This window comes from Bos javanicus, chromosome 15 (assembly GCF_032452875.1).
Source record: "Bos javanicus breed banteng chromosome 15, ARS-OSU_banteng_1.0, whole genome shotgun sequence".
Classification (NCBI taxonomy): domain Eukaryota; kingdom Metazoa; phylum Chordata; class Mammalia; order Artiodactyla; family Bovidae; genus Bos; species Bos javanicus.
Window position 1 is genome coordinate 30634370 of NC_083882.1, and position 72089 is coordinate 30706458.

General features: G+C 48.8%; 1 long non-coding RNA gene across 1 annotated transcript; it reads right to left on the reverse strand.

Moving 5' to 3' along the window:
* Positions 1-14010: 14010 nt before the first annotated feature.
* LOC133261852 (uncharacterized) lies at positions 14011-41949 on the reverse strand. The gene is made up of 3 exons (XR_009741148.1): positions 41654-41949; positions 36292-36721; positions 14011-14345 (listed from the first exon to the last, which is right to left on the reverse strand). It is a non-coding gene; the product is annotated as an uncharacterized LOC133261852 (long non-coding RNA).
* Positions 41950-72089: the final 30140 nt, after the last annotated feature.

The window sequence follows — 72089 nt, forward strand, 5'->3', positions numbered from 1 at the left end:
GGGAGGAGAAGGGGGCATCACCGGCTCAATGAGCATGAGTTTGAGCAAACTCCGGGAGATAGTAAGGGACAAGGCAGCCTGGTGTGCTGCAGTCCATGGGGTCGCAAAGAATCAGATATGACTGAGCAACTGAAAAACAACCAAATGAAGTCCCGGTACAGAAAGCTGTGAATAGTATAACAACCTCTGGGGCAAACTCTCCCTCCAGGAGAGGTTTCTGAGAAACTCTGGTTCCTGTCCCTTGGGATCAAACCCTACCCTCCATGGCAATTTCTCAGGCTATCAGAAACCACAGGCGCCACTGGGCAGCCTTGAAGGACATGCCTGAGCAGGCTGGACAGCTCTCTACTGCCCATCCTGTGCCTGGGCCATTCTCCTTCCCGGAAGTGAGGCAGAAGAAAGCCCGCCTCATTGGTGCTGGAACGTGCTTCCCCAGATGAACTTCTAGCTGGGAAAGATGTGTGAGTTCCAGGGCCCGGGAAGACTCTGAAGTGTTTTTTCCTCCCCATTTATCCCTGCTGGCCCCCTGTGGGGTGGTGATTGGCTGCGTGGCCAGCCTGTGTAGGTTTTGAAGTCGCTCCCGCCAGGGTGTCCCAGTAAGTGACTTGATCTCAGCGCTGGCACGCAGCTGGGCTGTCGGAGCTGCAGCTGTCTTGGTCTCATGTGCCCCCTTCGTGGGAGCTTTCCTGTTATTTAGCTCCACCTGGGACTCGGAGCTAAAATGAATGGAGTCTCCTACTGGTCCTCAAAGCTCCCCATCCACCTAAACACTCAGATAAGCAGTGGGAAGGGGGCTTGGACCACCCTCTCTTCCCTGCTCCCTCCAACTCCCTCCAGGGCTGTAAATAGGCTGCTCCCAGCCTTGGACTGGGGTGACAAGCCTTCTCTCTACTGCTCAGTGCAGGAGGTATATTGTACAGAGGGGCAGCAACCACAGAACTCCACAAAGGCCAAGCCTCAACTAGGGACCCGGGCACCTGAGCCTCCTCCCGAGGGATTACGTTGGGTAGGCTAATCCTGGGATGGGTGTTGGCCAGGTAGCCCAGGGGTCAGTGTCCAAGCATTGAAATTAGACACAAGGGTTCAAGTGCAGGCATTAGCAGTTAACCTTTCTGAGCCTCAGTTTTACTGTTAAATGGAAATAATAATGCGTCATAGTATCTACCTCTAGTAATAAGGATTTAATGAGATATGGATGCTAAGAATTCAGCAGATGATTGACAAATCAGTTCAGTTCAGTTCAGTTGCTCAGTCGTGTCCAACTCTTTGCAACTCCATGGATCACAGCATGCCAGGCCTCCCTGTCCATCACCAACTCTCAGAGTTTACCCAACTCATGTCCATCGAGACGGTGATGCCATCCAGCCATCTCATCCTCTGTCGTCCCCTTCTCCTGCCTTTAATCCCTCCCAGCATCAGGGTTTTTTCCAATGAGTCAACTCTTCCCATGAGGTGACCAAAGTATTGGAGTTTCAGCTCCAGCATCAGTCCTTCCAATGAACACCCAGGACTGATCTATAGTAAGCAGTTAATAAACTGTCTGGGGTTTCCCTGGTAATCCAGAGGTTAAGAATACACCTTCCTGATTCTTGTTGATGTTTGACAGAAAACCACAAAATTCTGTAAAGCAATTATATCTTTCAATTTAAAAAATAAATAAAGTGGCAAAAAAAAAAAAAAAAGAATCTGCCTTCCAGTGCATGGGACACAGCTTCAGTCCTTGGTCCAGGAAGATTCCAAATGCCACGGAACAACTAAGCCTGTGCACCACAATTACTGAAGCCTGCGTGCCCTAGAGCCCATGACCCACAATGAGAGAAGCCACTGCAGTAAGAAGCCCGCGCCTCGCAACTAGAGAGCAGCCCCCACTCCCAGCAACTAGAGAAAGTCCACGTGCAGCAACAAAGACCCAGCACAGCCAAAAATAAAAGTAAAATAAGTAAGTGTACAATTCCATGCCTTAAATAAATAAATAACCTATGGCTGTTATTCTTCATTAGGCCTATCCCTGCTGCAGAATGTACAAGTTAAAATAGAAGAGAAAGCTTATAAACGGGAGCCAAGGAAAACGGTCGTGTATTCAAAACGCCTGTTCTGAGACTCCCCTATGTGCAGGGCATTAGAAAAATGATGAGACAGGAGACGTGGCCTTGCCTTGCGTGCTCACAGAAGGGTGGAGGAACTGCCGGGCCATATGCTTAGACCACAGGGTGGTAAGAGGTGCCACCAGGTGGCACAGAGCCTGGACTGGAGACCCAGGGAGGAGTTCCTGGGGGAGGTGATAGCAGAACTGATCTTAGAAGATGAGTTAATGAAGCCAAGAGGGCTGGTGGAGCAAGCCGGGAGAAGTCAGAGCAGCACAGGAGAGGGGTGGAGAGGGAATGCACGGGCATGGGGGTGTGAGAGCGCATGGCACCTTGGGGACCTGTGAATAGATCTTGTGCCCAGAGCCTGGGGAGGGGCGGGGGCACAGGGCTGGGCCAGATCACCAAGGACCTGGTACGTTGGCCCAGGAATCAGGACTCTACCCAGGGCACAGTAGGCACCAAGTAAATATTCACTGTCCAAAGAAAAGAATGTCGCTCCTCTGAAGGATTGTCAGCTAGGAGGTCACAGGGTCAGTAGTCTTCAGACAGAGGCAGGGAGAGGGGCTGGTTAGGAGGGGACCCACCCTGAAGGCCCACTCTGAGTCCAGAAGAGAGCTGATGGGGTAGGGGCAGGGGCACCATGGGCAGGGTCCTGCCATCCCTATTACCATGGGCACAGGGGCAGAGCCTGGGGTGACTGATGGGATGGGACAAGACAGGGCTAAAACTCCATTATGGAGACATGGAAGAACACCAGCTTGATGGAGAAGAGAAAGCAGGGGGTGGGAGGAGGGAACAGGCACTTGGGGATGTCCAGAATAGAAGGACCTTGAGACAGCCACAGACCAGGGCAGGAATGGGTCCCTCTTGTCCACAGAGTACTGGAGCACTGACAAACGCCACCAGAGGTCGGCTTCTGCACTCTTCTCCATAACAATAATCCTTCATCCGGTCAGCACTCAGGAATTGGGCAGGGACCAGGAAGCAGAAGAATGGTCTTGATCCCTGTTCACCAGACTCTCCCAGACCAGGAATGCTGACAGAGCAAGAATTATAGTCATTGCCTCTTGTTACAGAGGGAAAGACTGAGTCCCTGAGCTTAGACCAGAGAGCTGCTGCTGCTGCTAAGTTGCTTCAGTTGTGTCTGACTCTGTGCAACCCCATAGAAGGCAGCCCACCAGGCTTTCCCATCCCTGGGATTCTCCAGGCAAGAACACTGGAGTGGGTTGCCATTTCCTTCTCCAATGCATGAAAGGGAAAAGGGAAAGTGAAGTCACTCAGTCGTGTCCGACTCTTAGCGACCCCATGGACTGCAGCCTACCAGGCTCCTCTGTCCATGAGATTTTCCAGGCAAGAGTACTGGAGTGGGGTGCCATTGCCTTCTCCGAAACCAGAGAGGTACCTTGAGGCAAAGCTGCATCTCAGCATTAGTGTTTTGCTGATAAATACGACAAGGCTTTCAGTACATCGTTTCATCTCCCTGGTCGAGGATCCCCAAAGAGCCAACTTGTGCTGGCCAAACCCTCCCTGACATCACCAAATGGCTAGATAATCACTGACAGAGCACCAAGGTGAGGATGGGGGAGACTGATTAGGGATGTGGAAGGACCACGTCTTGGAGGTTCAGCTTCCTATCATGAGGCCATCACCATTCAGGGACAAAGGCTCCTAGAAACTCAAATTCAAAATTCACTTGACTGTGCAACACTGCATTTCACCTTCAAGTCTGCTGCCTGAGGACTTCAGACTCTGAACATCTCCCTGGAGCTGCCCCGCCCTGCAGGAGGTCTGTGGTTGATCATAGTGATCCTCAGGACAGTCTGGAACCCGACCCCAGGAGAGAGCAGTGGGAGGAGCAGGGTACCACCAACCCTGCGTGTGGGCCACCTGGAGGGGCTCTCACAGGTTGGGCTTCTGGGCTTCAGCCTGCTGGGAAGCATCCTTTTCATGCAACTGTGGTGGACCAACACATGCCCCTTCCATCTTCCCATCCCCAGACAGGGGTCAGAGAGCCAAAGGAGGCCCTGATGCCTCTCACCAGGCAGCTGGTCAGAGAAGGAGGGTAATGAGCAGGAGGCTGAGACCCGGCACAGATCAGAGCCGGACAGAAGGGGGCGCCCTCACCTCCTCCCCTTCCTCCCCACTCCACCCCAGCCACCGGCACCCGGCCACTGATCCTCTCACCTGGGCCTAGAAATGATCTCTGAGTCAGAACTTGATGTGTAAGGAGCTTTGTAACTCTTCACGTTACTGGTGTAGGAGCCGGAGTCCTGGAATCCACCCTGGCGTCCCAGCAGGCCAGGGAGGCTGAGCTCTCTTCCTTGTAGCTGGGGACATTGCCAGAAAGGATGGCCAATACTGCACTCTCCAGAGAGCGGGGTCAGAGAGGAGAAGCCATTTCATCTAATGCAACTAACACTCTCCATTCATTCAGTCACTCTTTAACAAATTATTATTTAGTGTCAAAGCTGTCAATCCTAAAGGAAGTCAATGCTGAATACTCATGGGAAGGACTGATGCTGAAGCTGAAACTCCAATACTTTGGCCACCTGATGTGAAGAGCCGACTCATTGGAAAAGACCTTGATGCTGGGAAAGATTAAAGGCAAAAGTAGAACAGGGCCACAGAGGATGAGATGATTGGATGGCATCACCCGGTCAATGGGCATGAACTTGAGCAGACTTCTGGAAATAGTGAGGACAGGGACGCCTGGCATGTTGCAGTCCATGGGGTCACAAAAAGTCAGACACGACTGAGCGACTGAACATTTAGCACCTACTGTGTTCCAGGCATTGGGTTAGCCTCCAGGAATGAACTGCCCTTCCCCTGACCTCAGGGAGCATGCAGCTTAGATTACTGCACACCTATGTGCTCTTCTTGGAGGCAGGCAATGAGACAGGACCCTTGCCCTGGGGAACTCAGGCTCCAGTGGGAGACGGGGCACACACTCAACCCCATCCCAGGCTGGTCCTGGTGGGTATATAACCCAGCCACCAGCCCAAGCCCCAAAAGGCTGTGCCCACGACACATGGAAGCCTCCACATTCTGAAAGGGACAGGGTCCGTTCAGCCTCCCTCAGCTTCCTCCTTTCTTCCTTTGCGCCAAGGTAGTTCTCCTGATTTCAAGCCTGAGCCTTTCTAGTTGTATTTTGAAAGAATAAACTGCTGTTTTCAATCACAATGGCAGTCCTGCTTCCTTCTGGGAACTTCTAGGTATGGGTGTATAGGAAGGAAAAGGTGCCAGGGCTGGGGTTAGAGGGAACCTAGGGCTATGACCCAGCTCCACCACCTAAAGTATGGGGCAGCCCTGGACTATCCAGGCCTTCATTTCTCCACGAGGACAATGACACCTGCTGTATGTGACACACAGGTTTGTGAGGCCCTCATAAGCTACTAGATGCAAAGCAATAGCAATACTGGTAGTATCTATCAGGTACTGAGTGCTTGCTGCATACCAGGTTCTAGACAAAGTGCTTTCCACTCATTATCTCAGGGAATTCTCTGCTGGACTCAGAAAGCTGATCACACAGGGAGAAAGTAGCAAGCTTCAGATTGGAACCCGAAGCCAGAAGTCTCAAAGGCTCCCCAGCTCTGGTTGTCACCAAAGCTTTTTATAGAATTTAAACAACACACGATGATGACTCTGTGGAGAAGTCCTGCCTGGGAATGCTTCGGGCAGTGAGTCCAGAAGCTCACATTCTTCATCCTTCATCTGGTTTTGAGTGGCAGCCCCTTCTCACTCCCTTCTGCTCGCTCCGCATTCCCTCTGGCACTGGGGAGGGGAATGGGACACCCAGGACAGCCAAGATGTTGTTGAGGGATTCCTTTATTTTAATCAAAGTTACTTCTCCTCGGCTACATTTCCACCCAGAAACCATCAATATTTCAGGACTATTGCTCAGCCCAGGGTGGCAGAGATGGCCCCCTCCATGTCAAAGGGGCAGCTTCCAGTTAAAAAGTTCACCACAGAAAATTTGATGCCTAATAAATTGGAGCCTTGCCTGTTTTAAATCATCTTTAAGCCACGATTGCTGCACCAAATATAATTATAACAAACTGGTCATTTGTAACAGAGAAATCTCATTAAAACAATTCCATGCTGGAAAGGCAGGTGGGAGGGGGAGGTGAGAGGGTGGCGGTGGCGGGGGTGGGGGTGGGGGTGGGGGGAGGCTGGAGGAGCAGGAGGTCTGAGGAAGGTTTGCAGAGGGCTAGAAGATGCTCTTAATTACAGATTGATTATTTCTGGTGATTGAGCACAGAATATAATCAACTCAACATTTTTCAGACCAGAGCAGAAGGGGTGGGGACAGGCTGATGACAAGGATGGAGGAATTTTCCAGCTCTTCTTTCATTCTGAGCTGAGCGACTGGCTGAGGGGTGCGTCTGTAGGTGGGTTGATGGGTCACAAGTGGAGTGGTCCCAAGCCTCCTCCGTTGAACTTCTGGCTGGTCCTGGCCTGGGATGGTGGCTGCAGAGTTTTCTAGGGGACTGTAGAGCTGTTTACTTCCTCCATACAGGACAGTGGCTTCACTACTGTCAGAGCTGTGGCCAGTGTCAGGGAAACCGGATGCACAGCTTGAAATCAATGGTTCAAATCCCAACTTTGACTCTTGGGAGCTGGTACTCATAGGGAACTGACTTAGCCTAAGCGCTGAGCCTCCATTTCCTGGTGAAATGGAGCTAGTCCTGCCCTCCCCACCCTGCAGGGCAGTGGTGAGGCTCACCCAAGACAATATATATATGTAAATTGCTTTATCTGGCACAGAGCAGACTCTGGAAAATCTGTTCGATCTAAACTTCCTAACAAAGTTTGGGAGATGTGGAAAGCAGCTGCCAGAATGAAATTTCCTTCCTGGGAGAAGACTAAGAACAAGACAGATGCTCCTCTCTAAGTAAAGGTGGGGGGAGGTCCTGGGTCGTCCATTTCTGAGGCAGGGATGGGAAGTACAGCCTCCCGGAAGCCCCTGGGGTGGTCTCACAGTCTCTGAAGTCGGGGGGCTGTGGTGTGTCTGTAGGATGGGCACATTTCCTGCCAGAGGCTGCCCCCTGGATGCTCACCCCCTCCCATCATCTGTCCAGTAGGCGCTGGGGAAGCCCCAGGCCCATCACCTCTCTGGGGCTCAGCTTCCACTTCTGTAAGTAGGAGATGTTAATAATAGCTGTTCTGCTTCCTTAAGGACAAAAAAGTCCTGCAAGGTGGGATTACTACAATTATGTTCAATATCATCTTCATGACTGACTGGTCCAGGGTCATGGGGGGAGCAGAAGGGGAAAGCATTCTCCTAGTTAGATTTTTTTGCCTCAATTTTTTAAAAGTCCTCCTTGAAGACTGAGAAGGTGTTCAGGTTCTGCCTACCCTGAGGGTCCCTGCCTTCCTTATGCCAGCCGCCCCAAGCAAGTGTCTCTGTGATTGGTCGGTCAGCCTAGCCCGCTACAAGCTGGACAGGTTCAGAATGGGTACCGTGGGTGGACAGGGGGCAGGAGCACATGGAGGGGCACCTGTGTGCGTGTTGGTGGGACTCTGAGTGGCTATGTGGGCAGAATCCCCCATTGCTCGGAAATAACTCGGCCACACAGCGGTGGCGGAGACAAACCAGTACTCGCAGCCTAAGGTGGGCTGCTGCCTGAGGGTTGCCCAGGAAACCATGGCTGCAGGAGCCCCCAGCCATTTGCCTCTTTGCCATGGAGACGGCGAGATGGAGGCAGCGAGGGTAGCAGAACAGGTGGCCTCCACCAGGAGCTTCGGAGAAACAGCAGCTCCCGTGCCTGTTACTGGGGGAGGGGGCGGCCAGGGGATCAATTTTCCAATTACACAACTGTGTTCAAATGTCAGTTCCTTCTCTCCTGCTCGTGGGTTTCTCTCTCCCTCCGTTTTGTCAGTCTGTCCCCCTCCTCTCTCCTGTTCCTGGCTTGCATTTCATGTTAGCGCGAGCGTGATCTTTGAAGAATGAAATTTGGCAGCAACCGGGTGCCTGAAGTGACCTCATCCTGTCTGCTGTTTTCGGGAAAGGCTGCTTCCTGAAAGGAGGGGTGTAGGGAGCAGCGGTGGGCTGCACAGGGTCAGAGCCCAGGAAACCAAGCTGTGGGCACGTGGGATTTAAATGGGCTACCACCTGCACGCGGAGGTCTGGGGTGCAGGGTGGGACATGGGGCTCAGTGAAACCTTTGGAGCCCACTCATCACCATCTCTAGAGAAGACCATTAGCACGGGCCAGCTCTGCCAGTTTCCAGAAAACTCTTCCAATGTTCTCTCATAGCACTAACATGCAGGTTCCCTTCTAGCTAGCTCCCTTTGGGAGTACCGAGAGGTGACTAGTTGAAAACTGGGCTGGGAGGCTTCTGTAGAGTTCATCCTGCTCAGCCCCCATTTCTAGATGCTCCCAGCAGCATCCAGGTCCAGGTCTCCCCTGCCCCTTTCCAGGGTCCACCAATCCTCTCATCACAAGGTAAGCATCCTCTAGGAGAAAGGCACTCACCAACGTCTCGATATGAATGCCCGGGCTTGTGGAGGAAGACTGGCTCTTGCAGCCTTCTCCTCATCCCTGCCCTTTACACTGGTCTTTATCCATTTCCCAGTCCCCTAAGACTTCGTTCATCTGGAAATGGTTTTTGCTTATGTTTATCATGAGTCATTGGCTTTTACTCCAGGCAGGCGGAGAATTAAGAGCCATTGACCAAGTTAGAGGCAACATTTCCTCGCATCAGCTCCTAGAGTCTACCTCTCACTGATCACCACGCCCACCCCACCACCTCCTCCAGCATAGCCCCCACTCCCCAGTATGTCTCCTCACCACACTGTCATCCATATGCCTGCCCCTTCCTACTCTGGGTACCAAGTTGTGGGCCAGCACACCCTGCCCACTGGCCCCACTCCATCCAACCATGGCCATCTGTCCATCTGTTAGACTCTCTGACTTGTCTCTGCTCTTTGATGTTCAAACCATCGGCTGTGACAATCATATCTGATCATTAATAATGCAATAATGGAATAGTGACTGGAGAGACACTTGGATAATCAGCTAGCACAGGCTCATTAGTGGCACAGAACAATCACAGCGATGTAATAACAGATCCCAGGAAATTTCAATTAAACCTGGAACTTTGTTAGGTTTTCATTTTATTTTCAGCACAGCGAAGGACAGTGTAATTGCAATCAACTAAAGCCAATGCAAATCTCTTCCAAAAGAGACCCCTTCCCCTGGGTGTGCAAGGGAATTAAGTCCCGCTCTTCCTTAGCTCCTGCCCATCTTAATTCTGAGCCACTTAATGAACTCCTCTGCCCTGAAGAATGTTCCAACTGAGTCCCTGGTTCCTCTTAACAACAGGATCATTCTGGCCTCCGGCTGTAATGATAAAGATGAGAATTAGCATCCAACGAGGTCGGGACGTGTGCCTCGCCCTTTATATGGTGAATCTCATTGAAAACTCACTGTTGTTTATTGAGGCACTGATGACTATTACCATCATTTCACCCATGAGGTTTTACGAGCATGCGTGCTGAGTTGCTTCAGTCGTGTCCGACTCTTTGCGGCCCTATGGACTGTAGCCCACCAGGCTCTTCTGTCCTTGGGATTTTCCAGGCAAGAGTACTGGAGTGGATTGCCATGCCCTCCTCCAGAGGATCTTTCCAACCCAGGGATCGAACCCACGTCCCTTGAGCATCTCCTTCATTGGTAGGCAAGTCCTTTACCACTAGCGCTACCTGGGAAGCCCTCACCTATGAGGTCACTGAGTCTCAAAGTTGAGAAAGATGCTTTGGGTAACACATATTGTAAATATTAGTGGTACAGTCAGAATTGTAAGCCAGATCTGCCTGGGTCTAAAGCCCACAACTGTTTGCTTCACTTACAGTCTCTTTCTTCTCCCCTTCCTTCCTCCTCTGTCTCTTGCTCCTTCTCTCTTTTCTCCCACCCCTTCTGCATTAGGCATTGCAGAGCATAGAAAATTCAGAAGAAGGATAGGGCAACCCAAGGACTGTCCTTCCTATGCATCTCATGTCGGGGCTTTGGTGTCCAGTTTAGGGTAGACAACTGTGGAGATTTTTCTTTTATAGAGCTTCTTTTATTTTTTTATTGAAGTATAATTGCTTTACAATGTTGTGGTAGTTTCTGCCGTACAAAAAACTGAATCAGCCATATTCATATATATGTATACCTATATCCCCTCCCTCTTGAACATCCCTCCCACCTCCTCCATCCCACCTCTCTAGGTCATCACAGATCACTGAGCTAAACTGGGGAGATTTTTAAAGAACAGTTTCCCTAAATGCTACCCCCAAATCAAACCACCTAACCAGAATCTCTGGGAATGGAACCCAGGCATCTGTAAGTTTTCAAGGCTCCATTGGTAAATTTAAAGCCACTGTGTTCAAAACCAGTCTTCCCAGGTGGCACTAGTGGTAAAGAACCTGCCTGCCAACGCAGGAGACCTAAGAAATGTTGTTCAATCCCTGGGTCAGGAAGATTTCCCTGGAGAAGGGAATGGCTGCCCACTCCAGTCTTCTTGCCGGAAGAATCCCATGGACAGAGGAGCCTGGCGGGTTACAGTCCCTAGGGTCGCACAGAGTCCGACACAACTGGAGTGATGGGTGCGTGGACGCAAGCACATACTGAAAACCTCACCCCTTGCTGGTGGGGACTCCGATCTGGACCAGTGGCTCCACCCTGAACCCCATGAGTGTCGGGGAAAGTGAGTCAGGGCAAGGCTCTTTCTGAGAATGTGTGTGCTGACGCCCCTTCCATGACCTCAGCCCTGGCTTCCATTTCCTCATGTCTGATATGAAGTGTTGGACACAGCAGTGTTTTAGATGCCTGCTTGCTCTGGCTGCCTGCAGCTCTGACAGAGGTTTCTCAGAATGGGCAACACCTTGTCCCAAGTCCATGAATTGTCACAAGCTTGTCGGGGAGAGAATTCAGGGCCAAGCAAAACTTTTCAGGACCCTTTAAGTCAGTTTCTCAAAAATCAAACCACACTGCTTTGTATTTGCCTTTAAATCAACTTGCTTCATTAAGTTAAATGTGTTTTTTTAAACTAAAGCTTATATCATCACCATATATGGAAATCCATAGCCACTGCCAAAAATCGAAGGCAACAATAATAATTTGACCATCTAAATTCATCTCCTGTATCATCAGCAGTGTGCAGACCACACTGGCTCCAACCTTCTCTCCCAGGCAGTTCTTCCTTTCCTTAAGCGTGATTCTGACATCTCCCAGCAACACCAGTCAAACTGCAGAACCACATCACTTATGCCTACAGAAAAGAACCTAGGGAGTGTTCAAGTCTTGGAAGATGGAGCTGTCTTTTCAGGTCTTATTGTTTAGGAAGCATGTCCTTCCAGTGGACTAAATCTGCAGCACTGCCCTTCTCTGAACCTCAGTCTTGACACCTACAGAATGGGTGTGTGTGTGTGTGTGTGTGTGTGTGTTAGTCGCTCATTCCTGTCCAACTCTGTGTGACCCCATGGACTGTAGCCGGCCAGGCTTCTCTGACTAGGGAATTCTCCAGGCAAGAGTACTGGAGTGGGTTGCCATTTCTTTCTCCAGAGGATCTTCCCAATCCAGGGATTGAACCCTGGTCTCCTGCATTCCAGGAGAGATTCTCTACCATCTGAGCCACCAGGGAAGCCTGATCATGAGATGAGTCATGACTTGGGCTTCATGGTGGTACTAGCTTGCTTCCCCCTCCCTCCCTGGCTCTTATCATCACAGGGGCAGAACTGAATTATAGAGAGGAAGAAAAGAAGGATGGTTGTGTGGTGATTGGAGGGACTTTAGAAAGAAAGTCCTTGGACTTCAAAGCAGCAACCTCTCTGAACTTGCATGAGACACCTGATCTGCCACACTGGTAATTAGAGTTCTGGGTTTCCAGCTCATCTAGACCACTTGGGCCCCGTTTCTTCACCTGTAAACACCTGGTAAACCTCATGCTAAGTCATTTCAGTCATGTTCGACCCATGGACTGTAGCCTGCTGGGCTCCTCTGCCCATGGGATTCTCCAGGCAAGAATACTGGGATGAGTTACCATGCCCTCCTCCAGGGGATCTTTCCAATCCAGGGATCGAAACTGTATCTCCTGCAGCTCCTGCATTGCAGGTGGATTTTTTTTGTTTACTGCTAACCCACCAGGGAAGCTTTTGGTAAACCTCAGCTAGACACTAAAAGGACTATGACTGCGCCCTACCCTCATGGAATTGCACTCCAGTCATGGGCAGACTCGTGGCGAGGGTACACACCACTCAGTGCTTAGTGCCAGCTCTGATGGGTGATCCCAGGGCAGGGAGGGGCCACTCAGCAGTTTCCCTCTGCAAACCCCCTTCTCTCACCCCTCAAGCCTAACAGTGCCTCTACCTGCATAAAATGCAAGCAAATGCGAACCCTTAGTCTTGTCTATTTGGGGTCCACTTGTGACTGACAGTTGGCCTAGAGGTGAAGAGCATGGGCTTTGGGGCCCCAACTTAAGATCTGTGTCACTCACAGTAAAGTATTAACCTTTCTCAGCCTCGGTTTCTTTATCTGCGAAATACAGACCTTCGAAGGATTACGTGACATGGTGTCTGTCTGCATGGCACTGAGCAGAGAGGATGAGAGTCAGCCCTCCAGCAACATTATGTGTAGTTCATATTGTTTTTTTCTAGTAGAAAATTCTAGTTTGGGGATGGGGCAGGCCTGGTTCAAATGTGTGATCTACTCCTTGCTATGCATACGACCTCAGAGCCTCCATAAAGATGGGTGATAGTGACCTCTCAGGCGAGGATATCAAAGCAGGGTCTTGAATGCTGCCCACTTTGAACCACTGGTGTGGGTAAGGGGAGGCTGCATGCCCGGCCAGCACAGGGCAGTTTTGGATAGGGCAAGCTAAAGGTTCACCTGTCAGCACCCCTCCCCATCTACACTGCCCTATACTCAACCCAGAGTGACCCTTCTGAGATGCTTTTTCTTTTTTTGATGGTCACTTTCACTGTCATCCTGAGACCGAAATGACAGACTCAACTTTCACGGCTCTGGGTCAAGGCTGGCCACCAGTTTGGACGACGTGGCTGCTGACCATGACAAGGGACCTGTCCAGTCCAGAGAGGAGGCAGCAGCTGCTCCAGGTGAGGTGAGGGTGGAGGGCAGAGGGGAGGAGAGAAAAGGAGGAGGAGAGAGGAAAAGATGCCCTCCCTTTTCCTTCTCTCCCTCTGCGTCCCCTCCCTGCTCCTCAGAACCCTCACCAGCTCTGTGAAACTCTTCAAGTGGCAGCAGTGGTACAGAGGGGAGACTCAGAAATTCCAGCGGAATACGCGTTTGAATTTGTCTCTGCCATTGCCGCGTGAAGCGGGACGCCCGTCCTCAGAGTTGCCTCTATCTATAAAGGGGGATGCTTTGGCCACCTGATGCAAAGAGCCGCCTTGTTGGAAAAGACCCTGATGCTGGAAAAGATTGAAGGCAGGAGGAGAAGGGGACAACAGAGGATGAGATGGTTGGATGGCATCACCGATTCCATGGACATGAGTTTGAGCAAACTCCAAGAGATGGTGAAGGACAGGAAAGCCTGGCGTGCTGCAGTCCATGGGGCCACAAAGAGTCGGACACGACTGAGCGACTGAACGACAATAAAGGGGGATAGCGAAGTTCACCAAAGATCGCTGGGAGGAGTAGATGAGAAACTGGCAAAGGCACAGACTTTTCTTCTTTTTCTTCCCTTCCTCTTCTTTGAATCCACAGCTTTTCAGGAGCTGCCAGATTATCACCCCATCACCCCACCCCAACCTCTGGGTGCCTCTTGGCCTCCCAAGCCCCTCCCCCCAACCCCCACCTCTAGGCCACTCTTTGCCTCCCAAGACAGGACACACTGACCACCACGACCTTGGGGGATGCCGAGGCAGATGCAGATTTCAGGCGTCATGAACTCCCGAAACATTAGGACATTGGCCATGTAATTAACTAGCCCTTCTCTGGGCTCCGCCCAGGCAGACCTGAAGGTTCCTTTCTCAATGACAGGAGAAGGGGGAGGTGATTCCTGTCCCAGGAACACTTATATTAGAGCATGTGGATGAAGATAGGGTACTCCCAAAGAGCATACCACTTGCCCCGTTACCCGGAGCCAGGACGTGCCCTCTTCTGATCCTGCTGGAGTCACCCTCTCCCTCATCTGGCATTTCCGGCTCATGGCTGCCTGTCCTCGGTCCACGTTGCAGTACCCCACACCCCAAACAAGCGAGAGTCTGTTTGAAGCAAAAATCCTTCAGCAGTTACCTGTAAAAACGAGATGGAGAGTGCTGGGGAGAGAAAAAGGAATTTATTTATTTGTTCTCTGTGCTTTGAGTTAGTTTTTAAATTGTCCTTCTGTAGATAAAGGCATCTCTCCAGCGGCCCAGCCCCAGATCATGGCAGCTAATCTACATCCGGCGAATCAAAATAGCCTCCAAACCAGATGGAGACCCAGAGCTCACCAGGAAAGCAGAGCTGGTTCTGAGTGCTGAAAGCGGGGATTTATATAGAGTCACGTGAAGGCTTCGTGGGATTTTCTGGGGCGAGAGGGGGATAGAGAGGGGAGACTGGAGTTGCCAGGCCTAGGAAGATACTGGGAGCAGGGAGGCAGAAGTTAAGGAAGGGAAATGGGAGTTCACTCTCACACTTTGCCTATAATTTTCTTCAAAGCCTTGAGTGGGAGCAATCTTCCCAGGGGTCAGGGTGTACGTGTGTCTGCAGTGTTCAGACGGGAGCAGACGGGGGAGGTTTTTCCTGTTACCCAGAAGCAACATGGTGCTGAGGAAAGCATGGGCTCTGGAGTCAGGCTTGTTTTTCTGCTTCCTCTGGGAACTCTGGATGAGAGCATTTGCTCCCTCAAGCCTCAGCTTCCTGGTCTGTAAATTGGGATTATTGTATGTATATCTTTGGATTTTGATGAGGCTTAAGATAAGGAATCTGAACCACTGGGTATAGATGGAGTGTTTATGACTCCCTCCCAATTCCTATGTTGCAATTCTGACACCCAACACCCAAGACGATGGTATTAGGAAGTAGGGCCTTTGGGAAGGTGATTAGGACATGAGTATGAGACCCTCCAAGACTGGGACACGTGTTCTTATAAAAGAGGCCCCAGGGAGCTCCTTCACCCCTCTGTCATGTGAGGACACAGCAAGAAAACAGCTGTCCATGATTCAGAAAGCAGGCTCTCACCAGACATCAAATCTGCCAGCATATTGATCTTAGACGTCCAAGCTTCCAGAACTGTGAGAAATTGTTTTTAAGTCACCCAGTTGATGGGTATTTTTGATACAGCAGCCGGAAAAGACTGAGACACCCGGGAACTGAACAAATGTCTGTCCTCTATCCTGAGACCCTGAAGTCCCCCTTGGGGAAATGTGTTGGGGATGCATGGTCAACCTTCGCCCAGTGAAGAAGGAGAGGTTCAGTTTAGGTTCCTGCACAGTCCTGACTCAAACTTCAGTTTCTTCTCTGGGCCAGCTGGCCCCCTCCCAGAGCTCTGGTGCGGTTCTAGGCTGACAAGTGAAAGTTCACTTCCAGACTCAGAGTCCACGAGCAGGAAGAGGCCATGTCTGTATTCCCACCACTGTGGCATGGGGGCCAAGCACGGTGCGTGGTACACAGTAGGCACTCAATAAACACCTGCCGACAGGATGACTGGCTGAGTGAGTGATCCCAGAAGAAGAGGAGGGTGAGTGTCAGCATCAGCGCAGACTCTGACCACAGACAGTGACAACGCTTTGGAACAAGTGAAGCGACTCAAGTGGTGCATTGAGTGCATACCATCGTCTTGGGTGTTGGGTGTCAGAATTGCAACATAGGAATTGGGAGGGAGTCATAAACACTCCATCTATACCCAGTGGTTCAGATTCCTTATCTTAACAAGTGGTGCATTGTGGGAACTTCTCAAAGCACCATCATCTGGCACCCACCCAGCCCAGCCCCAGCCCCAAGTCTGTCTGAGACCTGGGTTTGGGGGTCACTCAGAAATGAACACAGCCAGCTGCCCTGTCTGAGGCTGTCTTCTGAGTCTTAATCATCTTTTTGGAGGTCTGTGTTCCTAGTGGAGGGCTTCCCAAGTGGCACTAGTGGTAAAGAACCCGTCTGCCAATGTAGGTAGACCAAAGAGACACAGGTTTGATTCCTGGGCGGGGAAGATCCCCTGGAGGAGGGCACGCAGCTCACTCTACTATTCTAGCCTGGAGAATCCCATAAACAGAGGAGCCTGGAGGGCTGCAGTCCACATGGTTGCACAGAGTCAGACATGACTGAAGTGACTTAGCATGCACACATGCCTTCCCAGTGGAATGGGATCTTCTTGAGGGCAGAGATAAACTTGAGAAGCTCTCATCTCAGGTGCCCAGCACAAGGCCTGCCAGGGGTTTGGTAGAAGGACAGTCAGGAAGATGGGCAGCAAGGGTAGGTGGGAGCCAGGAGCCATATCAGGCAGAATAGGGTCCCCGCTGGTTCTGGGAAAGGCCTGAAGCCCGGCTCCCGCTGCAACCACCACATGGCCTGTCTGGGGCCTCACGTTCTTCCTGTTCAGGTCACACCCGGCGGGATGCCTTGCTCGGCCCTGCACTCCCTGCCCCATGTGCCCCTTGACCCTGGCCGGGCCTCCCGCTCACATATTCACCCAAGGCCAGGCCCCTGGGACCACCAGGACTTAATGAACTGCTGAGTTGCTGAGGCTGCCTTTGGTCCCCACAGTGTGGCAGAGGAAATCAATACGATTAATGGAGAAAATCTGGACTGTGATGTGGAGATCTGGGAGGGACTTGGTGGCCGTGTGACTGCTTGCCCACCTGGTGGGGGTGGAGAGGGAAGGACACAGCAAGGACTGAGCCCTTCAGGGGAGCTGAGAGGACAGTCCAGGCCCCTCGCAGGGCAGGACTGGGTTAAGGTCCGGAATGAAAGTGACACCCTAAGAAAGAACAGAAATGCTAGAAGGGAGAACCCCAGGCAGAGCAGCACAGCAAAGGTGTGCTGGGGAGGGCAGGGGGCAGAAGAGAGGAAGATGGAAGGGACCGGTGGGCAGCAAGAATTAGAGGAGGACGCTGGCATGCAAAAGCCCAGGGGACAGGATGGGTAAGATGCCCAAGAGGGAACACATCCGTGGGCCAGATGGCCTGGCTTCAGCAGACTCCAAGCAATGACGCCAGTGAGAAGTCTAGAGGGGTGGATCCCAGCAAGGGCACCTTGGGATCTGGGGGAGCAGAGCTGGGAGAAGGGAGCCATGTAGAGTGACCCACTGTATAGTCCTGTCTCTCTCACCCTTGCCAGGGCCCACGTTCCCCGTGGGCTCAGGGCACAGCTGGTTCCCCAGTTAGATGCAGGGTCCTCAAGGGGAGTGAGCCAGTGATGGCTGCAGGAAGGCCTGCACCCTGAGCTGCTCTGGACCTGGTTTCAGACAAGTTCCAGCTCCTAACAGGTCCTGGGACTCCCCACATACAAGGTGCAGGGTGGTAACACTTGCCCTGCTACCTCATAGGGCTCAGCAGAACCCTCAAGTCAGAAAACAGATGTGAAAATACTGCATAAGGTGCTAGATAGATGTAATTAGTAAAGTCATGTGCCCACACTTGGCCCTACCCCTTCCCCCACACAGGAGCTCCTTCCTAGGAGCCAGGATGACCCTGGGCACTCTGAGACAGGCATCTTTATCCCTGAGGGCATTCAGGGTCAGGGTAAAGAGCAGAGCAGGGTCAGTGTGGAGTCATAGGAGGACACATCACAGACATATACAGAAATGCACCACAGAGCCCTGTGGGGCTTCCCTGGTGGTCCAATGGTTAAGAACGTGAAAGTCGTTCAGTTGAATCCAACTCTTTGTAACCCCACGGACTGTAAAGAGTCACCCTGCAATGCAGGGTGTACCGGTTCAATCCCTGGTCTGGGAAGATCCTACATGCTTGGAACAATTAAGCCCGCGCACCACAACTACTGAGCCTGTGCTCTAGAGCCTGCGAGTTGCAGCTACTGAGCCTACATGCTGTAGCTACTGAAGCCCATGCACCTAGAGCCTGTACTTCCCAACAAGAGAGAAGCCACCACAATGAGAAGCCTGAGCACCGCAATAGCCTCCACTTGCAGCAACTACTAAGATCCACCACAGCCAAAAAATAAAAAATAAAATCTTAGAAAAAAGAGCTCTGTGGCTCCCTGAGATCTTGCAAGCGTGGTTAGTTTCATGGTCCCAACCGACACCCTGAACCTCTGTAGATCAGTGACCCAGCCAGGGGGCGCTGAAGGCAAGCTCAGAGGCCTTGGCCACATTGGTAGGGGCTAGGGAGGTTGCAGTCAAAGGACAGGGTCCCTCCATCCCTTGTGGGGCCCTCAGACAGTAGGGGCCCTACATACCGACCTGGAGCACCAGGCCAGAGCCCTACCTGGGCTTCGCCGGCCACCGGCTCTCATACCTGGCAAGGTGGGAACTAAGTGTTCTGGGCACCCTGACAAGAGCTCGGCAGAACAAGTCTGGGTGTGCAAATGATCTCCATCCTTCACTGCGCTCTCCCCTTTACAGCCACCCCTGGGGCCCTTGCTCATCCACGGGAACAATTGCGCCCACGTGGAGGAGGGGAGGGACAAGTGTCTGAGGCCTGGAGCCAGCGAGCCGTTCTCAGGGGGGCAGGGCAGGCGTCTGAAGTAGGAAAGGATGTCAGACAAGGGGGTTCATGCCAATGGGACTTACCGGAGGCAAGCCTGGGCAGGGCTATTTGCTCAACCTCCTGGAAAAGCAGTCTCCGCCTCCTTCCTAGCTCAGCCCCAGGAAAGAGCTCACTTGGGGTTCCCAGCCAAGCCCCACACCCCTTGTAGGGGCCTGGGGCCCAGGACCAATCAATGACCCTCCCCACACTGCACGCTCACATCTGCTGTCCCCGCAACGGGCCTCCATCAGGCCTTGTGCCCTCTTCCGCCTCATCTCTGGACTTCTGGGGCCCTCAGGCATCACCACAGCCAGCAAATGCGCTTTTCCAATAGGCCATGAGAAGGCAGAAATGTTTCAGAAGACGCTGTTCTCCCAGGGTTTAACCACAGAATCAGGATGGGCCTGTGGCAAAAGCAAGGCTGTCAACCCTGGAATTACAACCACATCAAAGCTTTCCAGTCCTTCATTGCACATTCCTCGCTTCATAGACCAGAAGGGCAGAGATGCCCAGGAGCACCGCCCATGGAAATAGGGCCCATCCCACCAGGAGCCCAGCCTGTCTTCAGCTCCTTCCAGCCTGAGGCCTCTCTTCCTGCCTGTCCCCCAGGGTCCTTGCCATGTGCAGGGCCTGAGCAATCAGGGGCTAAGACAGACTCCATCCAATGCGTCCCAGGAGACATTCCTCTCAGAGAGTGAGAGGACCGTTAGGGACTGGTGACAGTGGCAAGACTGGAAAGAGGACAGCTGGAGTCACCACAGCCCCAAGCAAGGGTGTCCAAGCCACTCTCCCATGAGTGGTGATGTCACGAAGGTGGGCACTGGGCCGCAAGTTGGGAAACTTAACCTGTTGCTTGAAGCTGCACAACCTTGTAGCTGCAAGTTGCAGAATCTCTCCAAGCTCCATGCTCATCTGGAAAATGGGCATATACCTACCTCTGATTCGCTGAAAGGGTGCCCACAGATGGGCGTGCAGCAAGGTGTGTACCTCACAGCAGACGCCCGAGCACTGCTCACCTTTCCTCTTTGCTCCTCCCCTTCCCTCTCTGGACTTCAGTCTCCAGAACTGTAAAAGGCAGAAGTAAATTAAAATGGTTTCTATTACACCTTACGACCACCTTTTCCAACCCCCAGGTCATTTTTGAAATTTCTAGTGACTCGATGGAGCCAGCACACACACTCTGCATGATGGCCCTTTGCCATCCACACACACAAAGGACACACCAGGCACGCTGACTCTGTCACAAAATAGGATTTCAATCCTGAGTTACATATGCTCTGTGAATACGCTATTCATAGATTTTTCAGAAACAGTTCTGATTTATGACTGTTTGTCATCTGAACAGTGACATTTTTAGAATGAAAGTGTTGCCAGGACAACAGGTATAAACCAAGAATGCCCAGGAATCCTATGAATACCCACTGGGGCCATGATCTCTTAAGATAAAGAAGATTTCTGCCACCATCCCCTGCTGGGGATGCTCACTGCTCTATGGGTCTCTGCTCTAGGACATTTCCTGAGCCCCAAGGCAGGCTCATTGCTCCTTCTCTGAACATCTCAGTCCCTTGTTTTTTCTTCTATCTTCACAAATAACTCTGCTGTCATCACCTACTTGCCTCTCTGCCTCACATTCACCACGAGCCACTTAGGCATGGAAACCCCCATGCCGAACTCTGCCTGGCAGATAGTAGATGCTCAAGACTTCCCAGATGGCTCATTGGTAAAGAATCTATCTGCAATGCAGGAGATGCAGGAGTTGTGGGTTACATCCCTGGGTTGGGAAGATCCCCTGGAGGAAGAAATGGAAACCCAGTCCAGTATTCTTACCTGGAAGATCCCATGGACAGAGGAGCCTGGTGGGCTACAGTCCATGGGGTCGCAAAGAGCCAGACACGACTGAGTGACTTCACTTTCACTTTTCCCTTTCATGCATTGGAGAAGGAAATGGCAACCCACTCCAGTGTTCTTGCCTGGAGAATCCCAGGGACGGGGGAGCCTGGTGGGCTGCTGTCTATGGGGTCACAAAGAGCCAGACATGACTGAGCATACAGGCACAAGAAATGTGTATCACAAGAAAGAACAATGACTTCCCAGCTGAGAGTGGGAATGTAGGCAGAGAGCAGGGGGTTAACGCAGCTCCTGGTAGAAGCTGGAAGAGTCAGCTTAGCCATCAAGGAGAGGGCTGTTGTTTCCTCCTGGGCAAGCTAGAGCAGGCTTCTGAGCTTTCCCCCTCCAACCCCCCGCATGCACATGGCACCTAGTGGTTGGCCAGGGAGCTGACATCCTCATGCCCGCAGGTGACAGGCCAAGAGGACAACCAGTGCTTTGTTGAAAGGTTTTCAGAGTCGGAGTCTCTGCACTCAGAAGAGGAAAGGCAACACAGAGCCCTCTCCAGGCAGGGCCCAGCCTGGCCCCGGCATCCAGAGTGGGTCCCCTGAGCTCTCAAACCGGCTGCCCGGGTACCGTCACTTGTCACTTGACAGTGGAGAAGGATGTTTCTCTCCTTTCCAGCTCAGACAAGCTTTCGGAGACGCTATCTGACTGGGATATAAATCCATTGAGAAAGCCCTGGAGGGAGCCCCTCACAAAGCCCTAAATTGGACACTAAAAACAGATAAAAGCCGATGGTTTAAAGGCTTTATGTGAGCTCCATTTGGGGGAAGGAATGAAAGCAGGGATTTAGTTTGTCCTCACCCACCAACACACTTTGGGAGGCTGAGGACTGAGATTTTAAATCTTGTGTTCCTGTTGCATGGATTCGAGTGGACAATGAGCCAGAGTGGAGCCCCTGAGCTAAGACAGCCACTCCTCTGGCCCTCCACCACCACTACCTACGCCAAGTGCAGGGCTCAGCACTCCAACGCTGGAAGAGATGAGGCCCGCCCTGGCCCCGCCCAACAGCTGCCCCAGTGATTACCCAGGCCAGGATCGGTGGCATTGCTTTAGGGCCAGCTGGCCAGGCCTGCATGTGCTGCTCCTGCAGCCCAAGGCCCAGTTTCCCCAGGCCAGGTGGGGGATGGGGCAAGTTAACCAAGAAGAGGTGTTGCCCACCTGGATGCTACCTCCTCACATTCCTATGTCTTCCTTGGCTGCGACCCTGCAGAGCAAACATGGCACCTAGGAAGATGGAAAGGCCAAAATGGACATTTAGGGAGGACTTTGACCCAACACCAAGGATACCATGGAACCCGGAGTGACCAGGAGCACACAGCCCTCCTGCAGCCTCCCTCTAAGGTGATCAGTGCAAGTGTAGCTGTTCCGATCAAAAGTCTAGGCCATCACTTTCTCAAAACATTGCCATGAAGAGAGTAAGGGCAGTACTAATCTTATTCTAATTCAGTGGTTCTCAGTCTACACATTAGAATTACCCAGGAAGCATTTTAAAATCCCAATGTCCAGACCACATCTGAGACCAATGAAATCAGAGATTTTGAGGCAAACCCCTGTTCTAATTGGCCAGACCGAAAAGGCAGAGGAACCAGAGATCAAATTGCCAACATCCGATGGATCATGGAAAAAGCAAGAGAGTTCCAGAAAAACATCTATTTCTACTTTATTGACTATGCCAAAGCCTTTGACTGTGTGGATCACAATAAACTGTGGAAAATTCTGAAAGAGATGGGAATACCAGACCACCTGATCTGCCTCTTGAGAAACCTATATGCAGGTCAGGAAGCAACAGTTAGAACTGGACATGGAACAACAGACTGGTTCCAAATAGGAAAAGGAGTACGTCAAGGCTGTATATTGTCACCCTGCTTATTTAACTTAAATGCGGAGTACATCATGAGAAACGCTGGGCTGGAAGAAGCACAAGCTGGAATCAAAATTGCCGAGAGAAATATCAATAACCTCAGATATGCAGATGACACCACCCTTATGGCAGAAAGTGAAGAGGAACTAAAAAGCCTCTTGATGAAAGTGAAAGAGGAAAGTGAAAAAGTTGGCTTAAAGTTCAACATTCAGAAAACTAAGAGACATTACTTTGCCTACAAAGGTTCGTCTAGTCAAGGCTATGGTTTTTCCAGTAGTCATGTATGGATGTGAGAGTTGGACTGTGAAGAAAGCTGAGCGCCGAAGAATTGATGCTTTTGAACTGTGGTGTTGGAGAAGACTCTTGAGAGTTCCTTGAACTGCAAGGATGTCCAACCAGTCCATCCTAAAGGAGATCAGTCCTGGGTGTTTAGCTTCATGCTAAAGCTGAAACACCAATACTTTGGCCACCTCATGGGAAGAGTTGACTCATTGGAAAAGACCCTGATGCTGGGAGGGATTAGGGGAAGGAGGAGAAGGGGACTACAGAGGATGAGATGGCTGGATGGCATCACCAACTCGATGGACATGAGTTTGAGTAAACTCTAGGAGTTGGTGATGGACAGGGAGGCCTGGCATGCTGCAATTCATGGGGTCACAAAGAATCGGACACAACTGAGCGACTGAACTGAACTGAAAAAACAAACATGTGGAGACTGAGGGTTCAAGGGCATTTGTATTTCTCAAGACTCTTCCACTGCTGCCTTCACCTCTACCCTTCAATTTAGACCTGAAATGGGGTGGGAGTGGGGAGCTGGAGGGATGGCCAGCAACGAAGGTCAGGTCAAGAATATCACTGTTTCCTTCCCGCAGGTGTGGTAAGCCCGAGCTTGGAATGGTCTGAGTTAGGATTTGCAGGTTATAGAAACTGCCTCCTGGCGTCTGGGATCATGTCAGATACGGGAAGGGTGTAAGAAGTCACATAGTCGACCACCTCCAATTTTACATGTGAAGACACAGAGGAGACTGGGGTGTAATCTAACTAGGGTCGCTGAACACTTGTCTGAGTCCTGGGCCCTGTGCTGTATATAATAATGCCTCTCTTGGAGTTTCTGGTTCTATGGGACTTCCAGCTCTGCCACTGAAAGTAGTGGTCTAAGACAGCAAAATCTTTTGGCTTCTGGCAACCTCTTCCTGAATACATTCACCAGGACAAGGAGGAGAGGAGTTGTGGAAGCACTCAGGTGAACAGATCTGGTCTTGAATCTTGTCCCTGCCATATATAGATTCTCTGTGACCTTGAAGACCCTCTCAGACTCTCTGAGATTCCACTCATCTTTAAAATGGGGAAACTAGGGACTTCCCTGGTGGTCCAGTGGTTAAGAACCTGCCTGCCGATGTAAGGGACATGGATTTGATACCTGGTGCAGGAGGATCCCGCATGCCACAAGGTGGCTAAGCCTTGCACCACAACACTGAGCCCACGTGCCCTAGAGCCTGTGATTCCCAAAGCCACCGCCATGAGAAGACTGTGTACCACAACAGAGTAACCCCTGCTCACCGTACCTAGAGAAAGCCTGTGTAGAAATGAAGACCCAGCACGGCTAAATAAATAAATAGATCTTTTTAAAAAAGCAGTCTACCTGTGACTGTTTGCATTAGATAAAAAAAAGATGGAGAAACTAGTAATGGTCAGGAGGCTGCTAGGTAAATGATAAATGAGCTAATGTGTCTAAGGTACCTGAGCCCATACTAAGTTTAGCAAAAGATGCTTTCCACACCTCCCTTCCCTCCTCCTAGTCTTTTCCTAGAATTGAAATGATGCCTCCAGCAGGCAGGATCACTGCTCTTCATCTCTGGAAGCCATTCAGACCTGGACCAGTGTAGAATGTGTGTCCCCAAGCATCTATAAGATGGGAGCTGAAGGACCTTGCTCTGTCCCCAAGAGAAGCCCCTGGGTCATAGTAGAAGAGGTGGGGAAAGCTCCTTCAAGTTTCATAGGAACGTTCTCGCAAGGTCAAGCCTCTGAGCAGAAAGGTCATGGTTCTCAGCTGGTCCCTGTAGTCCCAAGTTGGTGTCCTTTATGGCCTGGAATTAAGTGAAATAATTAACTAGTCAACAAGTACCAAGTGAGTACTTACTTTGAGCCAGGGATAAAAGATTGACAAGACAGACACTGGACACGTTACATCAGCTCCAGGAGCTCATCTCCCGGAGAGGAGCATGGTGGGGGGGCTCTGACCTCGAGACTCCTCACTAGCAACTCCCTGCTCTCTTCCCAACTTTACAGTTGCTGCTGAGCCTCATGCTTTAACGTCAACCGGAGCCGAGCATGATTAGGTAGGTAAGGCCGGATGGAAGTACAAAAAAAAAACCCCAAAGCTTACAAAGCCAAAGAAAAATGGCTCAGGAATTATATTAGCATTAATAATCGAGGGCTGACAGCCTATAGATTTAAACATTTCCAGGCCTAGTTTTTACCCAAGGCTGGGAACGAGAGCGTGGGTCTCATCACCTGCCACTACGGGAGGATGCGGTGGTAGGCTTTTCCTTTTTAACAGTCCAGGAGAAGAGGCTGGGCTTCCCAGGTGGTGGGGGCAGAGGCTGCAGGCTCACTCCAGGTAGCCCGTTTGTTTTTGAATTGTAGATGGCCCAGTTTGATTGGAAAGTCAGAAGTCTAGCCAGGCCCCCTGCAGACTTATTTATGTAGAACCCATCTCCTCTCTGAGACTGCATAAACATCTGAGACTACCCAGGCTGCTGTCAGAGCAGGTGCCAATGTCAAGCTCATGCGGAACATTTGGGGATCACTGGAACCCTGAACAGACCCCCACCCCCACCCAGTGTGCGCTCAGAATTTCCTTTTCCTGCCTCCTGTCTGCATCCTGCCACATGAAACTTTTAGCATCTGCCTCCTCCTCAGCTCCTAAGTTCAGTCCCTTCTTCCTCCTCCACCACTTCCGTTTCATCTCTAAATGATCTAATATTAATGTTCTCGTCATTACAGTGTTCAGAGGAAAAGAACGGGTTTTGTCCACAGAGAGAGGGAGTTGGGAAATTAATATAATATTTGTTCAGGATTGATTTCAAGCTGTAATCCCTGCTGCCAGAGAGACCCATCTGTTTAAAACTATCAGACACTAATTACCCAGAGCTCGAACACAATAGCAGGCTTGAGGAGCCATGTCCTGATACTCCCACACATGCTTGCAATTTAGCATTGTTATTTATTAAGGGGAAAAAAAAATCTCTCCATGAAGATGGATCTCCCATCCACTTGACTGGCAGAGGTTCCCAAAGGACTGAGCACAGCGGGAAAGAAGCCTGAGGAATTTCTTGATCAAAGACTGCCGGGAATTGCATTCATCTGGCTGTACAGGCCAAATTCATTCCCAATTCTTTCCCACTCCCTGCCCCAGTCGGATTCCCCACCAAACCAACTCTTTGGTGATAGTTAGTAAAGATAGCCTCATCCTCCGGGTAACGGGTTGATACCACTGATTCATCTTTGAACCTTCTCTTTCTTTCATCCTCTTGAGTAATCAAGTGCCAAGACCTTCAAAGTCTGTTTCTACCACTCCTCTCGCATCTGGCCCGAGCCCTTTATTTTCAAGGCTAACACCTGAGTATTTGGACAACAGTCTAAGCAGTAGGTGTCCAATTCTGGTTTCTATCTCCTTCTAATCCATGTTATGGTTCGTTGTTACCACGATTCCTCCCACCAAAAAGGTGAGGGCAGGGAGGTGAAGTGAAGGGGAAGGGAGGAGAGGAGAGAAGAAGAACTGGCAGCAGCACAGCTAACTAAGTCATTCGCCTGTTCAGAAACCCTCCGTGGTCCCGCTAGGCCACCAAATAATTGGATATTTAACACTCTCCAAGCACTGGCCTCAAGGCATTTCCAGCCTTCCTTCTCCCTACTATTTTCACTCTGTAAATGTATAATCCAAAGAAATTGGACTATTCTAGTCTCCACATTTATTGTAGACATTCTTGCATCTTCTCCTTTGTCAAGTCCATTCTCCATGGAAGGCCTGACCCGGCTCCCTTTGCCCCTTCCTCCTTCCGGCCCTTTCTTATTCCACAACCAGATCCCTTCCCCTTATGTGACCCACTATAGTATTTTGTTTAGGTCTTGCTTTAAGGTATATAGAATTTGCCTAATGTGTGTATTTGGGTCCCTGTGATGCTACGATCCTAGTAGACTGAACCCTCCTTGAGTTGGCAAACGATATTTATGGAACTCCTGTCTGGACCAAACTCTGAGCAAGGCACTGGGAAATAGTAGTAAATGAAACAGACATAATTCTTAGTTGAGCAGTACAGTCTGATGACAGACAGTAAATTAACCATGAATGTAGCATTTGTGAGCACACAGACTCCTACCAAGGAGGAGTTCCGGGTGCTCATAGAGATACATCACTAGACTGGGAGTATGGGAAGGTCTCTGTAATAAAGCCATGGTTTAAGGCAAGTATTATCTAGGCAAAGAAGGGAGAATGACATTTATTTTCTACCTTTTATCTGGAAGAAACAACGTGTATTAAGGTCCTTCAAGTCACACATAGGTTCTAGAAAGGTCTCATTGGAAACAGTGTAGAGAATGGATCTCATACGAGGCTTACAAGCAGGAGTAGGTGGCACTGTGGGTGTCACAGTAAGCCTGGAAGCTGGAAAACCAGTTAGGAGTCTGTCGTAACTATTCACATGTAAGGTGATAATGATCTGAACTCTGCTGGTGAGGAGGAGTTGAAGTTAAGAGATATTAAAGTGGAAAAAGAATCACTAGAATATAATTTCCAGTGGGCTGTTGGTGAAAGAAAAGGATAAAGTCCAGAAAGGCTCTTGGGTTTCTGGGTTCTGGGTGGAGGGTAGTGTCCTTAACAGGGAGAGGGTATGTCAGGAGCAACAGCATGTTGGAGGTAAGTCAGGAGTCCTGGGATTTACTGAGTCAGAGGTACAGGATATGTTATAAGGAAACTTCCAGCCTTTCACTGGACCTACCATGATGATGTTTGTAATAGCTTTATTGAGGTTTAATTGACATACAATAAACTACTTACATTTCAAATGTACAATTGGATGAGTTTTTTCTTTCATTTTTTAATATTTTATAATTTTAAAAAATTAGTGAAGTATTAATTGGACTGCAAGGAGATCAAATTAGTCAATCTTAAAGGAAATCCACCCTGAATATTCACTGGAAGGACTGATGCTGAAGCTGAAGCTCCAATACTTTGGCCACCTGATGCGAAGAACAGACTCATTGGAAAAGACCTTGATGCTGGGAAAGGCTGAAGGCAAAAGGAGAAGGGGTGGCAGAGGATGAGATGATAAGATAGCATCACTGACTCAGTGGACATGAATTAGAGCAAACTCTGGAGGATAGTGAAGTACAGGGAAGCCTGGCGTGCTGCAGTCCATGAGGTTGCAAAGAGTCCAATGTGACTTAGTGACTGAACAACAGAAAAAGTTGATTTACAATGTTGAGTTAGTTTCAGATGTACATACAGCAAAGTGAATCGGTTATATATATAGCCAGTCTTTTTTTTTTTAGATTATTTTCCCCAGGTTGATGAGTTTTGACAGGAATCTACACCTCAGAATCCATCACCACAGTCAAAATAGTGAACATACCCACCACCCAAGAAGTATCCTCCTGACCTTCATGACTTTCCCTGCCACACCTCCCCACCTCTCCTCTCAGGCCACCTTGCCACTATAGGTTAGTTGGTCTTCTCTAGAGGTTTATGTAAATGAAATCATGCAGTATACTCTTTTTTGTGTGATTTCTTTCATTCAGCATCATTATTTTAAGACTCTCCATATTATTGCTTGTTTCACTAATTTGTTCCTTTTTATCATGGAGTGCTATCCCATCGATCGGATATTCTACAGTTTGTTTATCTATTCACTTATTGATGGACATTTGGGTTGTTACCAGTTTGGGACTATTACAAAGAAAGTTGTTATAAACATTTGTATACAAAGCTTTCATCTGGTGAAAAATTACTTATCTCCTTTTTTCTTGAATAAATACCTAGAATGTAATGATTGGGTCATATGTATGGTTATAACACTGCAGTAAAATTCTGCACAAACCCTCTGAATTAATGCAGATGCCACAGATTAAGGGGGTAGTCCCCAAGAAGACTACTCTCACTTCAGAAAGACTGCTCTCACTTCAGATGCCAGCCACAAGTTTGGGAATCTTCAGGACACATAATCTTTGGAAAAATTGGCAGCAAATTCAGAAGTTTCTACAACTTCCTTGGGTTTTATAGTTCAATACAGCTTCCCTGGCAGCTCAGCAGTAAAGAATCTGCCTGCCAGTACAGGAGATGAGGGCTTGATTCCTTGGATCAGGAAGAGCCCCTGGAGAAAGAAATGGCAACCCACTCCAGTATTCATGCCTGGGAAATCCCATGGACAGAAGAGCCTGGTGAGCTATAGTCCATGGGGTCGCAAAGGGTTGGACATGACTTAGCAACTAAAGACAGCAACCCACAGAACTCTGGAATGTTCTATACTTTCAATGTGTTTATGATAAAAGATACAAATCCGAGCCAGCCAAATAAAAAACTCACAGTCAAGGTCTGGGGGGGCCCAAACGCAGAGTCGCCATACCCTCTTTTCCTGGAATCAGAATGTGTGGTTCTCCTGGGACGTCAGTGCATTCACCAGCCACTGAGCTTTGGTGCTCAGAGTTTTTATTGGGGTTTCATTATGTAGACGTGATTGATTGCATCACTGGCCATGTGACTGAACTCTAAATCCCCTCCCTTCTCTGGAGGAGATCAGGCCAACATCACTTCATTCAAAGCCCAACTCTGTAATCACAAAGTTTGTTTCTTAAAAAAAAAAAAAAAAACAAAAAACAAAGTTTGTTTCTCTGGAAGGACCAACCTCCATCCAGAATCAAGTCCTTAGTACAAACTCAGGTGTGGTCCCCAGGGGCCCATTGTGAATAACAAAGACACTACTTCCAAGAGTTTAGAAGCTCCATCCTGGGAACAAAGAACAAAGATTAATCAAATTCTTTGTTATACAACAATGGTGTTTTATAGTCAATAAATCTTTGTTAAATATATTAATGACTAAATTCATAAATGAAAACACCAATAAATGAATGACCAGGAAAAAATCTTTTCAGCTACATACAAATGAAAACCATCTCAAACTAATTAAGCAAAATGTTGGCTTGTAAAGTGGAAAATAACTAAGAGAGTTCAAAGAATGAAGAGCTCCAAGGATCCAACAATCAGAAGCCAGAGCCGGGAATCAGTGCCATCAGACGCCAGCCTCTCACCATCCACATGGCAACTGTTGTCTGTGTCATCTGCAAAATAGCTTTTATGTCCTTGTGACAGAGAAGATAGCTTTCAAATGCCCTGAGTCATAGCTTTCCCCCCCCCTCTTAGCACAAATATATAAATTTCAGGAAAGAACTCTAATTGGCTCTATTTGGATCATGTGATCAATTCTTAGGCCAATCACTGTCCTAAGGGAAGAGATGACTATCCAGGCCTGGGTCACATGCTTAGCTCTATGGCTTTTTGTGATTGACAGGCCAGTTAGAACCATGGGGGCCCCAAAAGAAAAGAGGATGCAGAGATAAACATTATGTATCTACTACATTTTATGTCTATATAATAATTCATTTTTTTTATTTCTTTGGCCACAGTGTGCAGCATACAGGATCTTGGTTCCCCTGTTATGGGATGGGCCAAGGCTGCCCCATAGACCTCTGGACTGGAATCCATCTTGGGAAAAGTTGCACACGCATGTTTTGGAGGGTCCCAGGGTAGGTCAGGTGTGGAAAAAGAAACCAGATAATTGGCTAAAGTAAAAAAAGACCCAGAAGAACTCCCCTGTATAAATGATTAAACCTCTGCTTTACTGTATTCCTCCTCATCAGCAGGGACACCCACCTCATTTCTCTCCAGGTGTGCATCTCTGTCTTGCTTCTATCTTAACTGACAACTCACTTCTCTATGTGCTCTCCCACTTGTTGCTGTGCTACATCTCTAATAATAAACTTTGTACCTGTATTCACAGTTTCTGCCTCCGTGAAAAATGCATTTTTCAATGGGGGCAAAGATCCAGGAAAAAATAGCTTCTAGCCTCTAGCCCTTGCTGGTCTTGGTGGTTAGGATTTCTGGTTCTCATCCAAGTTGGCTTCCCTGGTAGCTCAGATGATAAAGCATCTGCCCACAATGCAGGAGACCCAGGTTCAGTCCCTGGGTTGGAAAGATCCCCTGGAGAAGGAAATGGCACCCCACTCCAGTACTCTTTCCTGGAAAATTCCATGGACGGAGGAGTCTGGTAGGCTACAGTCCATGGGATCGCAAAGAGTCAGACATGACTGCTGGTCTGGTGGTTAGGATTTCTGGTTCTCATCCAAGTTACCCAGGTTCAATTCCTGCACAGGGAGTGAAGATCTCGCTTCATGTGAGATGCTTCTCACTTCACTGCTGCCTCTCCAAAAGCACCCTGACCAGGAATCGAACCCATGCCCCCTGCATTGGGAGTGCAGAGTCTCAACCACGGGACCACCAGGAAGTCCTTGTCTATAGTAGTCTTCACAGTGACTCTGTGACCTAGGGCTTCACAGACTTGGCCTTTTAATTGTAAGTCCAGAAAAATATATACCTAGCTTGTATTTCAGAGTCTAGACAAAAACTTTTCGTATTCTTTAATCAACCATTCAATCACATATTAATTGAGCCCCTACAAGACATCAGGAGACACAGCAGTAACCAAGACAGTGCTGTACTTGTGGCGCATACATTCCAAGGGGAAATGGATAATAAATAAGTGGAAATGCAGCTAGCAGTACTATGAAGAAAATAAAACAGGCCAGGAGGATGAGGCGCTCTGTGTACAGTGACTGGGGAGGCCTCTCTGGGGAGAGGCCATGGGCACTGAGCTGAAGCAACTCCCTGGGCCACTCCCCTTCCAGCTGCAGCCTGAGCACGTTAACCCCTTTGTTGTTGCATGTTAGTTGCGCAGTCATGTCCAACTGTTTTCGACCCCATGGACTGTAGCCTGCCAGGCTCCTATGACCATGGAATTCTCCAGGCAAGAATACTGGAGTGGTAGCCATCCCCTTCTCCAGGGGGATCTTCCCAACCTCCTTTGCTCCCCAGGAATGATGCCCACAGCCATCAACCCACCCGGAACACCTTCCACTGAGAGCTCCCTCTCTAACTCCTTGATGATGAGCCTGCCAAGTCTGAAATGTGGAGGAAACCAGAACAAAGTGAAAAACATATACACTCCAGCTTGAATTATTTAAATGTAACTAAGGGCGCTCTTTCAGAGTCCTCTGGAAAGGAAATCACAGATTCTCTTTGGCAGTAGGATCTATTTTCACCTGGCTAGGGTGGCCCCCCAAGGACTTCATGTGGTCTTTTCAGGGGCAGAAGCGTTAAACTAACCAAGGTCTGTTCCAGTGCTAAGCTTTGAAGCTGTGATGAAAACCAAGCTCATTTCTGGCCCTTGATCCAAAGACAATGCAAAGAGAGCAGCATCTTTGTTCCTTTGGGAAGCTGGCCCCGTCTTCCTGGTAGTCAGGAAGCCATGTAATATGTCCACGTCAGAACCAATGACTCTTCTGGGAGACCATCAGATTATGACCTTTCAATTGGAATGCCTAATGCTACTGATTAAAGAGCGGACACCAAAATCAGAACTCCCCTGGACAGATTTACGCTCTCCTTGTGTCTAAATTTTGACTAGTGCACACTTGGCACCTTTAGGAACTCAGAACTCAGACAATAAGCAGAGCCCTCTACACTTCCTGGAAGATGCTTGCATTAGCCTCAGTGAGGGGTAGAAGGCTGGACCTGATTTCAGGCCCTAACGCCTGCACCCTCTGTGTGGCCCGGTGTCCCTCATCTTTATGAATAGCAGCTGATGCCACTTGTAAGGTGCCCAGAGCACAGAACTGAGCACACCAAAGATACTGCAAGAAAGAAGTGAAGTCGTTGAGTTGTATCTGACTCTTTGTGACCTCACGGACTGTAGCCTACCAGGCTCCTCCATCAATGGGATTTTCCAGACAAGAGTACTGGAGTGGGTTGTCATTTCTTTCACCAGGGGATCTTCCCCACCCAGGGACTGAACCTGGGTCTTCCGCATTGCAGGCATATGCTTTACCTTTTGAGCCACCAGGGATGCCTCTGTGTAGATACTGTACTAGATTAAAAGAATCAATGATATAGTTCATAATTTCTAAGTTTGAGGCAAATACCAGGGAAAGCAATTGAAAGTGCCTTGCTGGTCTGAACAATGTAACATCAAGTCTTTCCTCCACCTTAGCTGTCCATACAGCTCCTATGTTTCCTTCAAGGGCATGGTTCAAAAGTCATCTCTTGCATGATGCCTTCCCTGAGGCCCCAGGCACAGCTGCCCTGTTCCCACTCTGTACGTGTAAAGTACCCACCACCTGGCACTATAACATGTACATGGGTACATATGGCTTCCCCAAGCCTATCAGTGACTTGGGAAGAAGAATCATGTTTTCTTAGCTCATTTTCCTCAAGCTCTGCCCAGTGACTGGCTGGGGCTAGAGAGTCAGAAAGTATTTGTTAAATGAATAATTCAATGAATGGACAGATGGGCTACTTATGCAGACCAGGGCCTTTCCTCACTTCAAAATCCCTTTGACCATGGATTACAGGTTGAAGAACATCAATCAAAATCTCAGCGTAGTGAAATTGGTATGATGGTCTCAACACTCAATAAACAGTTGATCCACAGAGCTGTGCTCTCTTTGAGGAGCCATCTCAATTCCATCACCACTGGGAATTGTGATGCAAAGGAGATGCTAATAGGAAAATAGCCATTTGTGGAGCCTGAGCCAAAGATGGAAATAAGATGGAGAGAGATGAATTAAAGCCATGAAGGAGACAGGGACACCCTGATCCTAACACCCTGCCCACCTGACCAACCTTGGAGACCAGGAGAATGAGAGAGAACAAAGCCAGATTGGCTTTAATAAAGACAAAAATCTAGTGGAGGACTTTCTCCAGGTGGTCCAGTGGTTAAGAATTGCCTTCAATGCAGGGGACATGGGTCCAATCCCCGGTCAGGGAACTAAGACCCACATGCCACAGGGCAAGTAAGTCCACGTATCACCACTAGAGGGAAGCCCATGAGCTTCAAAGAAATATCCCATGTGCCACCACTAAGACCTGACACAGCCAGAGAAATGAAATTTTTTAAAAGAATAATTGCTAACCGTAAATAAAATGACAGTGGTTAGGATTTAGGTTAGACCAATCCATTCCCACCCCTGGAGAAGGAAATGGCAACCCTCTCCAGTATCCTTGCTTGGAGAATCTCATGGACAGAGGAGCCTGGTAGGCTACAGCCCAAGGAGTTTCAAAGAGTTGGACATGACTGAAGTGGCTTAGCATGCATGCACACAATCCATTGCTACAGGAAGACCCCATGAGTGGGACAGCACGGGAGATAGATAATAGAATTTCATTTTCTGCAGTTCTTAAAAGAGGCTTCCTCTTCTCCCACACCAGCATCCCTCCTCAAACTTGGCACAGTGACTGTAGGACAGTCCTGCCTGGAAGTCCAGGGAAGGAGACTGGAATCTCCACCAGCCAGAGGATTATGGGAATATCCTGGGTTCCTACTGCCAAGATACTGGGCAGACCACCAGGGATGGAGTGGAGGCTTCGCCAAGCCCCTATTCCTGGCACAGCAGTGTCAGTAATTAAAGTTCACTCCATCCTGACACCAGCAGAAGGGAGTATAACTGGAGAGGCCCAGGTCTGACGTGGAGGGAGGTAAAGCAGGGGCTGTGGGCTGTGATTCTGCCCACCCCCTGGTTGGTGTGAGGCAAAGCCAGGTGCAGGAAACAGCTGAATTAAACAATGTCATGGAGGTGGGAAGAGGGAGGTGCAGTTGTGATAGGAAGGAAATTCTCATTCCAACAAAGGAAAATCAAAGCCCCAAATGATTCTGCAGGGAGGGAAGGTGAGGGGGAGGGAAATGAAACGGAAAATATCAACAAATTGGAAATCAGGTACTGAGGTGGTGGAAGGGATTGGATGCTCTCAAGCAGGGAGACAGCTCCTCAAAGCACCAGTCTTTCTGGTTCAGATCCAGATCTGAACCACATCTCCTTGGAGAGAAGGGAGACCCCTGTACTGTTTTTGCTCCAGCAAAGAGGTGGCCAAAGGTAGGCCTCTCCTGTCCTGGAATTCTGACCTAGTCACTACCTCCAAAGACTGGTTTATTCTCTTGCAAACAAGGATTTCCTGGTAAGGTGAAGGGCCTCCTGGGTACCCTCAAAAACATTCCTTATCTTAACTTCAGCGAAAGTACAGGAGGTCAGATTGACAGCGTGCAGGTATCAGCTCCGCTAAGATTCACATCTAAAGGATGTCCACTGTCCTTTGAGAATCCCCTGAAGTGTTAGTTGCTCAATCATGTTCAACTCTTTGCCACCCCATGGACTGTAGCCTGCCAGGCTCCTCCTCTGTCCATGGCATTTTCCAGGCAAGAATACTGGAGTGGGTTGCCATTCCTTTCTCCAGGGGATCTTCCAACCCAGGGATCAAAACCAAGTCTCCTACATTGCAGGTGGATTCTTTACCATCCGAGCCACCAGGAAGTCCCTGGGGCTTCAGCAGTTTGAAAATTACTCTCTAAGCCTGGGTTCTGGGCAGAATGAGTGTTTTGCCAGAGTACTGACTGGCTTCCCCTGATCAGGACGTCATCAGGCAGACAATGTTTGCAGGGCTCAGTTACTCTAGGAGTAATAGTTATGATGCCACTTTGATAAACCAAAATACTAGGCTCAAAGTTGGCCACGTTGCTCACTAAATTCCCCGGAAGAAAAAAAATCTGAATCAGAACGGCCTTCAGATATTCATTTCCAATCAAAGGGACATAAAACAATGCACAAGAGGAGCAGTTTAAGGAAGTAAGGCTGTTCTCCCCGAGGAGAGAAGGCTCAGGTTTGCACGAGGCTTGCAGGGTGATGTAGTGGATAGATTAGATTCCAATTTTGTGCTCCTAGGGGGTGGCAATAAACTCATTGTGGACAAACTTCAGCTCAGTGGAAGAAGAGCCATAGAACCATCCAAGTGGCCCTGAGCCTTGAGACATACTGAGTTCCCCATTGCTAGAAGGATACAAGTGGGGTGATGACCAACTTGCAAAGGAGATTTAAGAATGGAGAGTGGGGAAAAGGAAGCAGGGAAGGGAAGGAGAGGAGAGGGAACCAGCTGACTTTTAAAGTCTTTTCAGTCCCAGAGAATCTGATCATTACCATAAAGAAGACAATGGCTTCAAACTGCAAGGGATGTCAAAGGCCTCTGGGAACAGTTCTCCTGAACATGGCATCATAAAGTCTGTAGCAAATTCCAGAGGTCTTTTTCTACAACTTCCCTGTCCTTAGGTGGCCCTGTCCAGCAGAGAGTTTATCACCTACACAGGAATGTTCACTGGAGCTTGCTGGAATTTCTACAGGGCTGCAGCTGGAGGTGGAGGATGGCTCTGTGGTGGCAGGTAGAGCAGAGAGGAGCTCTCCCAGCTGGAGCTCAGGCTGGGGAAACCTTACCGAGGATCCCAACCTCTGCTGTGTGTCTATAACGGTGTACCAATGTAAGCTCCTGTGCTGGAGGGAGAGATGGGAGTGAGCTTCGCTTAGGTGGAGGTGGTGAAACAAGCTAAGTTCGTTCCATTGTTGAGCTGCCTCGCCAGTTGCTGACAAGGACGTGGATTTTACAGACAGACTGAACCTCTGGCGGGATGAAAGTCGCTCAGAAGACAAACACACACACTCACAGCGTTTCCTGCACTTAACGCGCTGTTCGGAAGCTCCTGTCATATGCACCTCGAGCAGAGAGAAAGGAAGTGACGGCTGCCGATGGAAGCTGGGCATGTTTTCCCAACGCTGGCACTGCTCTCTGTAATTCTCCTCCTTCATCACGGAAGCTTCCTTTCAAAATAGTTGGGGAGTGGCGTGATTCATGACTGCAGCGCCTTCACTCCGGAGGAGTGAGCCGCTAGTGGCCTTGTTGCTGAGTGGCGGCTGAGATCCTCCTCCCCACGGGGATATTCCCACACTCCTCTGCAGCTGCCATGTGCCGGCTGATGGGGGCCAGACCTCAGCGATGCCAACCCTCTGAGCTCTAGAAGCATCTGGTGAGCCTTTTGCACTTTCCGTACAGGTGGCCGATGTCCTGCGGGCACAGTCTTAGGATCGCTGAGTAGGCCTGGGCCAAATTGTCCTCCTGGTGGTAGAATAAGATTAACTGGGCTGGGATCCCACTGCAGGAGAGTCAGTGATGCTGGTTAACTCCTGCTGGTTAATCCTTCCAACTGTACTCCTCAGCCCCCCTCCCCTGCCCCTCCAGTCTGGGTCAGATGCTGGGTCCTCTTCTCCCCGGGTTTATCTCTATCTCTGATTATCACATGCACATGGTTTACTTCTTCACGTCACCTGTGAGATTCCGCAGACTTTGAGGGTGCCTCTCCAGAATTTCTTGAACTGAACGAGCCTGTGACTGAGATGACAAATTGCTCAAAAGCAGGGCAGGCTGGGACTAGGGTGAGCAAGTGATACCCCCAGGGTGCAAAATCAGAGATGCCCGCTCTGGGGCCCATTCATTCACCTGAGAGTGAATGCCTCCAGAGGAGCCTCAAGCCACCTGGCTGGGCTCACTCCACTCCTGGCCCTGAGGAAACGGAAAAGGAAAGCATGTTAATTGTGGAGAACCAACCATGTAGAGGCAGTGCATTATTTCATCTATTCCTCAGAGCAATCCTATAAAAGAGGTACTGACACCCTCTGAAACAGGAAGAAACTGAGCTTTGTGCCTTGCGGAAGGTTCCAGAACTAATATTATCAAGGCAGAACTCACAGTGCAAGTCCTCCTAACGCTGAAGTTCTACTCTTTTCTCTTGGCGGCCCCAGCTCTGAGGGGAGCTTGCTGTAGAGGCCCCGCTCACCCTGAGGGGAGAGCCGCCTCACTACTCTGAAAAGGGCAGGTGTTGCTCCGCCAGCGCCAAATCCTGACTCCCTAGGTCTGCCTGGAGCCTGAGGAACTCTCTGCTCCCCACTCACTGCTCGCCCAGGTGACTCCTGGGGGTGAGGCCCCCCGCTCCTCCTGATGCCCCCTTCCCAGCACCTGGCAGCATCTCACTGCTCTGGATCAGGAAGTCCCCCCTCGGGTCAGCCCTGACCTTCAGGCCCTGTAACCCAAACCCCTCCCCTCGCACCCAGGCCTCAGCGGAGACCCTCTGCACGACCTTCCTGCCTGGAGCTGTACAGGCTTCCAAGTTGTCAGGTGGGACCCCGGCGTTGCTGTTCAGTCGCTCAGTCATGTCCGACTCTTTGCGACCCCATGAATCGCAGCACGCCAGGCCTCCCTGTCCATCACCATCTCCCGGAGTTCACCCAAACTCACGTCCATCGAGTCAGTGATGCCATCCAGCCATCTCATCCTCTGTCGTCCCCTTTTCCTCCAGCCGACCTCAGGGGGAGCGGCTGTTTTGCCTGCTGCCACAGGCTGCAGGGGCGGCCCCGGGCGCGGCCTGGCGCTACCAGGACTCTGCACCAACTTAGAGGCTGCCAAGCAGCAGGCAGGATGGGGCCTCCGTCAGCACCTCTCCTCCTGGGCCTGGATGGCTCTCTATCCCCGGCCCCACCCCTCCAGCTCCTGCCACTCCTTCTGCACTCCCTTTCCACACAGCATCTCCACCCGGAAGTAGGACCAGTCAGAGGAAACCGCTAATGGGGAGCAGGGACCGCGGCCTGCCTCGGTGGGCCTCCTGCATTCCCACCAGCAGAGCCCCAGCAGCAGCCGAGCTCATGGTTGGCAGGGCATCTGGCCACGCTCCAAGTTTCCAGAGTGGAAAGGAGAAGATCCAGCACTCGCTTGGGGTGGATTCCAGCGTGCTGAGATCAGCAGGTGGCCCAGCTTGGAGCCAACCTGTCTACCCTGATGGAGAAATCAGAGGCTCACCCAGGAAACAGGGCTCAAGAGAGGATTTTCCAACTCCTCCCAGCTGCCACTACCCTGATTACCTCCCACCCCACCTTAGTCCTCATGTTCGGGTCTTAACTGACCGCTCTGCCCCCCAGCGATGCCTCTAGCCCAAACTACAGACCTTTACTATTAACCTTCCCAAGCATAGCTCGGGCCAGGGGCTCTCCCCACCCATACCTCTGCCCCTGTGGAAGGAGGACATCCCCCTTGGTCTGGCATTCCAGGGCATCCATGACCACACACTCCCCAAATGGGAGGGCAGAGACCCTTCCATCCCCACTGTGGCACCTCCCCTACGCCCACCTGACTCCAACCATTCCCACAGCTCTCCCAATACACAGGAAGTTGCTCATCAATCTTAGCTGATAAATTCTGATGAGGGGCAGCCCTTGGGTTTAAGATGTGCAGAAGGTTCTTTCTTCAGCTGACCTTTGCAGACAGGAAGTTCTGCCTTTTATCTAGCCTAATTCCACCCTACTTGTGGTTCCTTTTCATTCCTCAGTGGAGATGGAAAGCAGTGGATTATCTTTCCCTAAATAATAACTCTTCTTAGGCTTTAAGACTATTATTAAGTCACCTTTGAGCCACCTTTCTTTTTCAGCCTAAATAATCCCACCTCTTTTCATGTTCCTTCAAAATGTTACTCCCTGCCCTGTAATTACCTTGGCAATGCTTCTGAATTCTCTCTAATTTCTCCGCATCCAGAATGAAGAAGGCACTTGAGAGCAGATGACAGGAACCAAACTGGGGACCTACTGTGTGCCCGGGACTAACTCTCCACCCCCACCACAAGTTGGCATGCACACTAAATTTGCAACCCATGAGGTGGCTGTTCTTCACCCCCATTTTACAGATGAGGAAACAGAGGCTCATATGGTTGACAGGATTTCTCAATCTAGGCACTATCAACATTTGGGGCCAGATAACTCTTTGTTGTGGTGACTGTCCTGTGTACCTGGAGGATGTTTGGCAGAATCTCTGACCTCTACCCTCTCATCAACCTGTAGCAAACCCACTCTCCCTACTGTGACAATCAAAACTGTCTCCTGACAAATGTCACCACTGGGTTGGGGGACTTCCCAGAGACACTCAACCACTAAATAACAGAGACTAAACTCAGATCTGTCAGCTTCAAAACACATTCTTTTTATTGCCCCCATGCAACTTTCTAAAACAGAGTCCTATGGGAAAATAATGAGAGATGCCATATATTCTTTTCTGTTTTTATCATTCCCTGTCCCAATATCTGGGGCTTCCCAGGTGGTGCTGGTGGTAAAGAACCCACCTGCCAACGCAGGAGACATAAGAGACATGGGTTCAATCCTTGGGTCAGAAAGATCCCCTGGAAGAGGCATGGCAACCCACTCTAGTATTCTTGCCTAGAGAATCCCATGGACAAGTGCCTGGCAGGCTATGGTCCACAGGGTCACAAAGAGTCAGACACTACTGACACGACTTAGCACACACACACGCACACCCCAACATTTACTTTTTTACCAGTGTCACTGAGATCAACTAACAGATTGCCCTTCTCCAAATCTCACCCCACACTCTCTAAATTTACCCATTCTCAATTTGAAAGCATTAACTTGGGCCCACTGTGACCACAGAATTTTTTCTAAAATGTTTAATTTCTTAGCATCACTCAATTCAGGCTTACTTCAGGCACCCGGGAGCAAAGAAAATAGAAAACACATCCTTCTCCTCTAAGAACAGAAGGTCTAACCTGGGGGCTGGATAGACACTGGAGCAGTTCCGGCACTTACTAAGAAATGCTCAGCCCACTCTTGCACCACCCCTGGGCGAGCTGTTGGAAAGCAGGAACCCCGAGTCCACTGGGCAATGGCTTAGACTAAAGATGCCAGGCAGTCAGCTTAAGGGGTCATCTGAGACCAGGCTTTGGCACAGTGAAGTCACTGCCATAAACCAGAGCAGACGAATACTGTGGGCTGCAGATTGTTAAGGGGACGTAAGTGGCGAAGGGGGCAGGATACTGGGACCAGGCGCCCGTGGGCTGCATTTGCTATTTCTGTGCCACAGCCCAGCCTGGGGTTTGCGGTCTCCTCTGTTCCCGACTCTCGGTTTTACCGCCTCTGTTCCAGGTGTCCAGGTGGAAAAATTTCTGGTTTGTACGTGGTGAAGCTTTTCACTTATTCTCCTGGACTTTCATGTGAAGGCACACCAGGCTTTATTATAGCGACTTCCTTTCTCTCCATCTATCAAAATCAGATTCATTCTTCAAGATCCATTTAAATGCTGCTTCCAGCCTCTCTCCTCTAACCGTCACCGCCCACTCTCCATTCTGGCCAAATCAGTCTGCCGGTCTTACCCAAACAGACCTTGCAGCTTCCTCCGAATGTTCCCTTTTCTCATCCACTCTTTTAACCTGCTTCTTTTGAGAATCTGCTCTGTGCCAGGCACTCTTTTGGGCACTGAGGACACAGCAGCATACAAAACAGACAAAAATCTCTGCTTTATTGTACCAAGTGAAATAAGTCGGAGAAAGACAAACACTGTATGATATCACTTATATGTGGGACCTAAAAAATACAACAAACTGGTGAATGTAACAGCAGCAAAGAAGCAGCCTCACAGATAATGGACAAACTAGTGTTTGCCAGTGGGGTGGAGGGGTAACACAAGGGCGGAAGAACGGGAGGCACGAACTGCCGGGTGTAAGGTAGACTCAAGGATGTGTTGTACGACATGGGGAATATAGCCAGTATTTTCTACTAGCTGTAAATAAAAAGTAACCCTTAAAACTGCATTAAATGTGTTTAAATTTAAAAAAATCCCCGCTTATTTTTTTGGAGGGAGAAGCTGACATTTTGGTGTCATTATTTCTACCAGAAGGCTTTGACCTCACCCACTCCACTTAAACTTTAACAACCCAGCCCTGCCTTCAGCTGTAGGTCCTCCTCCCCTTTTTCCCCAAGCAGCATCCATCCTTATCCTAGACTTCAATTGCCTTTACTCCATGATCTGTGTTTGGCACATCACGCATCTCCTTTTATTATCTGCGTGTGTCCATCCTACCTCCCCACTCTAATGGGAGCTCCCCGGAGGGCAGGAAGTATGTTTGTTTTACCTCTGTAGCCCTGCAGCATTCAGCAGAGTGTCTGGCACAAAGAAAGAAAAACAGCATTAAAAATAATAATAATAATAAGGACCTACCGTTGATCTGAGTACTTAATAAGCAAGAGCTCATGTGATCCTGATGACGAGCCTATGGGGCTGGTGCGGGCTCGCTCAGGGTGCAGCGTGGGTGGCGGTGTCGGCGGCAGCAGAGCGGACAACATTGTGTGCCTGGAGGATGAGCTGGCGGATGTAGGTGTGGGCTTGGAGCAGGACCTGGGCTGGAGTCGTGGCTCCATCACTTATCAGCTGGATGTCCTTCGGTGGGTGATTTCTCTTCCCTTGGCTTCTGTTTCCCTTTCAATGCCTGGAGATAATTACAGCACCCATGTCACAAAAGGGCATGACAATGACATGAATTCTTGCAGGTATTACATCTCCAGCACAGTGCCTGACAGGGCTTTCCAGGTGGCTCAGCAGTAAAGAATCCACCTGTCAAGCAGGAGATGCAGGTTTGATCCTTGGGTTGGGAAGAACCCCTGGAGAAGGAAAGGGGAACTCTTTCCAGTATTCTTGCTTGGGAAATCCCATAGAAAAGGAGCCTGGAGGGCTACAGTCCATGGGGTTGCCAAAGAGCTGGACACAACTTAGCAACTAAAAAAGACAACAGTGCCTCGCACTCTAGAAGCATTCAACACGTGGTGCCTGCTGCTCTTATTATTGTTTCCCCTTCCAAGAATGACCCACACCTGCTTCCTGTCCCATCCTGCCCCAGTGCCCCAGCTCCCAGCCACCCACTGCACACACGCCTCCTTCCACACCCTCAGCAGAGCGGAGGAAACTTTGAGTGCAATATACCAAGACACTCTTCTTTGCTACCTTATTCCTCCTCTTCCAACAAATGAGCCCTGAAACAAATAGATCCTAGACGTCACGACTCATTTATAATAACCCAGTCCTTGGGACCAGGGAGGGGATGGAAGCTCTGCCTGGGTGCTGACAGAGCGACAAAGACTCAAAAGTACAAGAGATCAGGGGACAGTCTGGAAGCCAGCCACGAGCAATATGCTATCATCTCTTCCTCTTACTGAGAAATCAACTGAGCTCTTTATTGGAAATCTGATGCTGCTGTAAAACACACACACACACACACACACACCAGCAGGCTCAGAATGTAGGTTTAAAATGATCTCCTTGGGGGAAGCAGCTCTATTTACATTGCCTGCTAACACTAAGGGCTTGTTTGTCCCCTGCTTTTTTGATTGTTAGGCGCCCCCCGCCCCAGCTCATGACCTTTGGTCAGTCCACATTTTGCAGGTATCAGGAGCGCCAAATCCTCCCTATTTCTCATTCTAGACAGTGGCTGGGATCTATGGTGGCCTCCTTCTTCCCTGGCTTTCATCTATCTCTCCCTCTATTTCTGCCTGCAGCAGTGAAGCATCAATTATACACTCCAATTATGTGATGATACATATTTTCACTAATTAATAATAATTCTTGCTACTCATCCTGCCAACTCCTATTGGAGGACCCCGGAGGGCATTTGAGAGGATAAGTCACAGTTTTGACACCAGGAGGAAAGGGGTAAGGCCTGTAGAATGCCTGGGATGAAAGAGAAACTGAGGTACAGCAAGGTCACTGTTCTGAGTCAGACAGAGGGGACCACTGAATCTGAGACATGGTTTTGTCTTGGTGGATTGTTTACCCAAACGTATGGGCCTGTGGGACAGTACTGCTACCTGGAGAGTGGGCAGGAAGAAGAAAGGAGTTTAGCCCAGGAGTAGTACTGAATACTTTGTATGTGTTAAACTGGCTGTCATTAAGGTTAAAAGTTCCTCCTATTCATAGAAACCAAAATTTTCTGTTTACATGTCTTACTGTGTCCTCCCCTCTTGAGACATAATCTGCTGCCAGGAAAAATTACTTGGTGATCTGGATGAGAGTATCGCTTTCTTTCTCAGAGTCATGTATCAGAACAGGATGGCCCTGGGAGGTCACCTGATCCAACTTACTTATTTTGCAGAGGCAGAAGCTTGAAGCCCAGAGCCAGTACAAACTGCAAAATAGCTCAGCGCCAAGTCCATTGGCAAATTTAATTATTGAAACCATACAATGAGATAAATTTTACTATCCCCGTGTTACAGAGGAAATGGGGTCTTAGAGAGACTTGCCCGAGGTCACACTGCTTGTAAGTGACAGAGCTGTGACTAAACCCAGGTCCCAGTACATTCCAAAACCACTGACTTTTTCACTGTGTCATGTTGACAATGCAGCCAATTAGTGGCAGAAGACACGAGCACTTTGATGCAGATGACAAACCCATGAGCTCTTGGAACAGAAGATAAGCCAAACTGACAAAGAACAAGACATTCCTTCCTTAAGCTGAGTCTTCCTGGAGCCAAATCTCATTTTGATTGGTGCAGACAGCAGACCTAGTCACCGAAAAAAAAAATCAATCGAAGCTGTTTTTACACTGAACAGACTGGTCAGTGGATGGGCCTGACGAGTTGAGGTCCAACAGTTTATCCAGGCTGAGTTAAAGCTCTGAGTGATGGCAGGATTAGATCTGCCCGCCTGTCAGTGGATATCTCACAGGACTGAGTCCAGCCACCTGTGAGCATGGACCAACTCACCTGCCACTCAGCGGCCTGGGGGCATGACCAGCAACAGCGCTCACCCCTGCCTCCACCACAAGGGGGCGACTGAGGGTCAGGCCCTGTTTGGGTTGACTCTCCAACCAAGGGCAGAGGTGGCTTCAATGGACGTGGAGAGTCCAGGCAGGCTCAGAACGTATGTCCAGGAACAAGCAAACTCATCAAAAGGAGGCAATGCCCTGAGTCTGCCTCTGTGTCTCTCAATGCTCCACTCTGCAGTTACCTGCCCCCTGCCCCCCCAGGGAGCCCAACAGAGAGGCAGCCATTAGCCAAGCACTGAAGCATTCCCGTCACAGAAGCAGGTCTGAGATCCCTGCCAGTCACTTGCCCCAGCTGCTTAGTTCTGAGAAAATGATAAAAACCTCAACCTCACAGTTCCAGCTCAGAGATCAGATGTTACCTCTCCTTCTCACACCTACATCTTTTTATCTGTCCTCTTCATTGAGCTGATTTGCCATTCTGTGAACTAATTTTCTGTATAATCTTCTATGGCCTCTATTAGAGGTTGAGTAGTATTAAGATGCTATTATGTGTGAAAAGATTTACATATGGCCAGTAAGTACGTGAAAAGATGTTCAATATTATTAGTCATCGTGGAGATGCAAATTAATAACCACAATTAGATACCACTGCACACCCATTAGAATGACTAAACTCTAAAAGCAGGAAACTCCAAAGGCTGAAAGGATGTGGAACTCTATGTATCGCCTCACAAACTGGCCTCATCCATTCCTCGTGGGAGAATAAAAATGTACAATAACTACGCTGGAAAGATAGGCAAATTCTTAAGAAGTTAAACACACAATTACCAATGACCCCACCCCATTCCACTCCTAGGTATTTCCCAAAAGAAATTAAAATGTGTGTCTACACAAAGACCCATATACATATGTTCATAGTAGATTTACTTGTATCAGTAATATCAAAAACTGGAAACAGTATTTCCAGCAATAGGTGACTAGATCAGTAAATGACACTGTCACTATACAGTCAATGGAATAATACTCAGAAAAAAGAAAAGTAATATATCACATACCTCATGTGAAGAGTTGACTCATTGGAAAAGACTCTGATGCTGGGAGGGATTGGGGGCAGGAGGAGAAGGGGACGACAGAGGATGAGATGGCTGGATGGCATCACCAACTCGGTGGACATGAATTTGGGGGAACTCTGGGAGTTGGTGATGGACAGGGAGGCCTGGCGTGCTGCGATTCATGGGGTCACAGGGAGTCGGACACGACTGAGCGACTGAACTGAACTGAACTGAATATACCACAACCAAATGGATGAATCTCAAAATATCATGCTGAGTGAAATAGATACAAAAGAGGAAGTAGTATTAATTCTATTTCTATGAAACTCTGGGGGGGAAAAAAAGAAATTTAATCTAAAATGGCATGAAAGCAAAACAATAATTGAGTGGGGTCAGGAGTGGTGGGAGATTGACTAGGAAGGAGCACAGGGAACCTTGGGGTTTTGGAAGTTTATATTTTGATTGTGGTGCTGGTTACATGAGGCTAAACATTTGTCAAAACTCACAGAGCTCTACACACTGAAAATAGGACTGTAAATTACACCTCAATAAAATTAGGGGAAAAGCTGTGTACAAGACTATTATGAACAACCTTAACTTTGGATTTAAATGACATTTTTAAGTTAATAGCATTGAAATCTAATTCATATTTAAAATAAAAAGAACAAATGTCAAATAAACGTTCAAAGAACACACATGCACCCACAGACGTACAAACAGGCCGATGTACACACACACGTGCGTGCATGCACAGTGATGCTATTATGATGGACTCTGACCTGGGGACCCAGGAATACCTGAAAGCTGCCCTTAAAGAGATGGAAAGGAGGAAAGCAAGACAAATAAATAAGGTCTTGTTGTTTTTTTTTTTTTAATCAGCCATGGCTTTGTCTCCAATCTCCACTGCAGAAGCCTGGGAGGCTAAACTGGAGCATGTGGGAGGTCCCATTTGCTGGCCCAGGTGGCCTTGAATGGTATAAAATCAAATAAGTCCCTCCATCCAACTCAACCCCATGTGCTCAAACCCAGAGTCTCCAAATCTACTCTTCAGCTGGACGCGGCCCCAGTCAGCACCCAGAAGAAGGACACAGAAAGGGGCCTCCACCCATTCAGGTCTGTTTCATTCCCTAGGACGGGTACACTCAATGTCTGGAATCTAGTGCCTGATGATCTGAGGCGGAGCTGACGTGATAATAGTAGGAATAAAGTGCACAATAATGTAACGCACTTGAATCATCCTGAAACCCGCCTCTCCATTCGTGGAAAAATTGTCTTCCACAAAACCAGTCCCTGGTGCCAAAAAGGTGGGGCATCACTGTCCTGGGGCATCACCCACTGGCTCATGCAACCTGATCCATGTTCAGTACACCCTTACTCTATAATAGGATGTGCAAACTCAAACACCTATAGGGACCTACCTGTAAGGAAAAGAAATAGGCAGAATGCAGTGGGCCCAGGAACACATGAGTCCTACATGAACGGAGCACTGTATTTCAGCACTATATTTCAGAGCCAGCTCAGAGATGACAAATAGGAATGCAGGACTAGTGCTATCAAGCCTTCAAGAGAAGCCCCCAATTCAAACTTTTCTATGAACAGTCTCGATTTTAAATATGGGCAACACATTTTAAAAATTTTAAACATGGTACAGGCCAGACAAGACCCAAGCTCAAACCAAAGCACTGAAGAGCCATCAGAGGGTGGTACTGTTCTAGGGGCTACCATGGTGGTGTCTGAGGGCATATTCCCCACTTGAAGGGTTGGATTTCAACCTCCCAGTCAAGGCACAAATCCTCTTTTCCTAGTAAGCTGTTTTCTAGCCCATCCTTACAACCTCCAGTGAGTGAGGGATGGACAATTTCATTACGGGATGGTACATTCTCTCCTCTCCTCACTGCAGCTGGCTCTGCTCATTCCTTCAGGGTTTGGCCAAGAGTCACCTACTCTGGGAAGTTTCCCCTGATGCCTCACACCTAAGCTATGTGTGAGTTGGCTATGCCTCATGCAGGCCTCCCTATCCCAATGCCTTCCACTCAAAGTTCCTAAGAGTGGGCACGGTGGTGAGGGTTGTACATCTAGTAATTAACACACACAGTAGGTCTATCAGCTAGCTTTTTTTTGATTGCAAGTGACAATAATCCATCTGCTTAGCTCAGTATAAAGGAAATATATTCTCCATATACGCAACCAGGATGGCGTAAGACTTGATTCAGACAAGACTGGAGCAGGGGTTAACCCAACATCACCACATCTAACATCATGCCACCTCCGAGTCCCACTGCCCTCCTCACGGTGGCCTCTGTCTCAACGCCCATGTGGTAGCAAGATGGCAGCCGCAGAGAGATGATCCAAGATGTGTAAGCCACCATCGTCATCACCCTGTATGCGTGAGGAAACTGAGATACAAAGATGTCAAGTAACTTACTGTGACCCCGTAGCTGTGAAGTGAAGGAGTGAGGACACGAAGCAGTCTGTGGCCAGAGCCCAGGTGTTGGCACTACAGAATTCTGCCCCTCAAGACGCGCTTTTCTCTTGGTCTTTCCAGATGTGGCCTCTTACTGTCTTGGCCGGAGTGACACAACAGCATCCCCTTGCTGCCCGCTATGGCATGAGCCGTATATGATGGTGGGGAGGAAACAATGAGCACAGTGGAGGAGAGACTGCGAGGCAGCATGCAGAGGGCGCCAGACCAGACCTCACCCCATGGCTCTCTCCATGCCCACAGACAGCGAGGTTCTTTGTCCTTCATTGAGTTCTCTGAGCGGTCCCCCTGGCCCACTGCCTTCCACAGCCACATTTGAGATGGACCCTGAGGAAGATGCAACCTCCAAAAGGGAGCTCTTCTGCTCAATGAGGAACTGGGGAACCTGAAGACTACCGTAGATGATGGCACCTTATGCAGGTCTTTGGACAGACTGGGGGTTTCTTTTGAAGAGTCATTCTCTTGGTGCTTTAGTAGGCTGTGGGTGTTTGCTTCTGGCCTGCTCCACGGTTAGTACCTGGAACCAGAAATCTCACTAAGGCATAGCCTGTGACTGTACTGCCTGACGAGTTCTCAGCCCATCCTCCAGGCCGGCAGTCTCCTGGCCTCCATCCTGGAGCTCACATCCTTAAGGTCGTGTGAAACAATCGCTTGGGGGTGGGAGGGGATTATCTGGCCCCAGTTGCATCCTTTGCATGGAGTGGGATCTCCTCATTGGAGGTTCCAGTGAAGAGCCTAGGGGACCAACGTATTCCCAGGTCCCGATCTGATTTCTGCAGTTTCCCGCCTTCCTGTCTTTACTCACATTAATTTTAAGTTGGAAATGATAATTTAGCTTTGCAATCCTGCAGGCCTCAATATTTTTGGCTTCTCAGCTGTTTGGAGTTCAGGTCACGGGCAGAAAGTAGCTCTCTTAGTCAAGACTGAGAGGCTTTTTAGGACTTTTAGTCGTCTGCTTTCAAGCAAGTCAGTTTCAAGCCAAGTTTGTCACTTTCTAATAGGAGTTTGCTGCCAGTCTCTTCAGTGTAACAAGGCCTCCGACCTTTCAGCCCAGGGTACAACATCCTCACTGCCCTTATACCCTCCGGCCACTCAGTGTGGCCTGTCATGTACACATCCCCACTCTTGGAACTAACATCAGTTTTGTTTAAAAGCAACAAAAGAAGCACAGCTATCCTCAGTGAAAAGAAATGTGTTGGCGCATAGGTCTGAAAGTCCAGGGTCTGGCTCCAGGCACAGACGGACTTGGGACCTTAAACAACATCACCAGGATGTGGCCTCTGTTTCTTGGATCTGTTCTCATCCACACATTAGTTTTGTCTCGGGTTTCCTGTGGTTAGCAACACGGTTGCCCACAGTTCAAGACCTATATCTTCACCAATTTGTGTCCAGCAGGTTAGAGTTTTACTTCTCCAACAGTCAAGCAGAAGCCCTGAGGTTCGCTGTCACCGGACCAGATTGATCACCTGTCCACCTCTGAACTAATTACACAGCCACGGTGATGCAGTGCTCTGATTGGCCAGGCCTGATTGCATGCCTGGGCAACCAAGACAACAGAGGTCCATACAGCTGATGCTCAGTGAGTATTCACCTTGCGAATGAACAAATGAGGGCCTGACCCCTCTGAGCAGGAGTGGGAAAGTGTTCTGGAAAGAAAGAACACACATTTTTTCCTCTCCCTTATTCAAGGAAATCTGAGCAGTAAAAGAATATGTCCTGAGGATCTATCCACATTAACAGTGAATTTCCAATTGTTGACTTGTGGCAGATTCTTTATGGGTTATGCAGGTCACAGGTTTAAACCTAGGCTAGAGTCCCTGGCACTGCAGGATTCCAAGCAAAACCCAGAGACCAAACTAAGTTACTTTCAAGTTCCCTTCATTCAAAAAGGCTTTGTCGCACTGCTATAGACTGAATTGTGTCCTCCCAAAATCCACATGATGGAGCTTCAGCCCCTACTGTGACTGTATGTGGATCTAGGGCCTTTATGGATATAATTAAGGTTAAATGGAATCAAAAGGTTAGGGCCCTGATGCCATAGGATTTGTGTCCTTATAAGAAGAGAGACTGGAGTTCATAGTCTCCACACACACACACCGAGGGAAGACCACGTGAGTATACAGCAAGAAGGCAACCATCCACAAGCCAGAATAGCATTCTCACCATGAAGCAAACCCTGAAAGCACCTTGATCTTGGACTTGCCAGCCTGCGGAACTGTGAGAAATACATGTCGGATGTTGAAGCCACCCCATCCACGGTATTTAGTTACTGAGCTGACGCAGTCATCACAGTGTATGTACTCAGGGCATGTGAGTTAAATGACAAATTTAACATCTGTCCAAGCACAGCAGACAGAGGACAGCAAATCCACTTTTGGCAGGAGCAGGCAGAGAGTGGGGCTGGGGTGGGAGATCAGACAAACCCCCCAGCACCAGACCTGAGTGCTTGGATGTACACACCCACATGCGAGAGTCCAACACCTCATACAGGCTCTGGGATGACCCGACTTGCAGCCTCTGGCCACTGGCATGGGTCCTCAGGACCTGACAGTCTTGGCAGGGCCGTCACACTATAACACTTGATCGAAATGAAAGAGTATGTGGATCGCCTGCAGCTACCTATGAGCCTCTTCCAGCTTTGCTTAGGGGCTGTCCGAGCTTGGGTTCCCTAGAAGCAGATAGATCCTGAGAAAAAGAAGTCTGAGCAGGGTCCTTACTTATTTATTAGGGAAGTGCTACCTGGAGAAATGAATCAGGTAGTGAGCCCGTTTGAACAGGGAAGGGGAGGAAAAAAGGAAGGGTGTGATTTCAAGTGAAGTCTCAGCCTCAGTCTGATCACATTGAAACTTCTGGAGTGTCGAAGACAATGAAGGGGTTTTTTTTTTTTTTTCCATCTTGAAGCAAAGGTACTGGGTTTTTGTATCCCTTGTCCCAGAAGTGGAGGGTGGGGTGAGCGGGTTGTCACCTCCTGGGCACGGACAGGTCAGGTGGCTCCAGGATCCCCTGAGCAATCCTCTGAAGGGTGTCCTCATGAGCCGTGAGCAGGGAAGCACACACATAGGCTCCTGAGAGGGACACGAGGGGACCTAGGCAGGTACAAGAGGACAGAGCTGTCCAGTTAGCTCACGGGCGCAGGCACAGAGGAGCGAGGGTTTCCAGCTCCCAGGGCTGTAACTCTGAAGTGCTTCCCTCTAGCTCTGCCACCCTACTCCCTGCCTGGTGTGTGGTCCTTCCTGGGCTCCTTCTTCCCAGGCAGCCCTGGGCTGGAGACCGGGAGACTTGTCAGAAACAGCCCGCTCCAGCATGCCTAGCCCCAGCAATGAGCAGGGCGCATGTCGTCCTGATTTCCCCTGAACGCCCACTTCCTCTTCAACAGATGGATTATAGCAAGTTCGCTTTCTGTATCAATCACGTCACAAATCATTAAGCATATTGACACAGAGTGCGGCCGGCGCGTGCTGGGGTGGCTGTTTTTCCACTGCTGAGAGAAAAGGGCCTGCTGCCCTGCTCTCAGTCATCAGGCGTCCTGGCCCCTCCAGGAGCCCAGGGCCAGAGGGTCCCACCCTGCTCGTTAGGTCCGCAGGGTCAGCAGGTGATTCATCTGGATCCCTGTAGGACCCTTCTACAGGCCGCAGCTTTGCTCTGCTGGTTGTCAGGAGGCATGGGGGCCTGCCAAAGGGCAGTCAGCTCTGAACTCACCAAAGAGTTGGTTAAACATATTCTCAGGGCCTCAACACGCATAGACAGGGCCCGGCCTTCAAGGAACCCCAACGTTCCTCCAAGGTCATCTCTTCCAAACCTTGCCTCTGGGCAGGACCACACATTCTGATATCATGAGAATCTCAGAACTTCCTAATGCTACCTCATAATTCCCATAACAAAACCTATGCAATTTGTTTTTTTTTTTTTTTTGGCCACGCTGCATAGCATGAGGGATCTTAATTCCCCAACCAGGAATCGAACCGTGCCCCCTGCAGTAAAAGCATAGAGTCTCAAACACTGGACCACCAGGGAAGTCCACGTGCATTTCATATTTTTATTGGTATCCTATGGGTTTCCCAAGTGGCACAGCGGTAAAGAATCCTCCTGCCAATGCAGGAGACACGAGTTTGATCCCTGGGTCAAGGATCCCTGGAGAAGGAAATGGCAACCCATTCCAGTATTCTTGCCTGGAGAATTCCATGGACAGAGGAGCCTGGCGGGCTACAGTCCATGGGGTCACAAAGAGTTGGATGTGACTGAGCACACACATTACATCACAGTGCAGACGTGCAAGGCCACACAGTGAAAAAGTAGCAGGGCTCGTTTCAAATTCCTGTCTGCCTGGCTTAATGGTCAATGACACTAACCATCACGCTGCATTCTTTGCCTTTCAGCTGAGGCTCCCCCCCCTGTAATTCTGTTAGACAGTCCTCTGAATAAGTGCTTTCTGACATCTATATTCATTCCCTTGATTTGTAACTGAAACCCACTTCTTCTCTCCCTCACAGAGTCTACCTTTACAATGAGCTTCATTCACTAGTGGACAGAGGTTTGCTCAGCCCACAGCATTTTCCAGATACACTTTTAACGCTGGTTTTAGTACATGTGGGGGAAGAAGGATGGGGAGAGGATTACATGGTAGACAGAATAACACCCCCTCTTAAAGATGTTTCCCTCCTAGGCCCAAAACCTGTGAATTATTACCTTACAAGGTAAAGGGGACTTGGTAAACATGGTTCAGTTAAGGATCTTGATCATCTTGAATTATTTGGGTGGGCTCAATAATAATAAGGATTTTTATAAGGGTTAACAAGGGTCCTTCGCAGAGGGAAGCAGGAGTGTGAGGAGACACACAGAGGTAAGACAGAGATCTGAAGATGCTCCATTGCTGGCTTTGAAGACGGAGGAAGAGGCCACAAGCTGGGAATGACAGCAGCCGCTTGAAGTCAGAAAAAGCGAGAAAGTGGATTTTCCGGTCTTAGCCTGTAGGAGTGCGGCTCTTTACTGCTGGGTAGTGCTCCACTGTTTGCATGCACCACATCTTCATCATCCGTCCATCTGTCCACAGACACGTAGACACACATGGGCCGTTTCCATGTCCTGGCTACTGCAAATAATGCTGCGGTGAACACTGGGGTACGGGTGTCTTTAAGCTATGGTTTCTTAGGGTGTATGCCTACTAGTGGGATTTCTGGGTCATGTTTGTGACTGTGTGCTATTCAGTCGAGTCTGACTCTTTGCGACCCCATGGACTGTAGCCCACCAGGCTCCTCTATCCATGGGATTCTCCAGACAAGAATACTGGAGTGGGTTGCCATTTCCTTTTCCAGGAGATCTTCCTGACCTGGGGGTCAAACTCGCATCTCCTGAGTCTCAGCAGTGGCAGGCAGATTCTTTACCACTGTGCCACCTGGGAAGTCCTTTCTGGGTCATATGATAGTTCTATTTTTAGTTTTTTAAGGAACCTCCATACTATTCTCCATAGTGGTTGTATCAATTTACATTCCTACCAAGAGTGCAAAAAGGGTTCCCTTTTCTCCACAACCTCAGTGAAGCAAGTTAGAAGGAGAAAAACAGATATCGCATATTCACGCATGTTCGTGGACTCTAGAAAAGTGGTACAGGCGAACCTAGCGTCAAGACAGATATAGAGACACAGACATGGAGAATGGACATGGGGGCGCAAGGAGGGGCTGGCAAGGGCGGGGTGAATCGGGAGTCGCACTGACAGGCACACACTGCCATGTGTCAGAGCCTGGAGAAGGCATGGCGACCCACTCCAGTATTCTCGCCAGGAAAAGCCCACGGGCAGAGAGGCCTGGTGGGTTCCAGGCCGTGGGGTCACGAAGAGTCAGACACGACTGAGCGACAAACACTAACACTGTGTGTGAAACAGGTAGCTGATGGGAGCCTGCTATAAAGCATAGGGAGCTTATCTCAGTGCTCTGCGGCGACCTAGTGGGGTAACAGGGAGTGTCAGGGAGGTCCAAGAGGGAGGGGGCATATTAATATGTATATATGTATAGCTGATACACTTCATCATACGTAGAAACAAGCACAACATTGTAAAGCAGCCTTAGACCAACAAAAAAAGGAAGTAATCCACTCTGCTGACACCTCGACTTGAGCCCAGGAAGACTGGTTTGACCTTCTAACCTAAGATACCGCAAGAGAATAAATCTGTCATTTTAAGTCACTCAGCTTGTGGTCATTCACTACAGCATCGAGAGGAAACGAACACGAGATAAAACAAGGACATTGCCCAAACATTTAGGACTGTCCTCTGGTGGTAGATTTCCCCAGGATCATAAAATCTGGGTTCTAAAAGGAATCCTTGGAGCTTACCCAGCCCCACTTTCTCATTTTATATAGGAGTGAATTGTAATAGTGACAGTTCCTCTAACCTCAGTGTCTCTGTCTGTAAAATGGGTTTATCGAGGGCTTCCTCTCAGGAGTTTGTGAGAAGTAAACATAAGACTACCTGTCACCTAAAGAGCTATGAAAATGTAAGCTACTGTCACAAGAGAAAGAAGCCCTAAAGGTTAAAATTTCTCAAGGCCACAAGTCCAGCTGGCAGGAGAGCCAGGCCCCACCTGCAGGCTTAATTAACCCTTCAGTGTTCTCTACACTTACCATTCCATTTCATCAGCCAGCACAGAGGTGTTGGTGGATGTAGGAGCCTGAAGCAAAAGAGAGTAGGGAAAGCTCCCCAAATCTTTCCCCAGGCTTCCTTAGAACCAGCTCCCATGAGCCCTGACCCCCATCAACTGACCTTGACCTTGCAGTCTTGTGCATCCATGGGGCCTGACAGCAGGTGCATGCTGTGGTCCACAGGAAGAGTTCTCTCTCTCACATACACACAGGCCACGCTCTCCTCTTCTGCCAAAACTCAAATAGCTGCTCAACCATCCCTACCTCCTCCTCCAAGAAGTCCTCCTAGAGAAATAGAATCATCTCCTCCTGAACCTTACCTTCCCAGATAGGACACTGCCATCCCCTGGAGGAGGGCATGGCAACCCATTCCAGTATTCTTGCCTGGAGAATCCCATGGACAGAGGAGCCAGGTGGGATATAGTCCATGGGATTGCAAAGAGTCGGACATGACTGAAGTGGCTGGGCATGGCACGGCACTTGTTACTAAACATGCTTGTTCCGCTCTGCTGCCTGTTTGCACGTCATCCCTCTGTCTCTTGTCTGCTGGGGCTCTGCAAGCAGGCCCTCGGTCCATGGCGCCCCCTTGGTACAGAACACAGCCAGCGCCCTGTGCATATCAGGATCCACTTGCACAGACCTGAGAGCGATGCCTCTTACGTTCTGACTCTGAGATGCCTCACTGGCCTCACATTGTCCAGACCCATGGGACAACGCGTGAGCATGGCCCCATCATCTTGCCATCCCTTAAGTCCTCCCTCTACTGCCTCCCACTGCTGCCCCTCTCCTGGCCCCTCCCACACGGAGCCCTCCCTCCAACCCCTCCCGCCCCCCCATGAAGCAGCCACACTAATGCCCAAAGCTCTGCATGACCCTCCTGAGCACCTCCCCTGACTCGGCGTGTCCTGGGTCTCTGGCTCCTAGGGCAGAATCCCACTGCTTCTGCAAAAGCCACCACGGGAGAATTGTGCTGTGACTTTCAAAGGAAATTGAAATCCCCTCTTTACTGCTTTCTAAATGAACCTTGTAATTTTCCCCTGTCTACACCATCCCCGCGTTCAGTCTTCTGTGTGTGTGTGTGTGTGTGTGTGAGACAGAGAGAGAGAGAGAACAGCCTGTTGATCTCAGTGCAGCATGCAGCCAGGCTGGGCAAGCTCCTCTGGTCCATCAGATGAGGGGCCATCTCCTGGACAGGCTGAGTGTGTGCTCCATGGGAAGGAGCCACGGCCTCACAAAGCAGCCTCTCCCCACCCCCACCTTGGTCCCTTGGAAGTGGATTGACCAAGCCTGGGTTCACCAGGGGATGGGAACTCAGGTCTTGAGGGGAAAGAGGGGCAGCTGAGGGAGGGAGTGGCAGCAAGGAGTTCTGGAACATAACGGGTGTGTGATTAAAGAGTGGGAGGGAGGTCCTGGAGACCAAGAACAGAGGGTGGTGGAAAAGTCATGGAAGGATCCAGAAGAGGATCACAGGTGCTGGGGCAAGAGAAAGAGAAGCCCCGGCCAGGGCAGCAGGGGTGATGGACACACTGGCTACGCTGGCAGCATCTGGCTTTCCAGAAACCCCTGATCTCCTCAGGCCTGCTGCTCATCCAAGGCGGGTGGGAAATCAGGGACCCCTTTGTTGTTCACTAGGGGCAGAGAGAGAGCTGAGTCCAGGCAGGGAGTGAGCCGGGCCATTCCTGTGGGGTGCAAGTTTAAAGAACATGGAGTGGAACTCTGGTTGAGACCCCAGAGGGAAAACTAGGACTCAAAGTTGGGGGGCGGGGGAGAGGCATCCAGACCCCACATTCAAAAGCAATCAGAGGCTGGGTGAGCCTGCGAGAAGGGGATTCTGGCGCCTCACTCTGGTAAGAGGTAGTCTGTTCAGGCAGCAGTCTCACTGAGCCCCATGCAGCTACTGGGCAGGGAAAAGGAGATTGGAGACAGCAGGGTGGAGTCTACATTTCCACGTGTGAAGTGGCAAGGATGCATGAGTTTTCAATGGGTCAAGGAACACTGCAGAAGGTAATGGAAGGTAATACAGCTTAAGCTACCTTGCTGGTAACACCCCAAAGAGGGCAGGCAATCTGCCGGGCAAGGGGACCCCTGCTAAGAGGGGCCAAAGGCTTAAAGTGGTTTGGAAAAGTTAGCTGGAACAGACCATCCACTTTGAAGACTCATCATCATGGTGGCATCATCATACACCCCACTTTCACCCCCACCCCCATGGCCTTCACTCCTGGGGAAGAAGAGTAAAGAGCAGACAACTCTTACCCCACCCCAGACCCCAGGGTCACAGGCAGCGAGGAAATGTGAGTTTCAGTCAGACATGAGATTTGGGGGTCTTAAATTTGATATATTTTATAATCAGAAAGAAGTTATAGAATCTACCTCAGACATTGTCAAGGGACAGAAAAGGGGAATTCAACGGAGTAGGGTTGAAAACATTGACTTGAGAAAATTTTTTAAGTAAATATTTCATGTTTGTGTTGAACTGAATTGAGCCTCAACAAACCAGGTACATGAGGGACAGATTCCCTTAGCTGAAGAATGTGTGTGTGTGGGAGGGGGAGTATATGTGAGAAGACATACAGAATAGTAAATAAAAAACCCAGAATCCCCAGGAAATCCTCACAGTGGGGCCAAGCCCCCCAGGTAAGAGAACCAAGGGGCTATTCAGAAGCTAAGACTGCTCAGTGATCCAGCCAGATGCCCAGACACAGCAGAGCTTTGTGGTCGGGATTCAAATCTTGGCTCTACCACTAACTGACTGTGTGAGCTTGGGAAAGCCATTAAACCTCTTTGCACCTCAGTTTCTTCATCTGTCAAATGGGAGAGTAGCACCTCGTTGTGAGGATTCCCTGTGGCTTTGTGACCCTCAGAACACTTGCATCTCTCTCTGATTTCTGTCCCCGCCCCCATCTCTTGCTCACATCCTCACCCTCTGCCTGGCCTTTTTTCTACCTGCCAGCCTCTTCTTACCGGTAGTGGGGGCTTCTGACCCCTGCTGGCCCAGAACATACATCAGGGCCTCTTGATCTCTGTGCAGGCTTCAGCTTCTGCTTCCAGGCTGTGATGATTCCAGAATTTCCCAGTTCAGCTTCTTGAGAACAAAAATCTGATTGGCCCAGCCCTCCCAGTTTGGACAGAGTCTTTTTAAGTCTGCCTTCTATAAGCCACTAAACAGCTGTGCCCAGGGAGGGAGGAGTCATGTGATATACAACCTGGCCACCTACGGCTGCCCCTTGAGCAGGGGCTACAGAGGGTAGCCTACAGGCTATAGTGGGGAGCCAGGCAGGTCCCATGATTGGCACATCTTACACAAACAGGGAGATTCATTTTCTCTGTCTCAAGGCTATAGAGTTGATAAACAAAGGTCTAGAAAGGATATTAGGGATAATTTATCAATAATAATCTGTCAAGTCCCATCTACGTACTCAGGACAAAGCTGTGTGACCAGTAGGTGGGGCAGTGAGGGGAAAGGGGAAAGGAAAAAAAAAGTGAAGTCACTCAGTTGTGTCCGACACTTTGTGACCCCGTGGACTGTAACCTACGAGGTTCTTCCATCCACGGAATTTTCCAGGCAAGAATACTGGAGTGGGTGGCCATGTCCTTCTCCAGGGGATCTTCCCTGACCCAGGGATTGAACCCAGGTCTCCAGCAGTGCAATCAGATGATTTTACCATCTGAGCCACCACGGAAGCAGGGAAAGGAGGAAGGGGGTAAAACCTGGTCCCTATCCTCCGATGAGGAGGTAGATCAGATCAGACGCAGATCCTGGTGGCGGACATCCCAGGAGCTGCCTGAGCCACGGTGGGGACCCAGGGTGGCCCCCCCCCCCGTCCCACACGCAGCAGCTCACACCTCCCCAAGGCCAGGTGCCTGCCTGCGTGGACCTCACATCCTTGCCCAGCGCCCTTCATCGTCCCTCCAGCAGATGACTTTCTGCCACGAGCCAGGTGTTCTGCCAGGACGACCTTCTGAGCACCCCTCACATCCCAGGATGCCTTGAGAGTCACTTGGCTCTGGGAAGAAGCTTTGCCTGGCCCCCCTAACAGCCGTTCAATCCACTGGGCCCCTTGGGGGCCCACCTTTGTGTCTTAGTTTAGTTGGCTTATTTACATATCAGTCTAACAGAGTTCCTTGAAGCAAAGATCTTGGCTCATTCATCTCTATATCCTGGCCCCTTGTGGCTTGGGGGAAAAAAAAAAAAAAAAAACTTTGTAAAATGAATGATTGACTAAATAAAGGCTGAAGTTGTCTGGGAGAGCCCCGCTGAAGATATGGAGCTTGAAGACGGGAAAGACTTGAGCACGTTAAACTAGGAAAGGGAAGATGCTTAAAGGCAACATAAGGGCAAAGACAGGGGGATGGGAATGACGGGTGTGAGCAGGGTGTGTCACAATGACGTTCTGTGAACAATGAGACCCCTGCCCGATGAGAGGGCCAGGGTCCAGGGAGAACAGAGGAGAGTGATGCCCCTAACACTCCACCTTCCATTCCCCGACCTGCACTCCCCCCTTCTTCCGTCTGCCCCCTCTTCCATCTGCCACTTGGCTCCTGCCTCTCCCACCCCACATCTTTCCTGAGGCTGCTGTCTTGATCCCTGCCTGAGGGTTCCTGAAGGGGAGTTGATCATGTTGGTCCAGGTCAGAACTGATTCTGGGAGGTTTTTCAAGGCAGCCTGAGCTCTACTTGCTGGAGCAAGCTGCTGGGTTGATAGGCTGTCCTTCTCTAGACAGCAATGGGATGGCCCTGGCCAGGAATCCCACTGGGAAACTGCCTCCTTACCTTGTCTTTCCAAGTTTGGGGGAGGCTGCAAGTCCTGTCCTGGCCCCTGCTCCTCCTGAGACCTCCAGGGTCATTCTGGAGTCTTCTTTGATGCCAGTAAGGGGTGAGGGAGTTTACAGCATTCAAGGCCTCTTTATTCCAGATCAGGCAAAGCAATTCTCATCACTGGCCTCAAAGAAGAGAAGCCTAGAACTTCATGGGGATTTTGTGAACCACTCCACAACCTCCCACTTCTGTCTTGGAAGATATTTCACCATGTTTTGCCATATTTCTCAGTTCTCAGATGAACTCTTCCGCCCCAGCCAGGCAAGTAGGGACAAACCGAAGTAAGAGCAGGGAATACACGCATTGACTGAGCTCAGACTAATGCTGCAGGCCTAACAGCATCATCTAGCCCATCATCTAACCCATCAGTAGGAGGGCTGAATGCCCTCAGGTCACCATTCTGACCTTGGAAGTTGTCACAAAGGAAGTCCTTGAATTTCAGAGGTTTGAAGAAACCTTCCATCTCCCCTGGCATTCCCTCCTCACTGCCCATCCCCTGCTGCCTTCCTGGGCCTCGGCTACCATGGCTGGAGGCAGAGTCACCTGGGGAGACGTTTGGGTAATAAGAGGCTCAGTTCCTGCCCCTATTGATAGGGTTGGGTGAGTCTGGGGTTGACCAGGCATCTCTGTTATAGTGGGTCCTGGAAAACTACCGAGGCACAGATGAGGCCCCAAGAATCAGAGGAGAAGTGAAGGCTCCGGGCCCCCTGGTGAGGAGGCTGGCCTAGAGACCAGCCCTCTGGCTTCTTGCCCAGCACTGCCTTAGCCCTCCACAGTGAAGCTCGTCTTCTCCACACCAGCTTGGTCCTGTTGGCCTCCAGCATAGAGGTCCCATAACACAGGTGTTCCCTGGGCACCCCTGCCTGCCCCCTTCCCCCTCCCCATTGGGCACCTTCTCCCTGCAGGGCATCAGCCTCAGGTGTCCACAGGACAGACTAAATGCTGGCTCCCAGCTGCAGCCTGATGGGAAACCCATGGATGCTGAGGGCTGGCAGTTTGTTGATATAGTCTATTGAGGGTTGGGGTCGGTGACTTAATTCCTTACTTTTTTTTTATGTTTTTTTGATGTGGACCATTTTTAAAGTCTTTATTGAATCTATTACAAGATTGTTTCTGTTTTATGTTTTAGTTTTTTGGCCCTGAGGCATGTGGGATCTTAACTTCCTGCCAGGGATCGAACCCTCACCCCCTGCATTGGAAGGCAAAGTCTTAACCACTGGACCGCCAGGAAAGTCCCCATTCCTTACTGTTTTAAGACTATTCTCCATTTTTAAGGGCAAGATTTAACCCAAAAGCATATGCCGTAAAAGGGGACACTTTGGCTCTTCTCCAGTGCTCAGGGCTCCACCTGCTCCAGGAGGGGCTCCTGGTCCTCCCCTCCTGACCACATCATCAGGATGGACCCTGAGACCTCTCGCCCCCTCTGAGGGTTCACCAGCCTCCCCACTGCTTCCTTGTGGTTCCAGCGCTTCTCCTCGACAGAGGATCCACTCGCCTCCCTCAGCTCCTCATCACCCACCTGTCAGCTGCCCACAAGCCCAGGCTCCGCTCATGTGTGACTACAGTTTATGGATTTCTAGATTATGGGTAAAACTAGGGAACCCGACAGCCTCGTTCAGCAGCCTCTCTGGGGTCTTCGCCAAGCCAGTGAACACCCCTGGCTGGGGTTTCCAGGAGACTTCCAGGTGTAAGGAAGCAAGTTCACTTCTGGAGTTTTGAACTGATGTGTGTACTGGTGCATCTCATCCACTCTCCTTCTACAGATAATCTCGCAGGCCATCGCGCCTCCTGTGATAAGATAGAGGCTTTGTTCCAGAGACATGGGTGGGCAGGCAGCTGATGTTGGTAACCTAGCCAAGCCCCCTCCCAGCAGGACCTGGACTTGTGAGAGAGAGGGGCAGATGAGCGATGAATGGGAGAGGTTTGCTGTGATCCCCAGCTACCCTGAGTGGAAAAGGCCGTGGAAATGTTTTCAAGATTTCCCAAGATGATCCCAAGGAGAGGTGCTGGTGAGCAAGGGGAAAGAAGAGCCATTTCCTGGCCAGGGTCTGCCTCGTGTGTCACACACACAATGGCACAGGGCCCAGAGCTCCTGCTTGTCAAACACCGATCATCCCCACACTCGCAGTATACCTGAGACAGGCTCTCTGGTCCCCTTCCCAGGGGCTTCAGGGTCTCCCTGCCCCACCTGATGTCCCATTGAGAGCATTCGGAATGCCAGGACCTGAAAACAGCAGACCCCTCCATCTCCTTCATCTTCTCCTTCTCAACGAGCCTTACCTGAGTAGATGGTAAAGAATCTGCCTGCAATGCAGGAGACCCAGTTCTATCTCCAGGTCAGGAAGATCCTCTGGAGAAGGGAACAGCTACCCACTCCGGTATACTTGCCTGGAGAATTCCATGGATAGAGGAGCCTGGTGGGCTACAGTCCATGGGGTCGCAAAGAGCTGGACACGACTGTGTGACTAACACACACACACATAGAGTTGCTTTACAGTGTTGGGTTAGTTCTTGCCGTACAGCAAAGTGAATCGGGTATACATACACATATATCCCCTCTTTTTTGGATTTCCTTCCCATTTAGGTCACCACAGAGCACGGAGTAGAGTTTCCTGTGCTATACAACATTAGTTATCTATTTATACTATAAGTAACTATACTCCAATGCAAGTTAACTTTTTTAAAAAAGACACTTGCCCAGGAATCTGCTCCAAGACTGCCCAGCCACCTGCCTCCATTTGCCCAGAGACCCGGACACAACCAGCTCTGTACCTGCATCTTAGGCTTCCTTCTCCAGGAAGCCAGGCAAGGGCTGGAGGCAGGGCGAGAAGTCACTATGACTCTCATCCAGAACAAGATGGGGCATGAACCAGGCAAACTCTAAGCGTCTCAATGAGAAAAAACTGAGGCATTTTTCATGAGGGATGTAACAGGGCTCGTCTCTATGGGTTGAATAGTTTTGGTCAGAAGACTGAATATTTTTCCTCTCAACTTTTTACTACGAAAAGATTTCATACATACAACAAATCTCAAGGAATAAGACAATAACAGCCATATACCCACTATATTTACATTCTCCAATTAAAATTTTGTCAAATTTGCTTTATCTGTGTGTTTCTCTGGACTGTTTGAGTATAAGTTGCCAACATCAAGATAGCACACTCCTAAATGCTCAGCCTATATCTCTTAAAAAGGACTTTCTCCTACAAAACCAAGATGTCATTATCACACCTGAGGAAAATTAACAATTTCTTAATATTATTCAATATCCAGACCATCTTCATTTTTTCACAGTTGTCCCAGAAATGTCATTTATTAGCTGTATTTTAACAGCAGGCTCTAAAAGTCAGACATCGCATTTGGTTATCATGTCGGTTCAGTCTTCTATCTAAAATAGCCCACCCCACTTCCCCACCACATTAGCCTTTTTTTTTTTTTTCCTGTCATGACATCAACATTTTGAAGTGATTGAGCTGATAGTCCTACAAAATGTCCCACTTTTTGAGCTTGTCTGGTTATTTCCTTATGGTGCTATTCAACTCGTCACTGTATTTCCCTGTATTTTCTGTCAGCAGATTAGATTCAAGTTTGAGATTTCATGTAGGAGAATGTCCATGGTGGGAGCTTCTGAGGTGGCCCCCATTGATCCCTGCCTCTTGGCATTCACACCCTGTGTGGTCCCCTCTGCTTGGGCATGGGCTTGGCTTTGTAACTCGATTCTAATAAATTGAATATGGCAGAAACAATGAGATGTCACTTCTGAGATTAGATTATTAAAAAAAAAACAAACAACAACAACTGTAACTTCTGTCATGGCTATTGTCTCTCACCCTCTCTTGGATCACCCTTGTTGGGGGAAGTCAGTCAACATGCCATGGGGCACTCTTTGGAAGGGTCCATGTGGCAAGGGTATGAGGCCTGCCAACCACTGCATGAGTGAGCTTGGAAGTAGATCTCTTCACCCCACCCCAGTAAGCCTTCAGATGAGACCACAGTCCCAGGTGGTAGCTTGATTACAACCTCATGAGAAACCTTGAATCAGAGGCACCCAGCTAAGCTGTGCCTGCATTCCTATCCCACAGAAACCATGAGACAATAAATATTTGCTGTTTAAGGCTATTTAGTTTGGCGGTATGCACTGCCATGGACTAGATGGTGTCCCCTTGTTCCAAATTCATGTGTTGAAGCCCCAATCTCTAATGTGACTGTATCTAGAGACAGGATCTTTAGGGAGAATTTAAGATTAAATGAGGTCATAAGTAGGACTCTAATCTGATAGGACTGTGGCCTTATAAGAAGAAGAATAGGAGAGATCTCTCTCTTCCTATCCCAACTATGTGAGGACACAGCAAGAAGGCAGCTGTCTCCAGGCCGGGAAGAGAGCTCTCACCAGAAACTGAATCAACAAACACCTTGATCTTGGACTTCAGCCTCCAAAACTGAGAAATAAATATCTAGTGCTTAAGCCACGCAGTCTGTGGTATTTTGTTATGGCAGTCTGAGCAGACTAACACATAAATCAATAGATACTTAAAACAACTTTGTAGAGGATGCTATCAACATCATATTTCATCATATCAGAAGGCATGTACTGCCAAGCTGTCCCACTAATTTTCATCACTTGGTTAAGGTGGCCCCTGCCAGATCTAACCATTGAAAAGGCTTATTTTCCCTTTCTACAATCAGCAAGTCTTCTGTAGGACATTACCTTGACCCCCTGGAATATCTTGTTCTTCATTTAACCTTTATTGATGATCCTTCCCTGAATTAATTATTTCTTTAAATATTGCAAAATGATTTTTTTACAAGTCTATCATTCTTTTCATATTCACCAGCTCATGTTCTTCCCAAAGAAGCATTTTTTTCTCCTCATCAACAGGAATTAAGAACGATTCCTCCTGAAAAGGCAGGTAAATGCTTAATTTTTTCTTTTTAATTATGAATTTCCTGAATAAAGAATTGGTTCAATAGTCACCTTCAATGGTGGTAAATGAGTTTCTCTCTATTTCTCAACTCTGACAGTTATTTAGTTATTCATTTGCGTATCTATCTATCTACCATGGTCTGATGGATATCTACTTGTTCAGTGTTTTACAATCAGTTGAACCCATTATTCTTTTCAATGCTCAGACTGGCCCAGAATTTGCCAGCTAGAACTCTTCCTAGCTGAATTCCAGGTCCCTAAGGAAATGTTTTCAGAGGGGGCTCTTTTCAGCAGTCCACCCACCACCCTTAGAAATCCTTGCCAGACACCATGGATGAGGAGGGCAGTGAAGGAAAAGAACAGTGAGAGGAAATAGGCGGGGAAATGAGAGGAGAAAGCAGAAACTGAGCCATCCAGACCCGAGTCCTGGTCCTACTGGCTTTACAGTTTGCTGTGTTTCAGAAACACCAGTGACCTTCTTCTCTGCACCTGGGCACTCAAGTTTGCCACCAGGGCTAGGCAGGGGCAGTGGAAAGCAAAGAGCCCTGGAGACATGTAAGACTGCATCACTAGGTCCTGTGCCCCAGAAACCACGGGTCCCCAAGAAAACAGGGAACGGGAGAAGGAACCTGGGGGTTGAAATATCTTCACAGCTGAGTCGTGTTAATTGGGAGAAAGTTACATGGGGTTGGCCAAAAAGTTCATTCAGGATTTTCCATTATGGAAAAACCCAAACTAACTTTTCAGCCAACCCACTACAAGCCTCAGTTGCAGCCTGGGAGGAAGGAAGAAACTGAGCTGAAAAGGCTTCCAACCTTCCCTCAAGGAGTCAGGAGATGGTAAATTTAGGTTCCTCTGATCCATTCCAGCCTCTGGGACTCTGAGATTCCTGGCCTGCAGCCAGTCTCTATACCCAGAGGGCATGAAATTAACCAGCACATTTGAATTGTGCAGAAGAAAGACTGGCTTGATGTCCATACAACCCCCAGTGCTCGGGTCATGCCCTTTGTCCACTCAGAATGCGCTGAGTTTTGAGCTCACTTCCCAGCCTTCTCCCCTGCTGCCTGAATCTATTCCCACCCCTGACTTGAACTTCCTGAAAGGCAATGAGCGAGCTTATAGGCCTGATCAATGAAAACCATTACAACTGCTTACTTCTGAGCCTTTTGATATTATTGTATTGCGAGAATACTGTCTGGGCCTCCACCGGAAATAATAACAAGACCTTGGTTCAAGTTTGGGAGGCATTGGAGGCTCCTAAACATGATCTCTCCCATTTTTCTCCTTCTGCTGCGTCTCAGCCCTCCTCCCCAGCAATACCCCTCCTCTATCCATTTTGCTGTTCCACTGACACAGGTTTTCTAACAGCCCTAGGCTTAAACAGTTGAGGGGAAGTAATTACATTGCTATTATAAAGACAATGAAGCTGTATCTCAGAGAGGGGCTTTCTCAAACACCCCACTGCTCCATGCCCACAGCAGAGCAGAGAATGGACAATGTTTGAACACCTAAAAGAAACCCAGGACAGAGGAAAATGCCAAGTATCCTTATACTAGGGCTGTCCTAGTGGCTCAGAGGTAAAGAATCTGCCTGTCAATGCAGGAAACATGGGTTCAATCCCTGAGTCAGGAAGATCCCTTGGAGGAGGAAATGGCAACCCACTCCAGTATTCTTGCCTGGGAAATCCCATGGACAGAGGAGACTGGAGGCCTACAATCTGTGGGATCACAAAGAGTCAGACTTGACTTGGCACCTAAACAACCGCAACCTTTATACTATAAGTGCCTCCCAGCAAAGAGGCCCGCACCTGTGAAGGTGAGGGGAGTGATCTGTGCCTGCCCAGCCAAGGCTTAGCTGTTATACCTGTCCCATGAATGTTCACAGAAACCATATAGCAACAATAGGCAGAAATCACTGTTGGAAAAACAGATATCACTCCTCCTGGCTCTCTCTCTCGTGATAGGGAGCAATATTCCATGCACACACTCTCCATTCAAGCACGGCCAACACCCAACTTTCCATCATCTCACAGGTGAAACTTCTTATGTCTATTTCTGCCTCTCACAAACATCACCTCCACAGGAAGAAGAGCCCACACTGTTCTCTTGTCCCTTTCCAGGCTCTCACTTGACCTGAGGAAGTCCGGATAACTTCTCAGATTGGTCCATGCTTGCCAGGCGCAGTACCTTTGCATTTTGAGCAGCTGATGCTCAGCTGGGACAGCCTCATTTCCCCCCTCTCATCTGTCAAAGCAGTCCTGCTTTCTATTCAGTTCAACAGATGGCACTTAGATTTACCAACAGACCCTAACATATGCCAAGAATATGAAGATGAATAAGGCATCTTTTAAAAGAGCTCAAAATGTAATAGGAAACATACAGATCAATGGAATAAAATTGACAGTCTGGAGACAGACCCTCACATTTATAGTCAACTGATTTTCAACAAGGGTGACAAGACAGTTCGATGAGAAAGAACAGTCTTTTCAATAAATGGTACAGAAATAACTGGATATCTACAATGGATGAAGTCAGATTACTACCTCATACTATCTATAGAGATTAACTCAAAATGAATCAAAGACCTAAATGAAAGAGCTAATACTATAAAACTCTTAGAAGAAAATATGGGCATATTATCTTCAAGACCCTGGCTTAAAAAATGGCTTCTTAGATAGTACAGGAAGAAAAAAATAAATTGGACATTCAGTTAGTTCAGTTGCTCAGTCGTGTCCAGCTCTTTGTGACCCCATGGACTACAGCACACCAGGCTTCCCTATCCATCTCCAACTCCCAGAGTTTGCTCAAACTCATGTCCATCGAGTTGGTGATGCCATCCAACCATCTCATCCTCTGTCGTCCCCTTCTCCTCCTGCCTTCAATCTTTCCCAGCATCAGGGTCTTCTCTAAAGAGTCAGTTCTTTGCATCAGGTTCTCAAAGTATTGGAACTTCAGCTTCAGCATCAGTCCTTCCAATGACTCTGGTTTTTAATGTGCTATCTAGGTTGGTCATAGCTTTTCTTCCAAGGAGCAAGCATCTTTAAATTTCATGGCTACAGTCACCATCTGCAGTGATTTTGGAGCCCAAGAAAAGAAAGTATATCACTCTTTCCATTGTTTCCTCATCTATTGGCCATGAAGTGATGGGACAAGATGCCACGATCTTAGTTTTTTGAATGTTGAGTTTTAAGCCAGTTTTTTCACTCTCCTCTTTCACTCTCATCAAGAGGCTCTTCAGTTCCTCTTTGCTTTCTGCCATAAGGGTGGTGTTATCTGCATACCTGAGGTCATTGATATTTCTCCCGGCAATCTTGATTCCAGCTTGTGCTTCATTCAGCCTGGCATTTTGCACGATGTACTCTGCATATAAGTTAAATAAGCAAGGTGACAATATACAGACTTGACATATTCCTTTCCCTATTTGGAACCAGTCTATTGTTTCTGTTGCTTCTTGACCTGCATACAGATTTCCCAGGAAGCAGGTAAGGTGGTCTAGTATTCCCATCTCTTTAAGAATTTTCCATAGTTTGTTGTGATCCACACAGTCAAAGGCATTTGTAGTCAATGAAGCAGAAGAAGACATTTTTCTGGAAGTCTCTTGCTTTTTCTATGATCCAACAGATGTTGGCAATTTGATCTCTGATTCCTCTCTTTTTTCTAAATCCAAGTTGAACATCTAGAAGGTCTCAGTTCATGTACTATTGAAGCCTCGCTTGGCAAATTTTAAGCATTACTTTGCTAGTGTGTGAGATGAGTACAATTGTGTGGTAGTTTGAACATTCTTTGGTATTGTCTTTCTTTGGGAGTGGAATGAAAACTGACATTTTGCAGTGCTGTGGCCACTGCTGAGTTTTCCAAATTTGCTGGCATATTGAGTACAACACTTTCACAGCATCATCTTTTAGGATTTGAAATAGCTCAACTGGAATTCCATCACCTCCACTAGCTTTGTTTATAGTGATGCTTCCTAAGGCCCACTTGACTTCACATTCCAGGATATCTGGCTCTAGGTGAGTGATCACACCATCATGGTTATCTGGGTTATTAAGACCTTTGTAATATAGTTCTTCTGTGTATTCTTGCCACCTCTTAATATCTTCTGTTTCTGTTAGGTCCATACCATTTCTGTTCTTAATTGTGCCCATCTTTGCATAAAATGTTCCCTTGGTATCTCTAATTTTCTTGAAGATATCTCTAGTCTTTCCCATTCTATTGTTTTCCTCTATTTCTTTGCATTGATCACTTAGGAATGCTTTCTTATCTCTCCTTGCTATTCTCTGGAACTCTGCATTCAGATGGGTATATCTTTCCTTTTCTCCTTTGCCTAATAATTGGACATTAGCTAAATTTAAAACTTTTGTGCTTCAAAGGGCGCCATCAAAAATATGCAAAGATGCTCACAGAATAGAAGAAAATCTTTGCCTATTATATATCTAATAAGGGACTCGTATCTATAATATCTAAAGAGCTATTATAATTCAATTAAAAAAAAGACAATCCAAACGAAAAATTGGCAAAGAATGTGACTAGATAGTTCCCCAAAGAAGCTATACAAATGGCCAGTAAACACATGAACGATACTCAGCATGATTAGTAATCAGGGAAACGCAACTCAGAACCACTATGTGATATAAGCTCACATGCACTGGGATGGCTATAATAATAAAAAAGAACAACAACAAAACAGATGGTAAGAAGTATTAGTAAGAATGTGGAGAAATTGCAACCATCATGCATTTCTGGTAGGAATATAAAATGGTGATCCACTTCGGAAAGCAGTCTGACCATTCAATGATTAAACACGGTTACTTATGACCCAGAAATTCCACTCACTGGTAAACATGCCAGAAAAGTGAAAGCATGTGTCCAAAACAAACATACAAAACGCCGAAACCTTTAGTGGCATTATCACAACAACCAAAACATATAAACAACCCAAATGTCTAGCAACCGACGAATAGATCAATAAATTATGTTATATTCATACAATGGAATATTACTCAGCAATAAAAGAGTAGTATTTTTCTTCTTCATATTTCAAGAAATATAGTAAGATTTCCTCTTTTTTAAAATCTGTTAATTGGATTGACGTTGATTCTAATCTACCTTGTATTTATGTAACAAATTCCACTGACAATGGTTCAGTGGTAAAGAATATGCCTGCCAGTGCAGGAGATGTGGGTTCGATCCCTAGGTCAGGAAGATCCCCTGGGGAAGAAAATGGCAGCCCACTTCAGTATTCCTGCCTAGAAATTCCCATGAAGCCTAGTGGGCTACAGTTCATGGGGTCTCAAAAGAGTCAGACATGACTGAGTGACTAAACAACAACAAAGATATTAAGAGAGATTTCACCAAAGAAGATCTGCAGATAGTAGATAAGCACATGAAAAGATGATCAACATCATTAGCCCTTAGGAAAAGGCAAATTAGAACCAGGAACAATAAGACACGACTTACTACACCTATTTCAGAATGGCTAAAATAAAAAATAGTGACAGAACCAGATGTTTACAAGAATACAGAGACTCTAGATCACTCATACATTGCTGGCGGGATTGAAAACAATATTGCCATTCTGGAAAACAGTTTGGCAGCTTTGTTAAAAAAAAAAAAAAAAGGTGAGCACGTGATTACTACCTGACCCAGCAGTTGCACTCCTGGGCATTTATCTCAGAGAAATAAAGATTTAAGTCCTCACAAAAACTTGTACATAGATGTTATAACAACTTTATTCATAATAGTCCAAAACTGAACACCACAAGTGCCCTTTAACAAGTGAAAATTTAAAAAGCGGTGGCATATTCATACCTTGGACTACTACTCAATACTAAAGCAGAACAAATTGGGTGCACAGGACAACCTGGATCATTATGCTGAGTGACAACATGAGGGAAGTTTGCGGGGATGGAATCAGTGTCGGCACCAGCGTGACACTGTACCACATTTTCATGAAATGTTACCACCAGGGGAACCCAGGTAAAGAGGACAAGGATACCCAGAATCTATCTCTTATTTCTTACTACTGTGTATGAACGTACGATTCTCAAAATAAAAAAAGCTAATTTTTTAAATCCCATGCTGTTTATAATTTCCTAGTGGAGGCTCCAAAAATTACATGAGCTTTTTAAAAAGTGTGAATTATATGTATGTATGTATATATATGTATATGTATATATATATAGTATGTATAATTATACACACACATGCATACAGAGAGAGAAGTATACATTGGCTTTTGTCAGCATTTGTTCAAGGCTCTTTGGAAGATCAAAGGAAAGTAGAAAAGAATTATGGGAAAGATTGTCTAGACTTGAGGGGTTAATAAGATCTCACCTCCCTGATGTCTCTAGAAAGGACATCACGCGCACATTTGAACATCTGTCTGCCACCTCCAGTCATACAGTGTCCCTGTCCCCTGTCTTGGGCTTCACTTCCCCTTTGTCAGTGTCCTTCACTCACAAAGCCACTAGAGAACTCTGTTAGTTGGGATGATTAATGGTGGCTGCTAGAACAAACAACCTCCAAATCCCAGTGTCTTTACATCATGAAAATTACTTTGTGCTTAGCACATGTATTTGGGATGTTCCCAACTGGGCCGCTCTCCTGGGAGGTTCTCCACTTAGTGGTGCTGGGGGCCTGTGCTGCCACCATCCTGTGGCCTCACAGTCACCCCAGCATCATCCAGGCAGCAGAGGAAAGAGTGTTGAAACTGAATGGAATGAGAGGGAGGTGAGGCTGGGAGTGTGAACACCACTTCTGTTCACATCCTGATAAATGTGGTACCACCTGCGTGGAAGCTGGGACAGGCAGTCCGGGTGCCTCTATAACATTGCTTCTGCTGTAGACCCCTTCCTAGCTGAGCCTACCAATGTTCCCCGTCATGAGAGCACTGACATTCCCACAAAGATCTACCTGACACTCCCCTACATCCATCTTTGAGGTACCCAAGCAGGACTGGCTCCTTCAAAGAGCAGGGAGGAGGGGCCCTCAGCACCTCTGTTCTGCACTCTGTCACCCAGGCCTGCAGCAGCTCAGCTTGAACCCAAATTTGCAACTTGTGCCCACAGAACTGGCCCCCTCAGCCTCAGACCTCAGCCCTCTCCCCATCCAAGCTGCCACTCCCACTGTCCCATCCTCACACAACTGCCCCCATCACCTCCTTCCACTTGCTCCCTCAACCTCCCTAATGACTCATTTAAAAAAAAAAAAAAAGAACTTCTCTCCTCCTCTATTAGCATAAAGATAAAAAATACTGGGGATACCACTTCCTGAGAATTAATATCCCCAGGGGTCCCAGCCCTCCAAGCATGCCAGCAGCTGAGCTCTGTGCCTTACCCAGCAGTGGCCAGCAGGGAGCCCTGCTCCAGGAGACAGCGGTGTGATGGACCCAAACAGGGATGGGGCGGAGCAGACGGTGATGGGAGGGAATCTGCTAGGTTAGTTCAGACATCTAAAGTGCTCTGTGCCATAGATACCAGACACATGTATGGTTTGGAGTTCAAAAGAGAAATCTAGACCTGGGCACGCCATATATCTCACATTTGATAGGATACAGATTCAACTACTGTTACAAACCCAAAATAAGAGTGGCTTAAATATGATGAGGTCTCACTGTCTTTCATGGAGAAGGCAATGGCACCCCACTCCAATACTCTTGCCTGGAAAATCCCATGGACGGAGGAGCCTGGTGGGGTGCCATCTATGGGGTCGCACAGAGTAAGACACGACTGAAGCAACTTAGCAGCAGCAGCAGCAGCAGCACTGTCTTTCATAAGGGTAAGCAATCCCGGGCCGATGTGGCACTCGAAGGTGTCAGGGCCTGGCTCCCCCTGTTTTGTCGCATGTGTGCTGTCCAAGATGACTCACTCCCATCTGCATTCCAGCCAGCAGAGATGGGGCACTGGGCGAGGGGAGGGCAAGTCCCTTCCTTTTAGGGTCAGAACCCTGAGAGACGCACACATGACTTCTGCTCACATCCCAGAAGCTGGTAACAAG